Source organism: Pleurodeles waltl, chromosome 7 (genome assembly GCF_031143425.1).
Source record: "Pleurodeles waltl isolate 20211129_DDA chromosome 7, aPleWal1.hap1.20221129, whole genome shotgun sequence".
Lineage (NCBI taxonomy): Eukaryota > Metazoa > Chordata > Amphibia > Caudata > Salamandridae > Pleurodeles > Pleurodeles waltl.
Window position 1 is genome coordinate 1,208,937,135 of NC_090446.1, and position 72,089 is coordinate 1,209,009,223.

Sequence of the window (72,089 nt, forward strand, 5' to 3'; positions counted from 1 at the left end):
GACTCAAGGCGATTTACACCCATAGTCCCTTCAACACGTTTACCTCCTTCCATACCAAGTCTAGTATAGTTCAAGAATTCTTCTCTCTCTCTCTCAGAGGCACTTTGTGGGCTGTTCAGCTTATCTAACCATTTGGTCAGTTGCTGAGCGGTCACTCCTTGTAGTGAAATGTTATTAGGCTGAGTGCCTGATAACTGTTGTACAGTCAAGTTCGGAAGTTGGGGTGTCATGAACTTTGAGTTGGGACCAATATGTGACCCTGTTTCAGTATTCGAAGGAGCACTGAAAGGACTCAAATCTAACAATGACCCTGTTCCATCAAAAGTCTGTCTCACCGGAGAGACTATCCTGGCATTATCATTGAGTCCTCCTCTCACTCGACTCTGAATCAGGATTCCCTGACCATTTGTGCAGTTGTTTACCGGAGCAAACAACGGTATAACTGGACCAATAGTGACAGGTACAGACACAGTGTCTGGACTTGATCTAACACTTGCCTTCTGTGGGAGCATCACTCCCATGTTCTGGATCATCAGCACAGAAATCTCTGTCTGTGTCCCTGTAATAGGAGGGTATTTCGGAATCGTTTGTGGCTGCATTTGAGGCAGGAAGAGTGGAGTTGGCTCTGGCTGAATCAATCAATCAATCAATCAGTATATTTATAAAGCATACCACATACCTGTGAGGGTTTCAAGGCGCTGGGGGAGAAGAAAAGGGGGGGGGAGCTGCTACTGTTCGAAGAGCCAGGTCTTGAGGTGTCTTCTGAAGGTGAGCAGGTCCTGGATCTATCTAAGGTCAGACGGGAGGGTATTCCAGGTCTTGGCGGCGAGGTCGGAAATAGATCTGCTGCTGTAGGATTTGCGTCAGATGCGGGGGATGGAGGCGAGGGAGAGGTTGGAAGAGTGGAGTTGTTGGGTGGGGTTGTAGAAGCTGAGTCTGTTGTTAAGGTAGGCTGGTCCGGTGTTGTGGAGTGCTTTGTGTGCGTGGGTGAGGAGTTTGAAGGTGATCCTCTTGTCGACAGGGAGCCAGTGCAGGTCTCTCATGTGGGAAGTGATGTGGCTGCGGCAGGGAATGTTGAGGATGAGTCGGGCGGAGGCGTTTTGGATGCGTTGGAGGTGTTGCAGGTGTTTTGATGGGATGCCTGCATAGAGTACGTTGCCGTAGTCAAGCCTGCTGCTGACGAGGGCCTGAGTTACTGTTTTTCTTGTTTCGGTTGGGATCCATTTGTAGATTCTGCAAAGCATGCGGAGGGTGTTGTAGCAGGAGGAGGAGATGGCGTTGAACTGTTTTGACATGGAGAGGGATGAGTTGAGGATGAAACCAAGGTTGCGTGCGTGGTCAGTTGGCGTTAAAGGGGTACCCAGTGAGGCTGGCCACCACGAGTTGTCCCAGGTGGAGGGGGTGGGCCCGAAGATGAGGACCTCCGTTTTGTCCGATTTCAGTTTCAGCCGGCTGCCTCTCATCCAGTCGGCGACGGCCTTCATGCCCTCGTGGAGGTTGGTTTTAGCGGTGTGAGGGTCCTTGATGAGGGAAAGGATGAGTTGGGTGTCATCAGCGTAGGAGATGTTGTTGAGGTTGTGTTAGCTGGCCACTTGTGCGAGGGGGGCCATGTAGATGTTGAACAACGTCGGGCTGAGGGATGAGCCCTGGGGAACGCCGCAGATGATGTTGGTGGCTTCGATTGGAAATGGGGGAGGCGGACTCTCTGGATTCTTCCGGAGAGGAAGGATGTGGTCCAGTCGAGGGCTTTCTCTTGGATCTCTGCTTCATGGAGGTGGATTTTCAGGGTGTGGTGGCAGACTGTGTCGAAGGCAGCTGACAGGTCTATCAGGATGAGGGCTGATGTTTCTCCATTGTCGAGTTGGCTTCTGATGTCATCTGTGGCGGCGAGGAGAGCGGTCTCAGTGCTGTGGTTCTGTCTGAACCCAGACTGGGAGGGGTTGAGGATGTTGTTTTCTTCGAGGTATCAGGTGAGTTGTGTGTTGACGATTTTCTCAATGACTTTCGCCGGGAATGGGAGCAAGGAGATGGGCCGGAAGTTCTTCAGGTCTTTGGGGTCCGCCTTTGGTTTTTTGAGTAGATCGTTGATTTCGGTGTGTTTCCAGCTTTCTGGGAATCTTGCTGTTTCAAAGGAGAGGTTGATGACCTTCCGTAGGTGTGATGCGATGGCTGTGTCTGCTTTGTTGTATAAGTGGTGTGGGCCCGGGTCTGACGGTGATCCGGAGTGGATGGAGTTCATGGTCTTGCGAGTTTCGTCGTCGTTGATGCTGGTCCAGGAGGTCAGGCGGTTGGTGCGGGTGGAGTTTGTGGAGGGGGAGACTGGCGTGTTTGGGGCAGTAGGGGTGTTGAAGCTGTCATGGATATCAGCGATCTTTCAGTGGAAAGCGGTGGCTAGGGCGTCGCACAGTTCTTGGGAGGGGGGATGTCGTTGATGGTGGCACTGGGGTTGGAGAGCTCCTTCACGATGTTGAAGAGTTCTTTTCAGTTGTGAGCGTTGTCTTCCAGGCGAGTTTTGAAGGAGGCTCTTTTTGCTAGCCTGAAGAGTTGGTGATGACTGCGTGTGGCGTCCTTAGGTGCTGTGTGGCTGTCGGGTGTGCGTTTGTGGAGCCATTTCTTCTTGAGTTTACAGCAGTTGCGTTTGGAGGCTTGGAGGTCGTTGGTGAACCAGATGGCTTTTCTGTTGGTTTGGTTGTTGGAGGGTTTCTTGAGTGGTGCGAGGCGGTTGGCGTAGTCTTCGATCCATAGCCTGAGGTTGTGGGTGGTGGTGTCAGGGTCGGTGGGGTCGGTGGGCGGTTTCTGGGCTAGGGCTTTGGTCGACTGGTCTTCGGTGACTTTGCTCCAGCAACGAAGGGGTGGTTGCTCGGTGTGGTGGAGTTTGGTTTGTTTCTTGAAGGTGAAATGGATGCAGTGGTGATCAGTCCAGTAGAGTTCAGTGGTACGATTGAAGGTGACGTGGTCGCTTGTGGAGAAGATGGGGTCTAGAGTGTGGCTGGCGGTGTGGGTGGGTGCGTTGACAAGCTGTCTGAGGCCGAGGTTGGCGAGGTTGGCGATCAGGGTGGTGGAGTTGATGTCGTTATTGTTTTTGAGGTGGAAGTTCAGGTCCCCGAGGAGAGTGTAGTCTGTGGAGGTGAGTGCGTGGGTGCTTGCAAGGTCGGCGATGGTGTTGCTGAACAGTGCCCTGGGTCCAGGAGGTCTGTAAACGAGCGTTCCTCTGAGGGTGGTGTTGGGGTCGGTGTGGATTTGAAAGTGTAGGAGTTCAGCGGAGTTGAGGGAGTCGTCCAGGTGGGTGTGGACTTCGAGGGTTGCCTTGTGGACGATGGCTATGCCTCCTCCGGTTCTGTTGATGCGGTCTCTGCGGGAGATCTTGTATCCGTCCGGAATGGCTATGGCGATGTCAGGCGCTGAAGAGTCGTTCCACCAGGTTTCGGTCAGGAAGGCTACGTCGGGGCGGTAGAGTTGAGCAGGTCCCAGAGCTCGATGGCATGCTTACGTGCAGAGCGAGTGTTGAGGAGTATGCAGCGGAGGTGGTTGGTCTTGGTCCTGGGAGGTTTATGGGCTCTGACGCAGGTGAAGCTGCAGTTGTTGCAGGAGAAGGGTCTGTGTGTGTTTTTCGGAGTCACCTGGAAGCAGGTGGTGCCTCGGCCGGTGTTGAGTGCAAGGAGGGTGCTGGCTTCGTAGCGGAGGCTGGTGGTGTGGCTGTTGCGGGGTCCAGGCGCGGACGGGCGCGGACGGGCGCAGACGGGCTTGCCTCTGGCGCGCCTCTGGTGTGCCATTAAGAAGGGAGGGGGGAGGGAGGAGCAGCTGGGTGGCGGGAGGCGTGGGCGAATGGGGGTGCGGGAGCGGGGGAGCGGGGAGAGAGCGGGAAAAAAGGCGAAGAACGGGGGAAAAAGTGAAAAAAAGGCAAAAGGCCAAAAAAGTGAAAAAAAGTGAAAAAGACAAAAAGTGAAAAAAGCAGATGAAAGCAGAACAAGAAATGCAAGAATGCAGGAAGGAAAGTCAAGGATAGCCAAAGATCGCAGAAGAATTGACAGAGCAACAGAGAAACAGAGAAAACACTCTAGCGCTCACCAGGGTGGGTCGGGTCCAGGATGGCCTCGATCCCTTGGAGCAGCGAGGGCGGGGAGGGGGAGACATGGGCACGGCTTGGTGGTGCTGTGCGCGCGGGAGTGTTTTACATGGCCAAAACATGTCAGGAGACACTCACCTTAGCGCGCAGCGACCGCCATTAAGAAGAGAGGGGGGAGGGAGGAGCAGCTGGAGGCACGGGCGAATGGCGGTGCAGGGGGTGGGGAGAGAGCGGGAAAAAAGGCACAGAACGGGGGGGAAGTGAAAAAAAAAGGCAAAAGACCAAAAAAGTGAAAAAAGTGAAAAAGACAAAAAGTGAATAAAGCAGAGGAAAGCAGAACAAGAAATGCAAGAATGCAGTAAGGAAATTCAAGGATAGCCAAAGATCGCAGAAGAATGGACAGAGCAACAGAGAAACAGAGAATCAACATTGGTTTCTGGTAAACCTGCCCTGTCGGCATCATTAGATTTGTTGCTGTATCTACAATAGGCACATCTGGGTAAATCCTAGGAATACTCAGCTGTGGCATTTGATTTTGTACTGTAGACGCAGAAGGCAGGTTAAAACTGCTCTGTATTGGTATCTAAGCAAAGTGGGGACTAGTCTGTACTGTGCTCTGTGTCATATTAGGATTAACCTGTACTCTCAGTCATGTAAAGATTACTCTGTACTGAACCCTGTGACATGTTAACCGGTGTCGGTGCAGAGGGATTCACACTAGTGCTTGGACTGTTCTTTTGTGCCACATACGGTGGTGGACAATTTCTCGACAACTGTAAAATGAACTCATCATTGTCTGACTCTTTGTCAGGAGTCAAAGACTTCCTTTTCTCCCTTGATTTCTATTCTCCATCCTCAGATGGGCTCCTGTGTGATTTTCTAGAAGCTTTCTTTGCTTCTTTCTCACTGTCCTGCAAAATTGCAGGACACATTCTAATTCCTTGTAAGGTATCTAATCTCCAGTATTTCTGTTCATTGTCCTTCTCATTTTTCTCTCAAGTTTCAACTGCTGTTGTTGCCTGGCTACTAGCTCCCAAATCATTAATGCTTCAAACTGAGCTGGTCTTGGCGGAGGTTTTAAATCATACATCACTTGTCTCAAATTCTCTAAAATTCTCAAATTAAAGGTTCCATTTTCAGGAAACGCTAGTCTCCCTTTCTTTTCTGTAAGTTTGCACCAATGTTTTAACTAAAGGCATGCTCCGATACCTCACGTCTCAATTACTATGTATGCCGGAGTACCTTCTGGTGGACAAACTTCTCCTATTCTAGCTGGAATATACTCATCTCCCATAAGTGCGTTTTTTAAAGCTTTGAAATTTGTGTTAAAAAAATCAATAATCAGGGAGGGACCTCCCACAATCCTCTTCGTCTACCTTCTCAACCAATTGCGCTTCACGGTTGTCCACTAATCCGTGAGCGACCCTTCTCACTAACCGACCTATCCCAGCGCGGCTCTAATTACGTCACACCTACACACTCAGCAGCTGACACAGTCTTGCGGCTTGTCCTCCTTCACACCAAATTAAATGCAAAATTATTGTGAGCACTTCAACAAAACACAAAAAACAATTTGTCCACTTACTACAGGTAAGGTAATCACAATCGCTTCAGGAACCTTACAGATTTTTCACTGACAGCTTTCACTCTAGCAGCTATTCTTTCCTTTTCGTTTCCCCTGATTCTCAAGCAAAATTTGATATGCAAATGTTACTCGCAATCTGATCAATGGGTCTGCCCTGGTGCACATAGAACTCACCAAATCTCAGTCCAAAAACCTTTCATTCAATTCAACACACAACCTCGGCTTGCCAACCATGCCCAATTGGCCTACTAAACAGACAAATTACAACAAAATAACCCATGTCTCATAAACTTTTCAATATACTCCTGAGTCTTAGACCTCGCAAGGCCCCTATAGAAACAACCACGTGGACAATTTTCAAGTACAAAGCGCCACACACATGTGAAGTTCGCTGACTTCCCTACTCTCACATTTTGGAGTACACACACTCCCTAAACCCTCACAAACAACTCAATTCACCTGCAATTTGCAAAAGCTGTGCAAGCGCATAATCTACTCCATTCACCCTGTCAATAAAACACAAAGAACATCTTCAAACAAACATAGGCAAACTCCAAGGACTGGGGGAAGTCATCTTGGGCATTTAAGGGCACATCTTTTCTCTATATTACATTATTGAAAGCCAAAATCTTTAAAGGGAACAAACCTCAATATATAAAATGATGTACTCTTAAAGACATAACCATCAAACTCTGCTACCAAATCTTGTGAGCACGTCAAGCCTTATCTGTTTAGTTATAATAACTAGTAAGTAAGTTAAATATCACCATAAGTAAACAATTCAATTAATTAGAGTCAGTAATTGTATGCACCATGACCCATTCGGCCACGAATAACCACACCTTTTAGTATCACTTAAAATATTTATTTCCCTATATTAACAATGCTATGACCACGTAAATTAGTCTCAAAACCATATGATAAAAATACAGAAACAACACAGGTTGACCGAAACGCCAAAATAATCTTAATTTGATCAAAGCTACAATAACTAGGCCTTCAATAGCAACAGTTCAAATCAATAGTAATGGTAATTGAATAAGGGTAATAACATACATTTGATCCGCAATTGAATGTTGTCAGTTTGTTGCCAAAGACATATGAATAGAGGAAACACCTCACTAACTCCAGATTAGCATTTGCATGTTGGGTTTCATGCACGCGTTTTAGTAATACAAATTTAGAAAAACATGTAGCTATGGCTCTATCAAAAGCAGCAGTTGGTACCTAGAAAAGAAAGACAAATCAACAATAAACATTGCAACTTTATACCTGTCCTTAACCCTATCGCTGCCAGGCCTTTTCCCCTCAGGTGCCAGGCCTTTTTTTGGCTATTTGGGGCAGTTTGCGCTTAGGCCGTCATTCCCCTAAAGGAGACCAAGAAATGTGCCAAAATACAGCAAAAATTCATTTTTCTTTAAAAAAAATGGGGAAAAAGGGCTGCAGAAGGAGGCTTGTGTTTGTGCTTTCAGCCTCCTTCCAGTTAGTGACAGAAATGGGTATGAAACTAATGCTGGATCCCGGAAAGCAAACATTTCCGAAAAGTAGACAAAATTGTGAATTCAGCAAGGGGTAATTTGTGTAGATCCTACAAGGGTTTCCTACAGAAAATAACAGCTGAAATAAAAAAAAATATTAAAATTGAGGTGAAAAAAACAGCCATTTTTCTCCATGTTTTACTCTGTAACTTTTTCCTGCGATATCAGATTTTTTAAAGCAATATACCGTTACATCTGCTGAATTCTTATGATTACAGGGATATATAGGGCTTGTAGGTTCATCAAGAACCCTAGGTACCCAGAGCCAATAAATGAGCTGCACCTTGCAATAGGTTTTCATTCTATTCTGGGTATACAGCAATTCATTTGCTGAGATATAAAGAGTGAAAAATAGGTATCAAGAAAACCTTTGTATTTCCTAAATGGGCACAAGATAAGGTATTGAGAAGCAGTGGTTATTTGCACATCTCTGAATTCCGTGGTGCCCATACTAGCATGTGAATTAAAGGGCATTTCTCAGATAGACGTCTTTTTGACACACTGTCTTACATTTGGAAGGAACAAATGTAGAGAAAGACAAGGGGCAATAACACTTGTTTTGCTATTCTGTGTTCCCCCAAGTCTCCCGATAAAAATGGTACCTCACTTGTGTGGGTAAGCCTAGTCCCCGCGAAAGGAAATGCCCCAAAGCACTATGTGGACACATCAAAATTATTAAACACTAAACTACCTGTTTTGTGGGTGAGACATGCATTTTTGGTCCTGGGCTCAGCAGCCATTTCGAGAAATCTACCAGACCCAAACATTTCTGAAAACTAGACACCCAAGGGAATCCAGGGAGGTGTGACTTGCCTGAATCCCCCAATGTTTTCTTACCCAGAATCCTCAGCAAACCTCAAATTTAGGTACAAAAATCAAATTTTTCCCACATTTCTCTGTGTGATCACCGCACCGGAACAAATGTCTTGCCACCCTACATTCCCCTCAGTCTCCTGGTAAAATTGATACCTCACTTGTGTAGGTGGGCCAAGTGCCTGTGACAGGGAAGAGCCATAAACATGTCAAAATTGAGGGGGAACCAAAGCGGGTCCAGAAGAGCAGTTTAAAAAAAAAAAGTGCCAAGTGTGGCAGAATTTTTATCGGTATAGATGAGACAATGCTGGGTGGTAGCAATTTTGTGGATTCCTGCAAATTCCGTAAGGTTCCATCACAAAAATGTGGGAACATATTTGTAAATTCCAGCAAAGTTGGAGGTTCGCAGGGCATTGTGGGTAAGAAAATGGTGGGGGGTGCATGTGAAGCACACCACCCTTGACTTACCCAGATGTTTAGGTTTCAGATGTGTCTAGGTCTTGTGGATTTTTCTACATGGCAGCGTCCCAAAGTCCAAAAAGTGCAACCCTCACCATTCCAAGTGGGACGATTTTGAGAGTTAGCCAAGCTCATATGGCCCAAATGTAAAACCAAAACCCAAAATAATCAAATTTCCTCTTGCTTGCTGTGGGTTAAGATATTTTAGTGTGTGAGGGAGAGCTGAAAGACTGGTATCCCCTTCAGATGGGGTGGGGGCATACCCATGTCCATACTGGTTGGTAGCCAACACCACACATTTTTTTTTTTAATTCTTTGGCATCTAGTAGACTTTCTGCCCCTCGGGGCGTGGATCGGGGGTGATTGCCCCATCTGCCCACTGGTGGGCGGAAAAACTTTGGCCCCATTTATTTGGGGTGGCAGTATCTTCCCTGGTAATCTTCCCTGGTCTCTGGTCGGCTTTCTGCCCCTTTGGGGGCAGATGGCACTTCCAAAAATAGGCGGATCTGCCCCCAAGGGGGACAGATATGGCCAACAGTAATGTGCCCCCATGGGGACCAACCTTCGCCCAAGGGGCTGCCACACCCGAACAAAACACACACACCAATCCTTGATGCCTAAGTGGTTTCTGCCCACCTTGGGTGCAGATCGGCCTAATGAAAAAAGAAATGGCCTAAAATAAATTTGCCCCCAGGGGAATGACCCTTGCCTAAGGGGTTGCTCCCCTTGCATGAAATTGATGCAAAAAAATAAAAAGCCCTTGTGTCTAGTGGTTTCGGTCCCCCTTTGGGGTCAGATTGGCCTAATAAAAATAGGCTGATCTGCCCCCAAGGGGGGCAGAAATGGCCTAAGTACAATTTGCCCCCCAGGGGAGCGACCCTTGCCTAAGGGGTCGCTCCCCATATATAAAAAAATCAAGTAAACAAAAAACAAAATATATCCCTGGTGTCTAGGGGTTTAAAAGGCCTACAAATAGTTTGCCCCCCCTGGAGAACAGCTCTTGCCCAAGGGGCTGCTCCCTTCATTCAATAATATAAAAAAAAAAAAATCCCTGGTGTCTAGTGGTTTCTGCCCCACTTGGGGCAGATTAGCCTAATAACAATAGGATGATCTGCCCCCAAGGGGGGCAGAAATGGCCTAAGAGTAATTTTGCCCCCCGGGGAGCGACCCTTGTCTAAGAGGTCTCTCCCCACATATACATAAAAAAGAAAAATTATCCCTGGTGCCTAGAGTTTCCTGCCACCCCCCACCACCCCGGGAGCAGATCGGGCTTATTGTAATAGGCTGTTCTGCCCAGGGGGGGCAGAAATGGCATAAAAATAATTTGCCCCCCTGGGGAGCAGCCCTTGCCCAAGGGGCTGCTCCCCTTATTCAATTACAGGAAAAAAACAAACTCCCTGGTGTCTAGTGGGCATTTCAGAAATGCTGAGAAAGACATCAAATGCAAAAGCATTTCTCCTCCGATCGGCGCTGCAGCGCGGTGGGGCAGGCCTCTGATGAGGTCATCAGATGCCACGAGGGGTCAGGTGGGTGGGAGTGGAAGGAGAAGCGATTCCCCTTCCATCCCTGCCAATAGAGGGATGCGAGGCCCCCAGGGGGGGCGGTAAAGCTTCCCTCGAAGGGCCCCCACTTGGACATAATGGTTATGTCCTGGGCACCCAAGCGGTGCTGCCCAGGACCCAGGACGTAACCGTTATGTCCAGGGCACCCAAGGGGTTAAGGCTCAGCAAGCGGTGTTGTCTTCATCAGGGGGGAATCAGCATCAAGACAGGAGAGGAGTAAGGGAGGGCAATAATTCAGAATTGGGCACCAAGGGCCAGATGTAGCAAAATTGCAAATTGCGACTTGCAATTTGCGAGTCCTTCCGACTCGCAAATTGCAAGTCGCAATTTGCAATGCAGAACGGTGTCTCAGACACCGTCTGCGAGTCGCTATGGGGTCGCAAAGACCCACCTCATTAATATTAATGAGGTGGGTCGCAAATTGCGGCCCCATAGCGACTATGGGCACTCGCAAACATGGAGGCCTGCTGTAGTCAGCAGACCTCCATGTTCGTGACTGCTTTTAAATAAAGCAGTTTTTTTTTTTTAAGTGTAGCCCGTTTTCCTTAAAGGAAAACGAGCTGCACTTAAAAAAAAATCCGAAACCTTTAGTTTTGGTATTTTTTCAGGGCAGGTAGTGGTCCCTTGGACCACTACCTACCCTGAAAAAATAATTTGCGGTCCATTCACAAAGGGGAAGGGGTCCCATGGGGACCCCTTCCAATTTGCGAGTGGGTTACCATCCACTTCAAGTGGATGGTAACTGCGATACCATTTGCGACCGCATATGCGGTCGCAAATGGTATTGCATACCACTGCGAATCGCAAATAGGAAGGGAACACCCCTTCCTATTTGCGATTCGGAAATGCATTTTGCGAGTCGGTCCCGACTCGCAAAATGCATTTCTGCATAGGAAAATGCGATTGCGACTCGCAACTGGCAATTTTTGCCGTTTGCGACTCGCAAATCCTTTCCTACATCTGTCCCCAAGATCTCTGAACCATCATGTTAATGTCTAAGACAAATTAGGAAAAGCGCTACAAGTTTTCAAGCATTACGTGCTAAAGTAAGCACAAGCATCATTGCATGGAGCATGAGAAATAATAAAAAAATAATAAAGTACCATAACGTCAGTAGACAGGCTATAAAATGTCAAAGTGACAAAGTGTCCAAGAGTGACATGGGAATAATGGCTGCGAATGAAAGACTGCCACTCTGCACAATCCCATGCTCCAAGAACAGTGCATTTCAGTTAAAGTTGTCCCATGTTTTCCATTGGCCAGAAGCATCTAGCAATGCTAATTGTCCAATTATAATTTTAGTACATATCAAAAAAATATGCTAGACAGACATCCGCACGTTAAGGATTGGTTCTTCTCCATTTGCGTGCATCCAGGCGATACATTAAGAATCAACTTGTGGAACCTTGTGTCTATTATCAGTGGGTCCATTGTTGATTGCATTTCCAATATGCTTTGAATCAACAGTTACAGTGATGTAGAAACATTCTTAGGTTACACACCATTTCCTCGAAAGAAATACATTTCATTAATAGATTCAAACAAAGGATTTGTTATACAGCAGACATGAGATCGTTCTACTAACGTTGCAACTTTTAGTATTTGGCAGACATTCAGTTTTAGTTGTGGCCTTGCTAACAAGTAAAGTTCATCATATTTACCTGTAAATATGACAGAGTAATGCATGTTCAAACACATAAACTCTTCGTACTTAATAATACATTATTAGTGAATAACTTTGTATAGGACGGTGGCCAATCAAGTAGGCACATTATAAGTCACACGTTAGGTTTCTATGCCAATATATTGTATATGTTAAACTAATAAAGAGATACAAGTAATAATTATGAATGTTAATTTCAGCGCCCACACTACCGAGAGTTCTAGCAAAGAATAGAGATCCGGCATGCAGGAGTTCAGAAGGATAATGAGCAATAAAAATGCATTTAAGATTTGGTTTTATATTGTTACATTTGTTGTGTGTTATAAGACAGGTCAAATAAATGTCAGGCAGTTTTCTGACAAATTGATGCTTATTGTTTTATTGTGGGGACGTTTACTTTTCTTTCTTTGATTAGAAAGTGAAAGTCTTTTGTAAAGTGAACTATGTGACAATCTCTCTGTGGCACAGACAGGGCCACTGGGATTAGGCAGCAATGGATGTCTAAATGTTGCAGCAAGAAAACACAAATTATCCTGTTTAATGCAGCAAAGTTTTTAATAGTATCACTTAAATATTTGGTCATTTTTGCATGCTAGCACCATCTGGGCAAAGGTTTTACTTTTTTAGAACACGTTCCACATCCAAATACCTCTTGCTATAAGTAACTCAAAAGTGACCAGTCAACCTTTGTGAAAGACCGTCCTCTGCATGGCAGCAGGTGTTGCAGCATTTCTGAATGAGCAAGACACAGAATGTGTTTTTTTTGTTAAAATCTTCAGATGATGCAGCAGATGATGGATTATGTGGCAAATGAGGTAAATTCATAACTACGTGGAAAAGACCACAGCTGCAGAATAACATAATTCCACGGCTGCAGAATCACATAATTCCAGGAGCCTTGTGTACAGCAAGGGCAAAAAGAAATACTGTAGGATATCAATTAGTTTCTAATTCACAAAAAATTAAATACTAGTAAGTGAACTATACAAATGTTTCAACATATACCAGCAGTTACAAAAGCACAGATGAAGCACATTTTTTAAAATAATTCTGAAGATTGATGGAAACAAAGGCTTTAATAGCAAATCTTGGTGATGCACAAGTGATAAATATTGTATGTGTTGGGCATTTCTGTAGCACTTACTACCCATATGTGTGGCAATGAAGAGCTTACCTACATGGGTAGCAAGCTATGGCAGATAGGTTGGTATGTGATTGCAAGAGTGTTGTCTTTGTTTTGTGATCCAATGTGGGAAGTGTTTCCATGTTGTGCGTGATGACCATTGTGGTGCGGTTATCATGTAATGAGATGCAGTGCATTGTAGTGTGGTAGATGATGATATGTGAGGAATACAGACGTGAAATTTATGGTTTTTCAGTAAGTGGCAGCTGTGAATGGCTCTGTGGGTCCCATTATGGTATTTCTTATGATTAAAGCCTGCTTAGCTGGTTATTGCTTTGGGTTATCTAAACAGAATTTTTGGGGCAGATCTATTTACATAGCCATAACGCAATGCAATGAAACAACTTGCTGCATTGCACTGCATGAAAGACAGGTTGCAGAAATGCACCATTTTTATAAAAGAAATGGCGCATTTCTGCTGTTTCCTAGCATAGTTGCACTGTGTGCTGTCTAACGCCAATGCAGACACCAATGCTCCATTGTGCAAGAGTGCCTGCAATAGAGGCGGGATTCTTTTTGTGCATGAAGGGACTAATTTGTGCACAAAAACAATCCATAGAGGCATATTCCTCTTTCTATGTGTGCTGCATAATGCAGCACACATAGAATGAAGAAGTAACAAGAAGAAATAAAGACATTTCTCCTTGTTACAAATATGTGACGTAACAACTAGTTTCTAAACAACGATAGCCTAAACCAGTACTGCTAAACAACTAAAAAGTCTCTACAACGAAGTACTGAACAACTACTGTCTAAAGAACGATTTTGCCTGAATAACAATTGCCTGAACAACAAATTTTTACGGTAAGTTTTTATATTTTTTTTAATGGTTTACTAGTTGTTTAGGATATATATATATATATATATATTTATATATATATATATATATATACATTATTAACAACTAATAAACCATAAAAAAAAAGAAAAACTTACCTTAAAATTTGTTGTTCAGGCAATCGTTATTCAGGCAAAATCATTGTTTAGAGAGCAGTTGTTCAGTACTTCATTGTAGAGACTTTTTAGTTGTTTAGCAGCAGTGGTTCAGGGAAGTAGTGACTTAGACCTCGTTGTTCAGGATGTTTCCCCCTTGTTACGCCTCATTGGGGAAGGTGTAACATTTTGACACATTCCTAAGTTTACTAACTACAGTAAATCTGCAAATGCACCAAATTCCATCGGTGGAAGTAGGAGAATGCCCATGCTCCACCTATGGAACTCTATTTCAACATAAGGGAACTCAAGGCAGAAATATGCTCAGCATGGCGTTACTTTGCATTCACTAAACTACACAATGCCACACAAGGTGGCTTTGCATTGCTTATTAAATGCCAAAAATGATTTTGTGCCAGGCTGCGCCACAAAAGTGATGTAAGCACAAGGCAAAATCTTACTAAATTTGCCCCTTGGTAAATAGTTCTGCACCAGAGCTGGCATTGTTGGAGGGAGAGAGAAAGGGGGAGAGATGCTGGGATGTGTATTGTTACTATTATCTTATATCTAAAAGCCATTGTGGTGTAAAGAAAAGGCCATAGTGTATAGATATTTAGGACCTGCAGTCATGGACTAGAATAAAGCCCTTCAATTGATCCACAGTGTGTGACAAATCTCTTCCGTTATTCCATGTCATTTCTGGTTTATTGGCAGCACAGGACTGTTGATGGATAACCCTCATAGCATATATGTCTTAAGTGAATGCAAGAGGTGTAAGTTAGAGTTGGCTGCCAGCCGCTGAGTGTTATAGTATATAGTATCAGTGTGGGCCAGAAATGTTATGTATGAACTTACATAACTACATAATAACCCAACAAAGAATTGGTTAGTTTTCCTTAACTTACCTGCTTACTGAAAGTAGTTTTCTGGTTGGGTGTTTCAAATCTGTGGATCGTAAGCTGAAGATTGAGTTTGAGGGTGGAACTGTCTTTCCAGGTTCTGTTGCAGGGATGTGTGGTGGTGGAGTTGTCTTGGAAATAGCTATGTTTTCATCTGTCTTCTGAAGTGTATAGGCTCCCTGATGCTTCAAATGCTGGCTGGTAAGATGTTCTAGAGCTTTGTGGCTTGTACTAAGAAAGCAGTGCCTCCAATAGATTTCTTATGCTAGGGTGGTATGAAAAGTGGTGCAAGCCTGGAGTGCAGTGTCTTGATTTGTTTGTATTGCTTGAGTTTAGCTTGTAAGTAGAGTGGTCATTTTCCTTGGCGGCTCTATGAACAATGAAAAGTGTCTTGTACGTTGCCTTTCTTGCAATAGATAGCGAGTAAAGTGATTGCAAGACTTTGGGCCTGACTTAAATCTCGGCAGACAGGTTACTCCGTCACCAAAGGTGAAGGATATCCTGTCCATTAAAATATAAATCACATTATTTTCTATGGGATTAATATTTCAGGGGATGGGATATCAGTCACTGTTGTGATGAAGTATCCCGTACACTGAAATTTAAATCAGGCCCTATGTGGTCTCTTGGGTAAAGTCAAAGAAGAAATATTTCATCAGTATTTTGGATCAGTTGTATTTTGTGTCCTAAGAATGCCAGTGTGCCATTTTATAGATTTTTGGCATAGTCAGGCTTTCAGGTCCAAGTGTGAGGATGGCTTGCAGTTTCTGCTGGTATCCAAGGTATACAAGGATGCAAGTATTTGGCTCATTGTGTAAAAGGCACTCTGTTTGACGTTGTTAACATGTGGTATCAATATGGGTCTGAACCAATGGTTACCCCTAGGTTTCTGATTTCTCTTGATATTGTTAGATAGGCCTGAAGTTCCTTAGGTCATACAGTGACCAACTGGTATTTTTTTTACTGTTCACAGGCTGTCTTTGCGGCAGTGGTATACATCATGAAAATGATGAAACTTTGGAGGCAGGAAAGTGAAAATGATGCAAAATCTTTATTACTACAAGGACCCACGACCATTCCCTGTTACAGCATTCCAATAAATCACCTCAAATTATCAGGATTCTAGAATACATTGCCCATAAGAATGCCTTACATCATACAGGCATAATGTATATGAATGTACATCAGTCACCCCTTAAAATAAAGAACAGAAATAAATAAATAAATGTAAGCAAACTTATTAACAAACTAATTCTTAACTAGAATGCTTATCATTTCTATACCATTTGCAATAGGTACAACTATAGACATATGAATAAGTTACATAATCTTTAAACTATACAGGTACAGATCTCAATCTATTGGACCTTGTTATTCTGTTTCTTATGTCATCCTCCAAACTCATCTCTTTATTTCTGCATACAGTTTTCAAATGATCACCACCACTGAACCAATGAGATGATGATGACTGTTGCATCACATTCTGTTTCACATTCTTGCTGTCACCGAAATCCCCAAGATACAACCAACTTCCATCATCAACTTTATCCTCCTTTCCCATACTACACCTTCTCTTTATAATATTTGCTTGATCTTCACTCAGTTTTGTAAAGAATTCAATTTTTGTTCCACCATCCTTTCCCTTCCTGTAACACTGCCATTTTAAACACTCTAATGAATGTAGTAGGGTCTGAAAGTTTGGATTCCCCTTTCCTCACTCTCATAGGTTTTTTATTTAAAACACAATGTTTGGGTGCAATACTCTTTTCCTTCACATTTCTCTTTTATCAAAGTAGTTTTTTGTTACATTTTGTTTACTTATAACATGTTTGGGCACCTTATTATTATCCACTTCACAATTACTTTGTTCCCCTCTATCATTTAACTTATACGTAGACAAAGGTTATCTATCTCTCAATAGGATAAAAGGAGCAACACAAGTAGTGTTATGTGGAGTAGAATTGTAGCTTCAAACTTTTTGTTGTAAATATGTTACCACATCAGGTCTGTTAGACATAGCTGTTTGAAAACCCTCCTTAAGCATACAGTTTGCTCTCTCCACTAAACCATTTTGAGCTGGACAATACAATACCACTTTAACCCCTTCGCTGCCAGGCCTTTTCCCCCTCCTGTGCCGAGCCTTTTTTTGGCTATTTGGAGCAGTTCGCGCTTACGCCCTCATAACTTTTTGTTCACATAAGCTACCCACGCCAAATTTGCGTCCTTTTTTTCCAACATCCTAGGGATTCTAGAGGTACCCAGACTTTGTGGGTGCCCCAGAAGGAGGCCAAGAAATTAGCCAAAAAAGAGTGAAAATTTCGTTTTTTTCAAAAAAATTGGGAAAATGGGCTGCAGAAGAAGGCTTGTGGTTTTTTCCCTGAAAAGGGCATCAACAAAGGGTTTGCGGTGATAAAATCACCAGCTTCCCAGCTTTCAGGAACAGGCAGCCTTGAATCAGAAAACCCAATTTTTCAACACAATTTTGGCATTTTACTGGGACATACCCCATTTTTACGATTTTTTGTGCTTTCAGCCTCCTTCCAGTCAGTGACAGAAATGGGCATGAAACCAATGCTGGATCCCAGAAACCGCAACATTTTTGAAAAGTAGACAAAAATCTGAATTCAGCAAGGGGTCATTTGTGTAGATCCTACAAGGGTTTCCTACAGAAAATAACAACTGAAAAAGAAAAATATTGAAATTGAGGTGAAAAAAACATCAATTTTTCTCTACGTTTTACTCTGTAACTTTTGCCAGCAATGTCAGATTTTCGAAAGCAATATACCGTTACGTCTGCTGGACTCTTCTGGTTGCGGGGATATATAGGCCCATATTTATACTTTTTGACGCTAAACTGCGCTAACGCAGTTTAGCGTCAAAAAGTTTTGCGCCGTCTAACGCCATTCTGAAGCGCCATGCGGGCGCCGTATTTATGGAATGGCGTTAGACGGCGCAATCAGACCGGCGCTGCCTGGTTTGCGTGGGAAGAAACCACGTAGACCAGACAGCGCCGGCGTAGGGGGAAAATGGCGCATGGGCGTCTTAAAATGGGGCAAGTCAGGTTACGTCGAAAAAATCGTCTTAACCCGACTTGCGCCATTTTTTAACGACGCCCATCCCCCATCAACATGACTCCTATCATTGGAAAGATAGGAGTCATGCCCCCTTGCCCAATGGCCATGCCCAGGGGACTTCTGTCCCCTGGGCATGGTCATTGGGCATAGTGGCATGTAGGGGGGCACAAATAAGGCCCCCCTATGCCACCAAAATAAAATATAAAAAATAAAAAATAAAACTTACCTGAACTTACCTGAATGTCCCTGGGGTGGGTCCCTCCATCCTTGGGGGTCCTCCTGGGGTGGGCAAGGGTGGCAGGGGGGGTCCCTGGGGGCATGGGAGGGCACCTGTGGGCTCATTTTGAGCCCACAGGCCCCTTAACGCCTGCCCTGAGCAGGCGTTAAAAAGTGGCGCAAATGCGCCGTTTTTAGCCACGCCAACTCCCGGGCGTCTCTTTTGCCCGGGAGTATAAATACCACGTAAAGTCCTGGGAGTCATTTTTTAGACGGGAACGCCTCCCTTGCATATCATTAACGCAAGGAAGGGGTTCACGCTAAAAAATGACGCACATTCCGGGAACTTTGGCGCTATTCGCCTCTAACGCCATAGTATAAATATGGCGTTAGTTGGCGTTAGTTTTGCGTCGAAATTGCGTCAAAAAAAACGACGCAATTTCGGCGCAAACGGAGTATAAATATGGCCCATAGGGCTTATAGGTTCATCAAGAACTCTAGCTACCCAGAGCCAATAAATGACCTGCACCCTGAAGTGGGTTTTCAATCTATGCCGGGTATACAGCAATTCATTTGCTGAAATATAAAGAGTAAAAAATAGGTATCAAGAAAACCTTTGTATTTCCAAAATGGGCACAAGATAAGGTGTTGAGAAGCAGTGGTTATTTGCACATCTCTGAATTCCGGGGTGCCCATACTAGCTTGTGAATTACAGGGCATTTCTCAAATAGACGTGTTTTTTACACACTGTCTTACATTTGGAAGGAAAAAATGTAGAGAAAGAAAAGGGGCAATAACACTTGTTTTGCTATTCTATGTTTCGCCAAGTCTCCCGATAAAAATGATACCTCACTTGTGTGGGTAGGCCTAGCACCGTGGACACATCACAGAAAACAGAGGTGTTTTTTGCAAAGTGCCTACCTGTAGATTTTGGCCTGTAGCTCAGCCGCCACCTAGGGAAACCTACCAAACCTTTGCATTTCTGAAAACTAGAGACCTAGGGGAATCCAAGATGGGGTGACTTGTGTGGCTCGGACCAGGTTCTGTTACCCAGAATCCTTTGCAAACCTCAAAATTTGGCTAAAAAAACACATGTTCCTCACATTTCTGTGGCAGAAAGTTCTGGAATCTGAGAGTAGCCACGAATTTCCTTCCACCCAGCGTTCCCCCATGGCTCCCGATAAAAATGATACCTCACTTGTGTGGGTAGGCCTAGCGCCCGCGACAGGAAACGCCCCAAAGCGCAACATGGACACAGCCAAATTGGTGAAGGAAAACAGAGGTGTTTTTTGCAAAGTGCCTACCTGTAGATTTTGGCCTGTAGCTCAGCCGCCACCTAGGGAAACCTACCAAACCTGTGCATTTCTGAAAACTAGAGACCTAGGGGAATCCAAGATGGGGTGACTTGTGTGGCTCGGACCAGGTTCTGTTACCCAGAATCCTTTGCAAACCTCCAAATGTGGCTAAAAAAACACATGTTCCTCACATTTCTGTGGCAGAAAGTTCTGGAATCTGAGAGGAGCCACGAATTTCCTTCCCCCCAGCGTTCCCCTACGTCTCCCGATAAAAATGATACCTCACTTGTGTGGGTAGGCCTAGCGCCCGCGACAGGAAACGCCCCAAAGCGCAACGTGGACACAGCCAAATTGGTGAAGGAAAACAGAGGTGTTTTTTGCAAAGTGCCTACCTGTAGATTTTGGCCTGTAGCTCAGCCGCCACCTAGGGAAACCTACCAAACCTTTGCATTTCTGAAAACTAGAGACCTAGGGGAATCCAAGATGGGGTGACTTGTGTGGCTCGGACCAGGTTCTGTTACCGAGAATCCTTTGCAAACCTCAAAATTTGGCTAAAAAAACACATGTTCCTCACATTTCTGTGGCAGAAAGTTCTGGAATCTGAGAGGAGCCACGAATTTCCTTCCACCCAGCGTTCCCCCATGTCTCCCGATAAAAATGATACCTCACTTGTGTGGGTAGGCCTAGCATCCGCGACAGGAAACGCCCCAAAGCGCAACGTGGACACAGCCAAATTGGTGAAGGAAAACAGAGGTGTTTTTTGCAAAGTGCCTACCTGTAGATTTTGGCCTGTAGCTCAGCCGCCACCTAGGGAAACCTACCAAACCTTTGCATTTCTGAAAACTAGAGACCTAGGGGAATCCAAGATGGGGTGACTTGTGTGGCTCGGACCAGGTTCTGTTACCCAGAATCCTTTGCAAACCTCCAAATGTGGCTAAAAAAAAACATGTTCCTCACATTTCTGTTGCAGAAAGTTCTGGAATCTGAGAGGAGAAACGAATTTCCTTCCACCCAGCGTTCCCCCACGTCTCCCGATAAAAATGATACCTCACTTGTGTGGGTAGGCCTAGCACCCGCGACAGGAAACGCCCCAAAGCGCAACGTGGACACAGCCAAATTGGTGAAGGAAAACAGAGGTGTTTTTTGCAAAGTGCCTTCCTGTAGATTTTGGCCTGTAGCTCAGCCGCCACCTAGGGAAACCTACCAAACCTGTGCATTTCTGAAAACTAGAGACCTAGGGGAATCCAAGATGGGGTGACTTGTGTGGCTCGGACCAGGTTCTGTTACCCAGAATCCTTTGCAAACCTCAAAATTTGGCTAAAAAAACACATGTTCCTCACATTTCTGTGGCAGAAAGTTCTGGAATCTGAGAGGAGCCACGAATTTCCTTCCACCCAGCGTTCCCCCACGTCTCCCGATAAAAATGATACCTCACTTGTGTGGGTAGGCCTAGCGCCCGCGACAGGAAACGCCCCAAAGCGCAACGTGGACACAGCCAAATTGGTGAAGGAAAACAGAGGTGTTTTTTGCAAAGTGCCTACCTGTAGATTTTGGCCTGTAGCTCAGCCGCCACCTAGGGAAACCTACCAAACCTGTGCATTTCTGAAAACTAGAGACCTAGGGGAATCCAGGATGGGGTGACTTGTGTGGCTCGGACCAGGTTATGTTACCCAGAATCCTTTGCAAACCTCAAAATGTGGCTAAAAAAACACATGTTCCTCACATTTCTGTGGCAGAAAGTTCTGGAATCTGAGAGGAGCCACGAATTTCCTTCCACCCAGCGTTCCCCCACGTCTCCCGATAAAAATGATACCTCACTTGTGTGGGTAGGCCTAGCGCCCGCGACAGGAAACGCCCCAAAGCGCAACGTGGACACAGCCAAATTGGTGAAGGAAAACAGAGGTGTTTTTTGCAAAGTGCCTACCTGTAGATTTTGGCCTGTAGCTCAGCCGCCACCTAGGGAAACCTACCAAACCTGTGCATTTCTGAAAACTAGAGACCTAGGGGAATCCAAGATGGGGTGACTTGTGTGGCTCGCACCAGGTTCTGTTACCCAGAATCCTTTGCAAACCTCAAAATTTGGCTAAAAAAACACATGTTCCTCACATTTCTGTGGCAGAAAGTTCTGGAATCTGAGAGGAGCCACGAATTTCCTTCCACCCAGCGTTCCCCCACGTCTCCCGATAAAAATGATACCTCACTTGTGTGGGTAGGCCTAGCGCCCGCGACAGGAAACGCCCCAAAGCGCAACGTGGACACAGCCAAATTGGTGAAGGAAAACAGAGGTGTTTTTTGCAAAGTGCCTACCTGTAGATTTTGGCCTGTAGCTCAGCCGCCACCTTGGGAAACCTACCAAACCTGTGCATTTCTGAAAACTAGAGACCTAGGGGAATCCAAGATGGGGTGACTTGTGTGGCTCGGACCAGGTTCTGTTACCCAGAATCCTTTGCAAACCTCAAAATTTGGCTAAAAAAACACATGTTCCTCACATTTCTGTGGCAGAAAGTTCTGGAATCTGAGAGGAGCCACGAATTTCCTTCCACCCAGCGTTCCCCCACATCTCCCGATAAAAATGATACCTCACTTGTGTGGGTAGGCCTAGCGCCCGCGACAGGAAACGCCCCAAAGCGCAACGTGGACACAGCCAAATTGGTGAAGGAAAACAGAGGTGTTTTTTGCAAAGTGCCTACCTGTAGATTTTGGCCTGTAGCTCAGCCGCCACCTAGGGAAACCTACCAAACCTGTGCATTTCTGAAAACTAGAGACCTAGGGGAATCCAAGATGGGGTGACTTGTGTGGCTCGGACCAGGTTCTGTTACCCAGAATCCTTTGCAAACCTCAAAATTTGGCAAAAAAAACACATGTTCCTCACATTTCTGTGGCAGAAAGTTCTGGAATCTGAGAGGAGCCACGAATTTCCTTCTCCCCAGCGTTCCCCTACGTCTCCCGATAAAAATGATACCTCACTTGTGTGGGTAGGCCTAGCGCCCGCGACAGGAAATGCCCCAAAGCGCAACGTGGACACAGCCAAATTGGGGAAGGAAAACAGAGGTGTTTTTTGCAAAGTGCCTACCTGTAGATTTTGGCCTGTAGCTCAGACGCCACCTAGGGAAACCTAACAAACCTGTGCATTTCTGAAAACTAGAGACCTAGGGGAATAAAAGATGGGGTGACTTGTGTGGCTCGGACCAGGTTCTGTTACCCAGAATCCTTTGCAAACCTCAAAATTTGGCTAAAAAAACACATGTTCCTCACATTTCTGTGGCAGAAAGTTCTGGAATCTGAGACGAGCCACGAATTTCCTTCCACCCAGCGTTCCCCCACGTCTCCCGATAAAAATGATACCTCACTTGTGTGGGTAGGCCTAGCGCCCGCGACAGGAAACGCCCCAAAGCGCAACGTGGACACAGCCAAATTGGTGAAGGAAAACAGAGGTGTTTTTTGCAAAGTGCCTACCTGTAGATTTTGGCCTGTAGCTCAGCTGCCACCTAGGGAAACCTACCAAACCTGTGCATTTCTGAAAACTAGAGACCTAGGGGAATCCAAGATGGGGTGACTTGTGTGGCTCGGACCAGGTTCTGTTACCCAGAATCCTTTGCAAACCTCAAAATTTGGCTAAAAAAACACATGTTCCTCACATTTCTGTGGCAGAAAGTTCTGGAATCTGAGAGGAGCCACGAATTTCCTTCCCCCCAGCGTTCCCCTACGTCTCCCGATAAAAATGATACCTCACTTGTGTGGGTAGGCCTAGCGCCCGCGACAGGAAACGCCCCAAAGCGCAACGTGGACACAGCCAAATTGGTGAAGGAAAACAGAGGTGTTTTTTGCAAAGTGCCTACCTGTAGATTTTGGCCTGTAGCTCAGCCGCCACCTAGGGAAACCTACCAAACCTGTGCATTTCTGAAAACTAGAGACCTAGGGGAATCCAAGATGGGGTGACTTGTGTGGCTCGGACCAGGTTCTGTTACCCAGAATCCTTTGCAAACCTCAAAATGTGGCTAAAAAAACACATGTTCCTCACATTTCTGTGGCAGAAAGTTCTGGAATCTGAGAGGAGCCACGAATTTCCTTCCACCCAGCGTTCCCCCACGTCTCCCGATAAAAATGATACCTCACTTGTGTGGGTAGGCCTAGCGCCCGCGACAGGAAACGCCCCAAAGCGCAACGTGGACACAGCCAAATTGGTGAAGGAAAACAGAGGTGTTTTTTGCAAAGTGCCTACCTGTAGATTTTGGCCTGTAGCTCAGCTGCCACCTAGGGAAACCTACCAAACCTGTGCATTTCTGAAAACTAGAGACCTAGGGGAATCCAAGATGGGGTGACTTGTGTGGCTCGGACCAGGTTCTGTTACCCAGAATCCTTGGCAAACCTCAAAATTTGGCTAAAAAAACACATGTTCCTCACATTTCTGTGGCAGAAAGTTCTGGAATCTGAGAGGAGCCACGAATTTCCTTCCCCCCAGCGTTCCCCTACGTCTCCCGATAAAAATGATACCTCACTTGTGTGGGTAGGCCTAGCGCCCGCGACAGGAAACGCCCCAAAGCGCAACGTGGACACAGCCAAATTGGTGAAGGAAAACAGAGGTGTTTTTTGCAAAGTGCCTACCTGTAGATTTTGGCCTGTAGCTCAGCCGCCACCTAGGGAAACCTACCAAACCTGTGCATTTCTGAAAACTAGAGACCTAGGGGAATCCAAGATGGGGTGACTTGTGTGGCTCGGACCAGGTTCTGTTACCCAGAATCCTTTGCAAACCTCAAAATGTGGCTAAAAAAACACATGTTCCTCAAATTTCTGTGGCAGAAAGTTCTGGAATCTGAGAGGAGCCACGAATTTCCTTCCACCCAGCGTTCCCCCACGTCTCCCGATAAAAATGATACCTCACTTGTGTGGGTAGGCCTAGCGCCCGCGACAGGAAACGCCCCAAAGCGCAACGTGGACACAGCCAAATTGGTGAAGGAAAACAGAGGTGTTTTTTGCAAAGTGCCTACCTGTAGATTTTGGCCTGTAGCTCAGCCGCCACCTAGGGAAACCTACCAAACCTGTGCATTTCTGAAAACTAGAGACCTAGGGGAATCCAAGATGGGGTGACTTGTGTGGCTCGGACCAGGTTCTGTTACCCAGAATCCTTTGCAAACCTCAAAATGTGTCTAAAAAAACACATGTTCCTCAAATTTCTGTGGCAGAAAGTTCTGGAATCTGAGAGGAGCCACGAATTTCCTTCCACCCAGCGTTCCCCCACGTCTCCCGATAAAAATGATACCTCACTTGTGTGGGTAGGCCTAGCGCCCGCGACAGGAAACGCCCCAAAGCGCAACGTGGACACAGCCAAATTGGTGAAGGAAAACAGAGGTGTTTTTTGCAAAGTGCCTACCTGTAGATTTTGGCCTGTAGCTCAGCCGCCACCTAGGGAAACCTACCAAACCTGTGCATTTCTGAAAACTAGAGACCTAGGGGAATCCAAGATGGGGTGACTTGTGTGGCTCGGACCAGGTTCTGTTACCCAGAATCCTTTGCAAACCTCAAAATGTGGCTAAAAAAACACATGTTCCTCACATTTCTGTGGCAGAAAGTTCTGGAATCTGAGAGGAGCCACGAATTTCCTTCCACCCAGCGTTCCCCCACGTCTCCCGATAAAAATGATACCTCACTTGTGTGGGTAGGCCTAGCGCCCGCGACAGGAAACGCCCCAAAGCGCAACGTGGACACAGCCAAATTGGTGAAGGAAAACAGAGGTGTTTTTTGCAAAGTGCCTACCTGTAGATTTTGGCCTGTAGCTCAGCCGCCACCTAGGGAAACCTACCAAACCTGTGCATTTCTGAAAACTAGAGACCTAGGGGAATCCAAGATGGGGTGACTTGTGTGGCTCGGACCAGGTTCTGTTACCCAGAATCCTTTGCAAACCTCAAAATTTGGCTAAAAAAACACATGTTCCTCACATTTTTGTGGCAGAGAGTTCTGGAATCTGAGAGGAGCCACGAATTTCCTTCCACCCAGCGTTCCCCCACGTCTCCCGATAAAAATGATACCTCACTTGTGTGGGTAGGCCTAGCGCCCGCGACAGGAAACGCCCCAAAGCGCAACGTGGACACAGCCAAATTGGTGATGGAAAACAGAGGTGTTTTTTGCAAAGTGCCTACCTGTAGATTTTGGCCTGTAGCTCAGCCGCCACCTAGGGAAACCTACCAAACCTTTGCATTTCTGAAAACTAGAGACCTAGGGGAATCCAAGATGGGGTGACTTGTGTGGCTCGGACCAGGTTCTGTTACCCAGAATCCTTTGCAAACCTCAAAATTTGGCTAAAAAAACACATGTTCCTCACATTTCTGTGGCAGAAAGTTCTGGAATCTGAGAGGAGCCACGAATTTCCTTCCACCCAGCGTTCCCCCACGTCTCCCGATAAAAATGATACCTCACTTGTGTGGGTAGGCCTAGCGCCCGCGACAGGAAACGCCCCAAAGCGCAACGTGGACACAGCCAAATTGGTGAAGGAAAACAGAGGTGTTTTTTGCAAAGTGCCTACCTGTAGATTTTGGCCTGTAGCTCAGCCGCCACCTAGGGAAACCTACCAAACCTGTGCATTTCTGAAAACTAGAGACCTAGGGGAATCCAAGATGGGGTGACTTGTGTGGCTCGGACCAGGTTCTGTTACCCAGAATCCTTTGCAAACCTCAAAATTTGGCAAAAAAAACACATGTTCCTCACATTTCTGTGGCAGAAAGTTCTGGAATCTGAGAGGAGCCACGAATTTCCTTCCCCCCAGCGTTCCCCTACGTCTCCCGATAAAAATGATACCTCACTTGTGTGGGTAGGCCTAGCGCCCGCGACAGGAAACGCCCCAAAGCGCAACGTGGAAACAGCCAAATTGGGGAAGGAAAACAGAGGAGTTTTTTGCAAAGTGCCTACCTGTAGATTTTGGCCTGTAGCTCAGCCGCCACCTAGGGAAACCTACCAAACCTGTGCATTTCTGAAAACTAGAGACCTAGGGGAATCCAAGATGGGGTGACTTGTGTGGCTCGGACCAGGTTCTGTTACCCAGAATCCTTTGCAAACCTCAAAATTTGGCTAAAAAAACACATGTTCCTCACATTTCTGTGGCAGAAAGTTCTGGAATCTGAGAGGAGCCACGAATTTCCTTCCACCCAGCGTTCCCCCACGTCTCCCGATAAAAATGATACCTCACTTGTGTGGGTAGGCCTAGCGCCCGCGACAGGAAACGCCCCAAAGCGCAACGTGGACACAGCCAAATTGGTGAAGGAAAACAGAGGTGTTTTTTGCAAAGTGCCTACCTGTAGATTTTGGCCTGTAGCTCAGCCGCCACCTAGGGAAACCTACCAAACCTGTGCATTTCTGAAAACTAGAGACCTAGGGGAATCCAAGATGGGGTGACTTGTGTGGCTCGGACCAGGTTCTGTTACCCAGAATCCTTTGCAAACCTCAAAATTTGGCTAAAAAAACACATGTTCCTCACATTTCTGTGGCAGAAAGTTCTGGAATCTGAGAGGAGCCACGAATTTCCTTCCACCCAGCGTTCCCCCACGTCTCCCGATAAAAATTATACCTCACTTGTGTGGGTAGGCCTAGCGCCCGCGACAGGAAACGCCCCAAAGCGCAACGTGGACACAGCCAAATTGGTGATGGAAAACAGAGGTGTTTTTTGCAAAGTGCCTACCTGTAGATTTTGGCCTGTAGCTCAGCCGCCACCTAGGGAAACCTACCAAACCTGTGCATTTCTGAAAACTAGAGACCTAGGGGAATCCAAGATGGGGTGACTTGTGTGGCTCGGACCAGGTTCTGTTACCCAGAATCCTTTGCAAACCTCAAAATTTGGCTAAAAAAACACATGTTCCTCACATTTCTGTGGCAGAAAGTTCTGGAATCTGAGAGGAGCCACGAATTTCCTTCCACCCAGCGTTCCCCCACGTCTCCCGATAAAAATGATACCTCACTTGTGTGGGTAGGCCTAGCGCCCGCGACAGGAAACGCCCCAAAGCGCAACGTGGACACAGCCAAATTGGTGAAGGAAAACAGAGGTGTTTTTTGCAAAGTGCCTACCTGTAGATTTTGGCCTGTAGCTCAGCCGCCACCTAGGGAAACCTACCAAACCTGTGCATTTCTGAAAACTAGAGACCTAGGGGAATCCAAGATGGGGTGACTTGTGTGGCTCGGACCAGGTTCTGTTACTCAGAATCCTTTGCAAACCTCAAAATTTGGCAAAAAAAACACATGTTCCTCACATTTCTGTGGCAGAAAGTTCTGGAATCTGAGAGGAGCCACGAATTTCCTTCTCCCCAGCGTTCCCCTACGTCTCCCGATAAAAATGATACCTCACTTGTGTGGGTAGGCCTAGCGCCCGCGACAGGAAATGCCCCAAAGCGCAACGTGGACACAGCCAAATTGGGGAAGGAAAACAGAGGTGTTTTTTGCAAAGTGCCTACCTGTAGATTTTGGCCTGTAGCTCAGCCGCCACCTAGGGAAACCTAACAAACCTGTGCATTTCTGAAAACTAGAGACCTAGGGGAATCCAAGATGGGGTGACTTGTGTGGCTCGGACCAGGTTCTGTTACCCAGAATCCTTTGCAAACCTCAAAATTTGGCTAAAAAAACACATGTTCCTCACATTTCTGTGGCAGAAAGTTCTGGAATCTGAGACGAGCCACGAATTTCCTTCCACCCAGCGTTCCCCCACGTCTCCCGATAAAAATGATACCTCACTTGTGTGGGCAGGCCTAGCGCCCGCGACAGGAAACGCCCCAAAGCGCAACGTGGACACAGCCAAATTGGTGAAGGAAAACAGAGGTGTTTTTTGCAAAGTGCCTACCTGTAGATTTTGGCCTGTAGCTCAGCCGCCACCTAGGGAAACCTACCAAACCTGTGCATTTCTGAAAACTAGAGCCCTAGGGGAATCCAAGATGGGGTGACTTGTGTGGCTCGGACCAGGTTCTGTTACCCAGAATCCTTTGCAAACCTCAAAATGTGGCTAAAAAAACACATGTTCCTCACATTTCTGTGGCAGAAAGTTCTGGAATCTGAGAGGAGCCACGAATTTCCTTCAACCCAGCGTTCCCCCACGTCTCCCGATAAAAATGATACCTCACTTGTGTGGGTAGGCCTAGCGCCCGCGACAGGAAACGCCCCAAAGCGCAACGTGGACACAGCCAAATTGGTGAAGGAAAACAGAGGTGTTTTTTGCAAAGTGCCTACCTGTAGATTTTGGCCTGTAGCTCAGCTGCCACCTAGGGAAACCTACCAAACCTGTGCATTTCTGAAAACTAGAGACCTAGGGGAATCCAAGATGGGGTGACTTGTGTGGCTCGGACCAGGTTCTGTTACCCAGAATCCTTTGCAAACCTCAAAATTTGGCTAAAAAAACACATGTTCCTCACATTTCTGTGGCAGAAAGTTCTGGAATCTGAGAGGAGCCACGAATTTCCTTCCCCCCAGCGTTCCCCTACGTCTCCCGATAAAAATGATACCTCACTTGTGTGGGTAGGCCTAGCGCCCGCGACAGGAAACGCCCCAAAGCGCAACGTGGACACAGCCAAATTGGTGAAGGAAAACAGAGGTGTTTTTTGCAAAGTGCCTACCTGTAGATTTTGGCCTGTAGCTCAGCCGCCACCTAGGGAAACCTACCAAACCTGTGCATTTCTGAAAACTAGAGACCTAGGGGAATCCAAGATGGGGTGACTTGTGTGGCTCGGACCAGGTTCTGTTACCCAGAATCCTTTGCAAACCTCAAAATGTGGCTAAAAAAACACATGTTCCTCACATTTCTGTGGCAGAAAGTTCTGGAATCTGAGAGGAGCCACGAATTTCCTTCCACCCAGCGTTCCCCCACGTCTCCCGATAAAAATGATACCTCACTTGTGTGGGTAGGCCTAGCGCCCGCGACAGGAAACGCCCCAAAGCGCAACGTGGACACAGCCAAATTGGTGAAGGAAAACAGAGGTGTTTTTTGCAAAGTGCCTACCTGTAGATTTTGGCCTGTAGCTCAGCTGCCACCTAGGGAAACCTACCAAACCTGTGCATTTCTGAAAACTAGAGACCTAGGGGAATCCAAGATGGGGTGACTTGTGTGGCTCGGACCAGGTTCTGTTACCCAGAATCCTTTGCAAACCTCAAAATTTGGCTAAAAAAACACATGTTCCTCACATTTCTGTGGCAGAAAGTTCTGGAATCTGAGAGGAGCCACGAATTTCCTTCCCCCCAGCGTTCCCCTACGTCTCCCGATAAAAATGATACCTCACTTGTGTGGGTAGGCCTAGCGCCCGCGACAGGAAACGCCCCAAAGCGCAACGTGGACACAGCCAAATTGGTGAAGGAAAACAGAGGTGTTTTTTGCAAAGTGCCTACCTGTAGATTTTGGCCTGTAGCTCAGCCGCCACCTAGGGAAACCTACCAAACCTGTGCATTTCTGAAAACTAGAGACCTAGGGGAATCCAAGATGGGGTGACTTGTGTGGCTCGGACCAGGTTCTGTTACCCAGAATCCTTTGCAAACCTCAAAATGTGGCTAAAAAAACACATGTTCCTCAAATTTCTGTGGCAGAAAGTTCTGGAATCTGAGAGGAGCCACGAATTTCCTTCCACCCAGCGTTCCCCCACGTCTCCCGATAAAAATGATACCTCACTTGTGTGGGTAGGCCTAGCGCCCGCGACAGGAAACGCCCCAAAGCGCAACGTGGACACAGCCAAATTGGTGAAGGAAAACAGAGGTGTTTTTTGCAAAGTGCCTACCTGTAGATTTTGGCCTGTAGCTCAGCCGCCACCTAGGGAAACCTACCAAACCTGTGCATTTCTGAAAACTAGAGACCTAGGGGAATCCAAGATGGGGTGACTTGTGTGGCTCGGACCAGGTTCTGTTACCCAGAATCCTTTGCAAACCTCAAAATGTGGCTAAAAAAACACATGTTCCTCACATTTCTGTGGCAGAAAGTTCTGGAATCTGAGAGGAGCCACGAATTTCCTTCCACCCAGCGTTCCCCCACGTCTCCCGATAAAAATGATACCTCACTTGTGTGGGTAGGCCTAGCGCCCGCGACAGGAAACGCCCCAAAGCGCAACGTGGACACAGCCAAATTGGTGAAGGAAAACAGAGGTGTTTTTTGCAAAGTGCCTACCTGTAGATTTTGGCCTGTAGCTCAGCCGCCACCTAGGGAAACCTACCAAACCTGTGCATTTCTGAAAACTAGAGACCTAGGGGAATCCAAGATGGGGTAACTTGTGTGGCTCGGACCAGGTTCTGTTACCCAGAATCCTTTGCAAACCTCAAAATTTGGCTAAAAAAACACATGTTCCTCACATTTTTGTGGCAGAGAGTTCTGGAATCTGAGAGGAGCCACGAATTTCCTTCCACCCAGCGTTCCCCCACGTCTCCCGATAAAAATGATACCTCACTTGTGTGGGTAGGCCTAGCGCCCGCGACAGGAAGCGCCCCAAAGCGCAACGTGGACACAGCCAAATTGGTCTAGGAAAACAGAGGTGTTTTTTGCAAAGTGCCTACCTGTAGATTTTGGCCTGTAGCTCAGCCGCCACCTAGGGAAACCTACCAAACCTGTGCATTTCTGAAAACTAGAGACCTAGGGGAATCCAAGATGGGGTGACTTGTGTGGCTCGGACCAGGTTCTGTTACCCAGAATCCTTTGCAAACCTCAAAATTTGGCTAAAAAAACACATGTTCCTCACATTTCTGTGGCAGAAAGTTCTGGAATCTGAGAGGAGCCACGAATTTCCTTCCACCCAGCGTTCCCCCACGTCTCCCGATAAAAATGATACCTCACTTGTGTGGGTAGGCCTAGCGCCCGCGACAGGAAACGCCCCAAAGCGCAACGTGGACACAGCCAAATTGGTGAAGGAAAACAGAGGTGTTTTTTGCAAAGTGCGTACCTGTAGATTTTGGCCTGTAGCTCAGCCGCCACCTAGGGAAACCTACCAAACCTGTGCATTTCTGAAAACTAGAGACCTAGGGGAATCCAAGATGGGGTGACTTGTGTGGCTCGGACCAGGTTCTGTTACCCAGAATCCTTTGCAAACCTCAAAATGTGGCTAAAAAAACACATGTTCCTCACATTTCTGTGGCAGAAAGTTCTGGAATCTGAGAGGAGCCACGAATTTCCTTCCACCCAGCGTTCCCCCACGTCTCCCGATAAAAATGATACCTCACTTGTGTGGGTAGGCCTAGCGCCCGCGACAGGAAACGCCCCAAAGCGCAACGTGGACACAGCCAAATTGGTGAAGGAAAACAGAGGTGTTTTTTGCAAAGTGCCTACCTGTAGATTTTGGCCTGTAGCTCAGCCGCCACCTAGGGAAACCTACCAAACCTGTGCATTTCTGAAAACTAGAGACCTAGGGGAATCCAAGATGGGGTGACTTGTGTGGCTCGGACCAGGTTCTGTTACCCAGAATCCTTTGCAAACCTCAAAATTTGGCAAAAAAAACACATGTTCCTCACATTTCTGTGGCAGAAAGTTCTGGAATCTGAGAGGAGCCACGAATTTCCTTCCCCCCAGCGTTCCCCTACGTCTCCCGATAAAAATGATACCTCACTTGTGTGGGTAGGCCTAGCGCCCGCGACAGGAAACGCCCCAAAGCGCAACGTGGAAACAGCCAAATTGGGGAAGGAAAACAGAGGTGTTTTTTGCAAAGTGCCTACCTGTAGATTTTGGCCTGTAGCTCAGCCGCCACCTAGGGAAACCTACCAAACCTGTGCATTTCTGAAAACTAGAGACCTAGGGGAATCCAAGATGGGGTGACTTGTGTGGCTCGGACCAGGTTCTGTTACCCAGAATCCTTTGCAAACCTCAAAATTTGGCTAAAAAAACACATGTTCCTCACATTTCTGTGGCAGAAAGTTCTGGAATCTGAGAGGAGCCACGAATTTCCTTCTACCCAGCGTTCCCCCACGTCTCCCGATAAAAATGATACCTCACTTGTGTGGGTAGGCCTAGCGCCCGCGACAGGAAACGCCCCAAAGCGCAACGTGGACACAGCCAAATTGGTGAAGGAAAACAGAGGTGTTTTTTGCAAAGTGCCTACCTGTAGATTTTGGCCTGTAGCTCAGCCGCCACCTAGGGAAACCTACCAAACCTGTGCAATTCTGAAAACTAGAGACCTAGGGGAATCCAAGATGGGGTGACTTGTGTGGCTCGGACCAGGTTCTGTTACCCAGAATCCTTTGCAAACCTCAAAATTTGGCTAAAAAAACACATGTTCCTCACATTTCTGTGGCAGAAAGTTCTGGAATCTGAGAGGAGCCACGAATTTCCTTCCACCCAGCGTTCCCCCACGTCTCCCGATAAAAATGATACCTCACTTGTGTGGGTAGGCCTAGCGCCCGCGACAGGAAACGCCCCAAAGCGCAACGTGGACACAGCCAAATTGGTGAAGGAAAACAGAGGTGTTTTTTGCAAAGTGCGTACCTGTAGATTTTGGCCTGTAGCTCAGCCGCCACCTAGGGTAACCTACCAAACCTGTGCATTTCTGAAAACTAGAGACCTAGGGGAATCCAAGATGGGGTGACTTGTGTGGCTCGGACCAGGTTCTGTTACCCAGAATCCTTTGCAAACCTCAAAATGTGGCTAAAAAAACACATGTTCCTCACATTTCTGTGGCAGAAAGTTCTGGAATCTGAGAGGAGCCACGAATTTCCTTCCACCCAGCGTTCCCCCACGTCTCCCGATAAAAATGATACCTCACTTGTGTGGGTAGGCCTAGCGCCCGCGACAGGAAACGCCCCAAAGCGCAACGTGGACACAGCCAAATTGGTGAAGGAAAACAGAGGTGTTTTTTGCAAAGTGCCTACCTGTAGATTTTGGCCTGTAGCTCAGCCGCCACCTAGGGAAACCTACCAAACCTGTGCATTTCTGAAAACTAGAGACCTAGGGGAATCCAAGATGGGGTAACTTGTGTGGCTCGGACCAGGTTCTGTTACCCAGAATCTTTTGCAAACCTCAAAATTTGGCAAAAAAAACACATGTTCCTCACATTTCTGTGACAGAAAGTTCTGGAATCTGAGAGGAGCCACGAATTTCCTTCCCCCCAGCGTTCCCCTACGTCTCCCGATAAAAATTATACCTCACTTGTGTGGGTAGGCCTAGCGCCCGCGACAGGAAACGCCCCAAAGCGCAACGTGGAAACAGCCAAATTGGGGAAGGAAAACAGAGGTGTTTTTTGCAAAGTGCCTACCTGTAGATTTTGGCCTGTAGCTCAGCCGCCACCTAGGGAAACCTACCAAACCTGTGCATTTCTGAAAACTAGAGACCTAGGGGAATCCAAGATGGGGTGACTTGTGTGGCTCGGACCAGGTTCTGTTACCCAGAATCCTTTGCAAACCTCAAAATTTGGCTAAAAAAACACATGTTCCTCACATTTCTGGGGCAGAAAGTTCTGGAATCTGAGAGGAGCCACGAATTTCCTTCCACCCAGCGTTCCCCCACGTCTCCCGATAAAAATGATACCTCACTTGTGTGGGTAGGCCTAGCGCCCGCGACAGGAAACGCCCCAAAGCGCAACGTGGACACAGCCAAATTGGTGAAGGAAAACAGAGGTGTTTTTTGCAAAGTGCCTACCTGTAGATTTTGGCCTGTAGCTCAGCCGCCACCTAGGGAAACCTACCAAACCTGTGCATTTCTGAAAACTAGAGACCTAGGGGAATCCAAGATGGGGTGACTTGTGTGGCTCGGACCAGGTTCTGTTACCCAGAATCCTTTGCAAACCTCAAAATGTGGCTAAAAAAACACATGTTCCTCACATTTCTGTGGCAGAAAGTTCTGGAATCTGAGAGGAGCCAAGAATTTCCTTCCACCCAGCGTTCCCCCACGTCTCCCGATAAAAATGATACCTCACTTGTGTGGGTAGGCCTAGCGCCCGCGACAGGAAACGCCCCAAAGCGCAATGTGGACACAGCCAAATTGGTGAAGGAAAACAGAGGTGTTTTTTGCAAAGTGCGTACCTGTAGATTTTGGCCTGTAGCTCAGCTGCCACCTAGGGAAACCTACCAAACCTGTGCATTTCTGAAAACTAGAGACCTAGGGGAATCCAAGATGGGGTGACTTGTGTGGCTCGGACCAGGTTCTGTTACCCAGAATCCTTTGCAAACCTCAAAATTTGGCAAAAAAAACACATGTTCCTCACATTTCTGTGACAGAAAGTTCTGGAATCTGAGAGGAGCCACGAATTTCCGTCCCCCCAGCGTTCCCCTACGTCTCCCGATAAAAATTATACCTCACTTGTGTGGGTAGGCCTAGCGCCCGCGACAGAAAACGCCCCAAAGCGCAACGTGGAAACAGCCAAATTGGGGAAGGAAAACAGAGGTGTTTTTTGCAAAGTGCCTACCTGTAGATTTTGGCCTGTAGCTCAGCCGCCACCTAGGGAAACCTACCAAACCTGTGCATTTCTGAAAACTAGAGACCTAGGGGAATCCAAGATGGGGTGACTTGTGTGGCTCGGACCAGGTTCTGTTACCCAGAATCCTTTGCAAACCTCAAAATTTGGCTAAAAAAACACATGTTCCTCACATTTCTGTGGCAGAAAGTTCTGGAATCTGAGAGGAGCCACGAATTTCCTTCCTCCCAGCGTTCCCCCACGTCTCCCGATAAAAATGATACCTCACTTGTGTGGGTAGGCCTAGCGCCCGCGACAGGAAACGCCCCAAAGCGCAACGTGGACACAGCCAAATTGGTGAAGGAAAACAGAGGTGTTTTTTGCAAAGTGCCTACCTGTAGATTTTGGCCTGTAGCTCAGCCGCCACCTAGGGAAACCTACCAAACCTGTGCATTTCTGAAAACTAGAGACCTAGGGGAATCCAAGATGGGGTGACTTGTGTGGCTCGGACCAGGTTCTGTTACCCATAATCCTTTGCAAACCTCAAAATTTGGCTAAAAAAACACATGTTCCTCACATTTCTGGGGCAGAAAGTTCTGGAATCTGAGAGGAGCCAAGAATTTCCTTCCACCCAGCGTTCCCCCACGTCTCCCGATAAAAATGATACCTCACTTGTGTGGGTAGGCCTAGCGCCCGCGACAGGAAACGCCCCAAAGCGCAATGTGGACACAGCCAAATTGGTGAAGGAAAACAGAGGTGTTTTTTGCAAAGTGCGTACCTGTAGATTTTGGCCTGTAGCTCAGCTGCCACCTAGGGAAACCTACCAAACCTGTGCATTTCTGAAAACTAGAGACCTAGGGGAATCCAAGATGGGGTGACTTGTGTGGCTCGGACCAGGTTCTGTTACCCAGAATCCTTTGCAAACCTCAAAATTTGGCAAAAAAAACACATGTTCCTCACATTTCTGTGACAGAAAGTTCTGGAATCTGAGAGGAGCCACGAATTTCCTTCCCCCCAGCGTTCCCCTACGTCTCCCGATAAAAATTATACCTCACTTGTGTGGGTAGGCCTAGCGCCCGCGACAGGAAACGCCCCAAAGCGCAACGTGGAAACAGCCAAATTGGGGAAGGAAAACAGAGGTGTTTTTTGCAAAGTGCCTACCTGTAGATTTTGGCCTGTAGCTCAGCCGCCACCTAGGGAAACCTACCAAACCTGTGCATTTCTGAAAACTAGAGACCTAGGGGAATCCAAGATGGGGTGACTTGTGTGGCTCGGACCAGGTTCTGTTACCCAGAATCCTTTGCAAACCTCAAAATTTGGCTAAAAAAACACATGTTCCTCACATTTCTGTGGCAGAAAGTTCTGGAATCTAAGAGGAGCCACGAATTTCCTTCCACCCAGCGTTCCCCCACGTCTCCCGATAAAAATGATACCTCACTTGTGTGGGTAGGCCTAGCGCCCGCGACAGGAAACGCCCCAAAGCGCAACGTGGACACAGCCAAATTGGTGAAGGAAAACAGAGGTGTTTTTTGCAAAGTGCCTACCTGTAGATTTTGGCCTGTAGCTCAGCCGCCACATAGGGAAACCTACCAAACCTGTGCATTTCTGAAAACTAGAGACCTAGGGGAATCCAAGATGGGGTGACTTGTGTGGCTCGGACCAGGTTCTGTTACCCAGAATCCTTTGCAAACCTCAAAATTTGGCTAAAAAAACACATGTTCCTCACATTTCTGGGGCAGAAAGTTCTGGAATCTGAGAGGAGCCACGAATTTCCTTCCACCCAGCGTTCCCCCACGTCTCCCGATAAAAATGATACCTCACTTGTGTGGGTAGGCCTAGCGCCCGCGACAGGAAACGCCCCAAAGCGCAACGTGGACACAGCCAAATTGGTGAAGGAAAACAGAGGTGTTTTTTGCAAAGTGCCTACCTGTAGATTTTGGCCTGTAGCTCAGCCGCCACCTAGGGAAACCTACCAAACCTGTGCATTTCTGAAAACTAGAGACCTAGGGGAATCCAAGATGGGGTGACTTGTGTGGCTCGGACCAGGTTCTGTTACCCAGAATCCTTTGCAAACCTCAAAATGTGGCTAAAAAAACACATGTTCCTCACATTTCTGTGGCAGAAAGTTCTGGAATCTGAGAGGAGCCAAGAATTTCCTTCCACCCAGCGTTCCCCCACGTCTCCCGATAAAAATGATACCTCACTTGTGTGGGTAGGCCTAGCGCCCGCGACAGGAAACGCCCCAAAGCGCAATGTGGACACAGCCAAATTGGTGAAGGAAAACAGAGGTGTTTTTTGCAAAGTGCGTACCTGTAGATTTTGGCCTGTAGCTCAGCTGCCACCTAGGGAAACCTACCAAACCTGTGCATTTCTGAAAACTAGAGACCTAGGGGAATCCAAGATGGGGTGACTTGTGTGGCTCGGACCAGGTTCTGTTACCCAGAATCCTTTGCAAACCTCAAAATGTGGCTAAAAAAACACATGTTCCTCACATTTCTGGGGCAGAAAGTTCTGGAATCTGAGAGGAGCCACAAATTTCCTTCCCCCCAGCGTTCCCCTACGTCTCCCGATAAAAATGATACCTCACTTGTGTGGGTAGGCCTAGCGCCCGCGACAGGAAACACCCCAAAGCACAACGTGGACACAGCCAAATTGGGGAAGGAAAACAGAGGTGTTTTTTGCAAAGTGCCTACCTGTAGATTTTGGCCTGTAGCTCAGCCGCCACCTAGGGAAACCTACCAAACCTGTACATTTCTGAAAACTAGAGACCTAGGGGAATCCAAGATGGGGTGACTTGTGTGGCTCGGACCAGGTTCTGTTACCCAGAATCCTTTGCAAACCTCAAAATTTGGCTAAAAAAACACATGTTCCTCACATTTCTGGGGCAGAAAGTTCTGGAATCTGAGAGGAGCCACGAATTTCCTTCCACCCAGCGTTCCCCCACGTCTCCCGATAAAAATGATACCTCACTTGTGTGGGTAGGCCTAGCGCCCGCGACAGGAAACGCCCCAAAGCGCAACGTGGACACAGCCAAATTGGTGAAGGAAAACAGAGGTGTTTTTTGCAAAGTGCCTACCTGTAGATTTTGGCCTGTAGCTCAGCCGCCACCTAGGGAAACCTACCAAACCTGTGCATTTCTGAAAACTAGAGACCTAGGGGAATCCAAGATGGGGTGACTTGTGTGGCTCGGACCAGGTTCTGTTACCCAGAATCCTTTGCAAACCTCAAAATTTGGCTAAAAAAACACATGTTCCTCACATTTCTGTGGCAGAAAGTTCTGGAATCTGAGAGGAGCCACGAATTTCCTTCCTCCCAGCGTTCCCCCACGTCTCCCGATAAAAATGATACCTCACTTGTGTGGGTAGGCCTAGCGCCCGCGACAGGAAACGCCCCAAAGCGCAACGTGGACACAGCCAAATTGGTGAAGGAAAACAGAGGTGTTTTTTGCAAAGTGCCTACCTGTAGATTTTGGCCTGTAGCTCAGCCGCCACCTAGGGAAACCTACCAAACCTGTGCATTTCTGAAAACTAGAGACCTAGGGGAATCCAAGATGGGGTGACTTGTGTGGCTCGGACCAGGTTCTGTTACCCATAATCCTTTGCAAACCTCAAAATTTGGCTAAAAAAACACATGTTCCTCACATTTCTGGGGCAGAAAGTTCTGGAATCTGAGAGGAGCCAAGAATTTCCTTCCACCCAGCGTTCCCCCACGTCTCCCGATAAAAATGATACCTCACTTGTGTGGGTAGGCCTAGCGCCCGCGACAGGAAACGCCCCAAAGCGCAATGTGGACACAGCCAAATTGGTGAAGGAAAACAGAGGTGTTTTTTGCAAAGTGCGTACCTGTAGATTTTGGCCTGTAGCTCAGCTGCCACCTAGGGAAACCTACCAAACCTGTGCATTTCTGAAAACTAGAGACCTAGGGGAATCCAAGATGGGGTGACTTGTGTGGCTCGGACCAGGTTCTGTTACCCAGAATCCTTTGCAAACCTCAAAATTTGGCAAAAAAAACACATGTTCCTCACATTTCTGTGACAGAAAGTTCTGGAATCTGAGAGGAGCCACGAATTTCCTTCCCCCCAGCGTTCCCCTACGTCTCCCGATAAAAATTATACCTCACTTGTGTGGGTAGGCCTAGCGCCCGCGACAGGAAACGCCCCAAAGCGCAACGTGGAAACAGCCAAATTGGGGAAGGAAAACAGAGGTGTTTTTTGCAAAGTGCCTACCTGTAGATTTTGGCCTGTAGCTCAGCCGCCACCTAGGGAAACCTACCAAACCTGTGCATTTCTGAAAACTAGAGACCTAGGGGAATCCAAGATGGGGTGACTTGTGTGGCTCGGACCAGGTTCTGTTACCCAGAATCCTTTGCAAACCTCAAAATTTGGCTAAAAAAACACATGTTCCTCACATTTCTGTGGCAGAAAGTTCTGGAATCTGAGAGGAGCCACGAATTTCCTTCCACCCAGCGTTCCCCCACGTCTCCCGATAAAAATGATACCTCACTTGTGTGGGTAGGCCTAGCGCCCGCGACAGGAAACGCCCCAAAGCGCAACGTGGACACAGCCAAATTGGTGAAGGAAAACAGAGGTGTTTTTTGCAAAGTGCCTACCTGTAGATTTTGGCCTGTAGCTCAGCCGCCACCTAGGGAAACCTACCAAACCTGTGCATTTCTGAAAACTAGAGACCTAGGGGAATCCAAGATGGGGTGACTTGTGTGGCTCGGACCAGGTTCTGTTACCCAGAATCCTTTGCAAACCTCAAAATTTGGCTAAAAAAACACATGTTCCTCACATTTCTGGGGCAGAAAGTTCTGGAATCTGAGAGGAGCCACGAATTTCCTTCCACCCAGCGTTCCCCCACGTCTCCCGATAAAAATGATACCTCACTTGTGTGGGTAGGCCTAGCGCCCGCGACAGGAAACGCCCCAAAGCGCAACGTGGACACAGCCAAATTGGTGAAGGAAAACAGAGGTGTTTTTTGCAAAGTGCCTACCTGTAGATTTTGGCCTGTAGCTCAGCCGCCACCTAGGGAAACCTACCAAACCTGTGCATTTCTGAAAACTAGAGACCTAGGGGAATCCAAGATGGGGTGACTTGTGTGGCTCGGACCAGGTTCTGTTACCCAGAATCCTTTGCAAACCTCAAAATGTGGCTAAAAAAACACATGTTCCTCACATTTCTGTGGCAGAAAGTTCTGGAATCTGAGAGGAGCCAAGAATTTCCTTCCACCCAGCGTTCCCCCACGTCTCCCGATAAAAATGATACCTCACTTGTGTGGGTAGGCCTAGCGCCCGCGACAGGAAACGCCCCAAAGCGCAATGTGGACACAGCCAAATTGGTGAAGGAAAACAGAGGTGTTTTTTGCAAAGTGCGTACCTGTAGATTTTGGCCTGTAGCTCAGCTGCCACCTAGGGAAACCTACCAAACCTGTGCATTTCTGAAAACTAGAGACCTAGGGGAATCCAAGATGGGGTGACTTGTGTGGCTCGGACCAGGTTCTGTTACCCAGAATCCTTTGCAAACCTCAAAATGTGGCTAAAAAAACACATGTTCCTCACATTTCTGTGGCAGAAAGTTCTGGAATCTGAGAGGAGCCACAAATTTCCTTCCCCCCAGCGTTCCCCTACGTCTCCCGATAAAAATGATACCTCACTTGTGTGGGTAGGCCTAGCGCCCGCGACAGGAAACACCCCAAAGCACAACGTGGACACAGCCAAATTGGGGAAGGAAAACAGAGGTGTTTTTTGCAAAGTGCCTACCTGTAGATTTTGGCCTGTAGCTCAGCCGCCACCTAGGGAAACCTACCAAACCTGTACATTTCTGAAAACTAGAGACCTAGGGGAATCCAAGATGGGGTGACTTGTGTGGCTCGGACCAGGTTCTGTTACCCAGAATCCTTTGCAAACCTCAAAATTTGGCTAAAAAAACACATGTTCCTCACATTTCTGGGGCAGAAAGTTCTGGAATCTGAGAGGAGCCACGAATTTCCTTCCACCCAGCGTTCCCCCACGTCTCCCGATAAAAATGATACCTCACTTGTGTGGGTAGGCCTAGCGCCCGCGACAGGAAACGCCCCAAAGCGCAACGTGGACACAGCCAAATTGGTGAAGGAAAACAGAGGTGTTTTTTGCAAAGTGCCTACCTGTAGATTTTGGCCTGTAGCTCAGCCGCCACCTAGGGAAACCTACCAAACCTGTGCATTTCTGAAAACTAGAGACCTAGGGGAATCCAAGATGGGGTGATTTGTGTGGCTCGGACCAGGTTCTGTTACCCAGAATCCTTTGCAAACCTCAAAATTTGGCTAAAAAAACACATGTTCCTCACATTTCTGTGGCAGAAAGTTCTGGAATCTGAGAGGAGCCACGAATTTCCTTCCACCCAGCATTCCCCCACGTCTCCCGATAAAAATGATACCTCACTTGTGTGGGTAGGCCTAGCGCCCGCAACAGGAAACGCCCCAAAGCGCAACGTGGACACATCAAATTTTTTCATTGAAAACAGTGCCTACCTGTAGATATTGGCCTCTAGCTCAGCCGGCACCTAGGGTAACCTACCAAACCTGTGCATTTCTGAAAACTAGAGACCTAGGGGAATCCAAGATGGGGTGACTTGTGTGGCTCGGACCAGGTTATGTTACCCAGAATCCTTTGCAAACCTCAAATTCTGTCTAAAAAAACACATTCTCCACACATTTCGGTGACAGAAAGTTCTGGAATCTGAGTGGAGCCACAAATTTCCTTCCACCCAGCGTTCCCCCAAGTCTCCCGATAAAAATTATACCTCACTTGTGTGGGTGGGCCAGGTGCCTGCAACAGAATAAGGCCCAAAACTTGTAGAGATAGAGGGGATAGTACAGCAAGTTCATAAGGACATATTCTTTTATACATCTTTAGACTGACTCTGCTTTGGGGACCCACATAAGTGAGGTGTCATTTTACTTGGGAGGCTGAGGGGAACACTGGGGAGTAGGAATTTTGTGCTGGAGTGGTGATCCTACGAAGAAAAGTCAGGAAAATATGCTTTTTTTAAGCACATTGAGGTTTACAGAGGAGTCTGGGTAAGAAAATGTTGGGGGAACCACGCAAGCCACACCTCCCTGGACTCCTTGGGGTGTCTAGTTTTATAAAATGTCTGGGTTTGGTAGGGTTCCCTAGATGAAGGCGGCACACAGGACCAAAAACATAGGTGCCCTCTCCCCCCCAAACACAGGTAGTTTTGTAATATATCGTTTTGATGTGCCCACATACGTCCGTGATGTGCCAAACACTAAAATTTTGAAAAGAAACACAGTTAGGTTATGTGAAAAAGACCCCTCACCCACCAACAAAGTTGGTGGCATGCTTCATCATCTGGGTCCCACCTGAGGCACCTAGCGTGTCACAGGTGTGCTGCGACGCCTGATTACAGCGGAGCAGGTTTTGTCATTTTTACCACACATACTGGTTGGATTTGGCACGAGGGTGAGTGATGGTTCAGTGGATCAAATTTTACTAACAAGAGCTTTCACAAAAATGAAATGCACTGTTAGTAACTGAAAGGCAAAAAACTGAACCAATGACTCACAGCTCGTGAGCTGTAAAGCCGCGACAAGGCACCAACCGCTTTACAGTCCATTCACACAACTTTCATACATGACACACACAAGGCCATTCACACCGCCAGCCACGGGCCTAGCACATTACAACACTCACAGCGACAGACAGCGCCACTCAAGGGCCTATCACTTACATACGCCCACGTGCCTGATACAACAATCACACCAGCTGATGGGAGTGTGTGGACTGGTGTTTGGCTGGCAGTGTGTTGCAGTAGCCAACAGCAAGTCAATATGTACACTCTCAGCCAAGCCCCACTCCACCCACAATGGCATCATTTTTTTTAAATTTTTTTTTAACAGAGGAACCCCTAACTAAGTAGAAAGAATTACAAAACTACAAACACAAAAGCTCTAACTAAGAACATGACAGAAATGCTAACCATGAAACTAAACACATGAAAATACAAAACAGACATGAGTTTACACTCATGGTTGTTCCCAGAAATTCTTCTGGGTGTGGTAATTCTTAAAACAAGCACCGACACTCAGCCCAGGCTTGGAAGGACAATCCGGGCAGTACATTCGAGACTCCCTCCGGATACCTCTTCGAAAACACACTCTACATTTCTTAGCTGGAAAGTCTTTTTTGGGTGTGGGAGGAATGTGCTCAGCAAAGTGGCGATCATTCAATCTAGCCACATCCTCCACCACTGCTTCTCTAGGAACTCTGGCCTGTTCCACCACAATAAGGCTCTCTATCACTGACTCCTGAAATTTCACAAAAGTCATCTTTGACTCTGGAGACCTATCCCTAAACACAATAAAAGCATTGAAGGTTGCTAAGTGGAAGAGGTGAAGTGCTAACTTCTTATACCAAACGTAAGACTTACGAATAGCAGTATAAGGTTCCAACCTCTGGTCAACTCTATCTACACCTCCCATGTGCTTATTATAATCTAAAATGCACACAAGTTTGCGCACTTCAGCAACCTGGCCCCAAACAGTCACAGGGGAAGTACTCTCATCATGGATGGTACTTAGCATGTAGACATCCCTCTTATCTGAAAATTTCAAAGCTAGCAGCTCCTCGTTCCGCAAGGCACAGCACTGTCCTCTCTCAAGTTTTTTACAGACAAGCTCCCTTGGATAGCCTTTCCGGTTAGAACGGATTGTGCCACAAGCAACTGTGTCCACTCTAAACAATTCCTTGAAAAATTGCACACCAGTGTAGAAGTTATCTACATACAAATGGTGACCTTTGTTGAACAGTTGTCTACCAAGATCCCACACAATTTTCTCAGTAACTCCAAAAGTGGGAGGACAACCAGGGGGGTCAATATTGGAATCCCTACCAGTGTACACACGGAAACTATACACATATCCTGTCCTACTTTCAGACAGCATATACAATTTAATTCCATATCGTGCCCTTTTGCTAGGAATGTACTGCCTAAAAACCAAACGACCCTTGAAGAGGACCAAAGACTCGTCCACACTTAACTCTTTGCCTGGAACATAGACCTCCGAAAACCGATCTACAAAATGATCAAGGACAGGCCTAATCTTAAAAAGACGGTCAGAATCTGGGTGATCTCGTGGCAAGGCTAATGCATTGTCAACAAAATGCAGCATCCTAAGAAGAAGCAAATACCGATTACGACTCATGGTCGCTGGAAATATAGCTGTTGCCATCAAGGGACTAGTAGACCAATAAGAAGCCAGTGACGGCTTCCTTATCAACCCCATCAAAAAGTCAAACCCAAAAACTTTTTTAACTCCTCCAAATTAGTGGGAATCCACTGGGCAGCTCTAGAGTGTGGCCTAAGTCTAGCAGCGTTGTCCCTCAAATGCTGCTCCGCATACAAATTAGTCTGCTCAACAATCTCTTCCAAAAACACATCATCCATGAATAACTCAAAGAAATTGATAGGCATAAAGTTCTCTGTATTGGCGTTACACCCCGGGAGACCAGTAAAGGCAGGCAACTCTGGCTGCTGCATGTTTGGGGCAACCCAGACATCAGGTCTTATAACGGGAAACCTTTCAGCCCCAGGTTGCTGCACTATTGGCACATCAATGTCCTCCTCTACAACAGGCCCTTCATCTGCACTGAGTGTGGCTTCATCATCAGAAGATTCCCCTCCAAGAGAAACATCACTGCCAGAATCTCTGACTTCCTCCTCTGCCTCAGATGCAGAGTCTGTCTCATAGTCATGATCAGACTGTGACTCAAAAAGCATACCAACCACCTGCTGAGCGGTCATCCTGCGGCTAGCCATGATATCTCCTGCTAAAATTAACTGGACAAATTCACCACCAACAACCAGCACTGTGTAAGACAAGTGACAAAGTGTAGCTTTGTTAGTAAGAGTTGTAAACTCAAAAACTATACCGCTCACTTGCCTGAAAAAGCTTGATTCACCAGCAACTACACAGCAATCACCAATGATATCCCACTAAAAATAAAGAAAGAAAGGCAAATTAGAAATAAGACAAAACAAATATCATTGTGCACAAACCTAAGGACAATTTCACACACAATCCTGCATTTAGTACACCCCCTACAAACATGTCATTCATGCATGGCAACAATACTCCTTTGGAGTAAATTGTTTTTACTTACCTAAAACACGCAACTGTGCAAACTGCAGGTCAACCACCGCCAAAACCGCAAGGAGCCACAGCAAATAAAGCAAAAGTTTTGAACTAGAACAAAAAGGAGGAAAACATTTTTTATCACAAATGCAAAGACTTCTTCAGTTGACAAACACCCCACCATCAAACATTTAGAAATTGGTGCCTAAGTGGATTCTGCCATGGGGCAGATGGGCCTACTAATAAAATAGACCTGTCTACCCCAAGGAAGCCAGAAAATACCTTTAGTAGTGTGTCCCCATGGAGAGCGACCCTTGCCAAAGGGGACAGCCCTAAAAAAAAAAAGCAAAAAAAAAAAAAAACACACACAACACTATCCCTGGTGCCTAAGTGGCTTCTGCCCCCCTTGGGGGCAGGTGGGCCTAAGAAAATAGGCCCATCTGCCCCCAGGGGGTGTAGAAAGGGGCAACAGGTCAATGCCCCCCTTGGGGGGGCGCCCCGTGACCAAGGGGACGCCCCCCCACAAAAAAAAACAAATAAAAAAAAAACCCTGGCGTTCTAGTAGTTTCTGCCCCCCTTGGGGCAGACCAGCCTAAAAATTATAGGCTGATCTGTCTCCAAGGGGTGCAGAAATGGCCTGGGTACATGTGCCCCCAAAGTGGGGGGCGACCCTTGCCCAAGGCCCCACCCATCCACTAACACACACACACACACACTATCCCTGGTGTCTAAGTGGCTTCTGCCCCCCTTGGGGGCAGGTGGGCCTAAGAAAATAGGCCCATCTGCCCCCAGGGGGTGTAGAAATGGGCAACAGGTCAATGCCCCCCATGGGGGGGCGCCCCGTGACCAAGGGGACGCCCCCCCCACAAAAATAAACAAATAAAAAAAAATCCCTGGCGTTCTAGTAGTTTCTGCCCCCCTTGGGGGCAGACCAGCCTAAAACTAATAGGCTGATCTGTCTCCAAGGGGTGCAGAAATGGCCTGGGTACATGTGCCCCCAAAGTGGGGGGCGACCCTTGCCCAAGGCCCCACCCATCCACTAACACACACACACACACACACACACACACACACACACACACACACACACACTATCCCTGGTGTCTAAGTGGCTTCTGCCCCCCTTGGGGGCAGGTGGGCCTAAGAAAATAGGCCCATCTGCCCCCAGGGGGTGTAGAAATGGGCAACAGGTCAATGCCCCCCTTGGGGGGGCGCCCCGTGACCAAGGGGACGCCCCCCCACAAAAATAAACAAATAAAAAAAAATCCCTGGCGTTCTAGTAGTTTCTGCCCCCCTTGGGGGCAGACCAGCCTAAAACTAATAGGCTGATCTGTCTCCAAGAGGTGCAGAAATGGCCTGGGTACATGTGCCCCCAAAGTGGGGGGCGACCCTTGCCCAAGGCCCCACCCATCCACTAACACACACACACACACACACACTATCCCTGGTGTCTAAGTGGCTTCTGCCCCCCTTGGGGGCAGGTGGGCCTAAGAAAATAGGCCCATCTGCCCCCAGGGGGTGTAGAAATGGGCAACAGGTCAATGCCCCCCTTGGGGGGGCGCCCCGTGACCAAGGGGACGCCCCCCCACAAAAATAAACAAATAAAAAAAAATCCCTGGCGTTCTAGTAGTTTCTTCCCCCCTTGGGGGCAGACCAGCCTAAAAATAATAGGCTGATCTGTCTCCAAGGGGTGCAGAAATGGCCTGGGTACATGTGCCCTCAAAGTGGGGGGCGACCCTTGCCCAAGGCCCCACCCATCCACTAACACACACACACACACACACACACACACACACACACACTATCCCTGGTGTCTAAGTGGCTTCTGCCCCCCTTGGGGGCAGGTGGGCCTAAGAAAATAGGCCCATCTGCCCCCAGGGGGTGTAGAAATGGGCAACAGGTCAATGCCCCCCTTGGGGGGGCGCCCCGTGACCAAGGGGACGCCCCCCCACAAAAATAAACAAATTAAAAAAAATCCCTGGCGTTCTAGTAGTTTCTGCCCCCCTTGGGGGCAGACCAGCCTAAAAATAATAGGCTGATCTGTCTCCAAGGGGTGCAGAAATGGCCTGGGTACATGTGCCCCCAAAGTGGGGGGCGACCCTTGCCCAAGGCCCCACCCATCCACTAACACACACACACACACACACACACACACTATCCCTGGTGTCTAAGTGGCTTCTGCCCCCCTTGGGGGCAGGTGGGCCTAAGAAAATAGGCCCATCTGCCCCCAGGGGGTGTAGAAATGGGCAACAGGTCAATGCCCCCCTTGGGGGGGCGCCCCGTGACCAAGGGGACGCCCCCCACAAAAATAAACAAATAAAAAGAAAATCCCTGGCGTTCTAGTAGTTTCTGCCCCCCTTGGGGGCAGACCAGCCTAAAAATAATAGACTGATCTGTCTCCAAGGGGTGCAGAAATGGCCTGGGTACATGTGCCCCCAAAGTGGGGGGCGACCCTTGCCCAAGGCCCCACCCATTCACTAACACACACACACACACACACACACACTATCCCTGGTGTCTAAGTGGCTTCTGCCCCCCTTGGGGGCAGGTGGGCCTAAGAAAATAGGCCCATCTGCCCCCAGGGGGTGTAGAAATGGGCAACAGGTCAATGCCCCCCTTGGGGGGGCGCCCCGTGACCAAGGGGACGCCCCCCCACAAAAATAAACAAATAAAAAGAAATCCCTGGCGTTCTAGTAGTTTCTGCCCCCCTTGGGGGCAGACCAGCCTAAAACTAATAGGCTGATCTGTCTCCAAGGGGTGCAGAAATGGCCTGGGTACATGTGCCCCCAAAGTGGGGGGCGACCCTTGCCCAAGGCCCCACCCATCCACTAACACACACACACACACACACACACACACTATCCCTGGTGTCTAAGTGGCTTCTGCCCCCCTTGGGGGCAGGTGGGCCTAAGAAAATAGGCCCATCTGCCCCCAGGGGTTGTAGAAATGGGCAACAGGTCAATGCCCCCCTTGGGGGGGCGCCCCGTGACCAAGGGGACGCCCCCCCACAAAAATAAACAAATAAAAAAAAATCCCTGGCGTTCTAGTAGTTTCTGCCCCCCTTGGGGGCAGACCAGCCTAAAAATAATAGGCTGATCTGTCTCCAAGGGGTGCAGAAATGGCCTGGGTACATGTGCCCCCAAAGTGGGGGGCGACCCTTGCCCAAGGCCCCACCCATCCACTAACACACACACACACACACACACACACTATCCCTGGTGTCTAAGTGGCTTCTGCCCCCCTTGGGGGCAGGTGGGCCTAAGAAAATAGGCCCATCTGCTCCCAGGGGGTGTAGAAATGGGCAACAGGTCAATGCCCCCCTTGGGGGGGGCGCCCCGTGACCAAGGGGACGCCCCCCCACAAAAATAAACAAATTAAAAAAATCCCTGGCGTTCTAGTAGTTTCTGCCCCCCTTGGGGGCAGACCAGCCTAAAAATAATAGGCTGATCTGCCCTCAAGGGGGGCAGAAATGGCCCTAAAAGACATGCCCCCCAAAGGGGAGCGACCCTTGCCCAAGGGGGCGCCCCCCCATCCACTACACACACAATCCCTGGTGCCTAAGTGGCTTCTGCCCCCCTTGGGGGCAGATGGACCTAAAAAAAATAGGCCGATTTGCCCCCAAGGGGGGCAGAAAAGGCCAACAGTTCTCTGCCCCCTTGGGGGGGGCGCCCCTGGCCCAAGGGGGCACCTCCAACACATAAATGCAAAAAAAAATAATAATCCCTGGTGATCTAGTGTTTTCTGCCCCCCTTGGGGGCAGATCTGGCTGAAAAGTAGCCAATCTGCCCCCAAGGGGGGCAGAAATGGCCGTAGTAATTGCCCCCCTAAAGGGGAGCGACCCTTGCCCAAGGGGCCGCACCCCGCGTGCCAAAAACCGTAAAAAACAATGAAGAAAACAAATCCCTGGTGTCTAGTGGGCATTCCTGCTGCCCGATCGCAATGCGATCGGGCAGCAGGAATGCTCAAAGAGACACCGGGGAAAAGGAAAAGCCTTTCCTTTTCCCCGGTGCCTCTTTAGCCCCAAACCCCCACCCACCGGGAAGAGGAACTCACCTCTTCTCTCGTCGCCGCACAGGAAGCAAATGGCTTCCTGTGCGCCGAGGAACCCATAATGAAGTCAGCGCGCGATCGCGCGCTGACGTCATTATGGGGGGGTGGGGGGGGTCGGGGGTGGAAGGGGAAGGGCTTCCCCTTCCATCCCCGACTTTGGGGGGTGGGAGGGAAGCACACAGAGGGAGCGAGAGCGCTCCCTCTGGGCTGTGTGCCGAGGACGTAGTGGTTACGTCCTCGGCACAGCAGCACTGTGCCGCGGGACGTAACCACTACGTCCGCGGCACAGAAGGGGTTAACATGTTCAGTTTGCTCATAAAAGTAGACATTTCTTCAGACACAAAATGTGCTCCATTGTCTGAAATTATTTCCTAACGAGTTCACTCAATTTGAAATAACAGATTAAAAAACTCTTATGGCATTCTTAGTGTATGCAAATTTAAGGAAAACAAAATACAACCATTTTGAAACATAGTCCACAAGAACTATTAAATATTTCCTTTCATTGTTCAACATATTGAAAGGACCAAAAAATCTAATTCAATTTTTTTCCCAAGCCCCTTTTGGCCACTCAACAGAACACAAAGGAGATGTGGGCATTTTCTGTGTTTGTCAGAACATAAACATTCTGAACAACTGCCTATATGTTCCTTCTCCTGACTATCAATACCAGGACACCAATAACTCTGCTTAATTCTTTTTGTAGTGGAAGATATACTAATGTGTCCTTCATGTGCCAAAGCAATAATTGTAGCATGTAACCTTTCAGGAGGCACAAAAACATCTTGCCTCATAAGAATGCCATTAACAACTGACAGTTTGAAGGCAAATTGTGCAAAATATTTTATTTCAGTGTTTAGACTTCTGTCACATGGCCATCCTTTTAGTAAACATGTTTTCACTAGTTTTAAATTCTCATCCATGATGGAAGACTCATCCCATTCTGTTTCCAAATACTACATTCCGCAGTTGCATCTGTTAAAGACAAAACACAATCATCCTCCTCATTACTCATATCTCGGTGATCTATATCCTTCACTGGCAGACATGACAATCCACTCGTATATGTTTGCCACCAAGTACATATTTGATGTCAAAGTGGAATTCTTTAAGTCTTAACAGCAGCCTAGCAAGCTTAGCAAAAGGTCTGTTAAAGCAGCTATCACCAAGCAAAAAAATCAATGGTTTGTAATCAGTTAATCTTTCCCTTGCGCTTTCTTCTGTGTATTTCCTCTTATCCTCGTATTTTTCTTTCCCTTGCGCTTTCTTCTGTGTATTTCCAGGTTTTTTTCTTTCCCTTACGCTTTCTTCTGTGAATCTCCTCGTATTTTTCTTTCCCTTGCGCTTTCTTATGTGAATTTCCTCGTATTTTTCTTTCCCTTGCGCTTTCTTATGTGTATTTCCTCTTATCCTCTCATCCTCGTATTTTTCTTTCCCTTACGCTTTCTTCTGTGAATTTCCTCGTATTTTTTTCTCCCTTGCACTTTCTTCTGTGAATTTCATCGTATTTTTCACTCCCTTGCGCTTTCTTCTCAGAATGTCCTCGTATTTTTCTTTCCCCTGCGCTTTCTTCTGTGAATTTCCTCGTATTTTTTGTTCCTTGGCGCTTCCCGCCTTCCCGCTTCCCGCCCTCCGCTTTCCCGCCGCTGCCACCTGTGCGGCCCCGCCCCCCCTGCTCCCATTAGTCGTCCTCCCTCCCGCCTCCCTGCTGACCCCTCCTCCCCCCCTTCCCTCTTATCGAGGCCGCTGCGCGGCAGAGACAGCAACCCTTGACCCTCGGGTAGGTCGCTTCCCCGCCGCTGCAGCTCCCCCAGCCCAGTCCCCTGCCACCTCTTTTTATGTCTTAGGTTTACCTTTGCGCTTTCTTCTGTGTATTTCCTCTTATCCTCTTATCCTCGTATTTTTCTTTCCCTTGCGCTTTCTTCAGTGTATTTCCTCTTATCCACGTATTTTTCTTTCCCTTGCGCTTTCTTCTGTGAATTTCCTCGTATTTTTCTTTCCCTTGCGCTTTCTTCTGTGAATTTCCTCGTATTTTTCTTTCCCTTGCGCTTTCTTCTGTGAATTTCCTCGTATTTTTTGTTCCTTGGTGCTTCCCGCCTTCCCGCTTCCCGCCCTCCACTTTCCTGTGGCTGCCACCCGTGCGGCCCGCCCCCCCCTCCTGCCATTCATCGTCCCCCCTCCCGCCTCCCTGCTGACACCTCCTCCCCCCCTTCCCTCTTATGGGGCCGCTGCACGGCAGAGACAGCAACCCTTGACCCTCGGGTAGGTCGCTTCCCCGCCGCTGCAGCTCCCCCAGCCCAGGCCCCTGCCACCTCTTTTTAAGTCTAAGGTTTACCTTTGTGCTTTCTTCTGTGTATTTCCTCCTATCCTCTTATCCTCGTATTCTTCTTTCCCTTGCGCTTTCTTCTGTGTATTTCCTCTTATCCTCTTATCCTCGTATTTTTCTTTCCCTTGCGCTTTCTTCTGTGTATTTCCTCTTATCCTCTTATCCTCGTATTTTTCTTTCCCTTACGCTTTCTTCTTTGAATTTCCTCATATTTTTCTTTCCCTTGCGCTTTCTTCTGTGAATTTCCTCGTATTTTTCTTTCCCTTGCGCTTTCTTCTGTGAATTTCCTCGTATTGTTTGTTCCTTGGCGCTTCACGCCTTCCCGCTTCCTGCCCTCCGCTTTCCCGCCGCTGCAACCCGTGCGGCCCCGCCCCCCCTGCTCCCATTCGTCGTCCTCCCTCCCGCCTCCCTGCTGACCACTCCTCCCCCCCTTCCCTCTTATGGAGGTCGCTGCGCGGCAGAGACAGCTACCCTTGACCCACGGGTAGGTCGCTTCCCCGCCGCTGCAGCACCCCCAGCCCAGGCCCCTGCCCCCTTTTTTTAAGTCTTAGGTTTACCTTTGCGCTTTCTTCTGTGTATTTCCTCTTATCCTCTTATTCTTCTTTCCCTTGCACTTTCTTCTGTGTATTTCCTCTTATCCTCGTATTCTTCTTTCCCTTGCGCTTTCTTCTGTGTATTTCCTCTTATCCTCGTATTTTTCTTTCCCTTGCGCTTTCTTCTGTGTATTTCCTCGTATTTTTCTTTCCCTTACACTTTCTTCTGTGAATTTCCTCGTATTTTTCTTTCCCTTGCACTTTCTTCTGTGAATTTCCTCGTATTATTCTTTCCCTTGCGCTTTCTTCTGTGTATTTCCTTTTATCCTCATATCCTCGTATTTTTCTTTCCCTTACGCTTTCTTCTGTGAATTTCCTCGTATTTTTCTTTCCCTTGTGCTTTCTTCTGTGAATTTCCTTGTATTTTTCTTTCCCTTGCACTTTCTTCTGTGAATTTCCTCGTATTTTTCTTTCCCTTGCGCTTTCTTCTGTGAATTTCCTCGTATTTTTAGTTCCTTGGCGCTTCCCGCCTTCCCGCCTTCCCGCCCTTTGCTTTCCAGCCGCTGCCATCCGTGCGGCCCGCCCCGCTCCCATTCGTCGTCCTCCCTCCCGCCTCCCTGCTGACCCCTCCTTCCCCCCGTCCCTCTTATGGAGGCCGCTGTGCGGCAGAGACAGCGACCCTTGACCCTCGGGTAGGTCGCTTCCCCGCCGCTGCAGCTCCCCCAGCACACGCCCCTGCCACCTCTTTTTAAGTCTTAGGTTTACCTTTGCGCTTTCTTCTGTGTATTTCCTCTTATCCTCATATTCTTCTTTCCCTTGCGCTTTCTTCTGTGTATTTCCTCTTATCCTCTTATCCTCGTATTTTTAGTTCCTTGGCGCTTCCCTCCTTCCCGCCCTCTGCTTTCCCGCCGCTGCCACCCGTGCAGCCCCACCCCCCCTGCTCCCATTCATCGTCCTCCCTCCTGCCTCCCGCCTCCCTGCTGACCCCTCCTCCCCCCCTTCCCTCTTATGGAGGCCACCTTGCGGCGGGCGCACCAAAGGCAAGCCCATCTGCACCCAGCGCCAGAGCCCCTGGCCCCCACCGCACCCAAAACACCCCACTAAGATATGACGCCGCCTCCCTCAACGCCCTCAACCTCGGACGAACAGCCACCTGCTACCAAGCCAGCCCTAAACGTACTCACGGACCCTTCACCTGTCAAGCCTGCAAGTACACATTCCACCGAGCCTGCAGACCTCCCACCGGCCCTCGCACCAACAACCACCTCAAGTGCATCCTCCTCAACACACGCTCCGTCCACAAGCACGCCATTGAACTATGGGACCTCCTGGACACTACAGCACCAGACATCGCCTTCATCACAGAAACCTGGATGAACGCCGCCTCGGCGCCTGACATCGCCATAGCCATCCCCGACGGCTACAAGATCGCCCGGAAGGACTGCATTAACCAAACCAGCGGAGGAATCACCATCATCTACAGGAACTCCATCAACATCACGAACACCACCGAAGACACCCCGCTCGTAGCCGAACACATACAATTCCAGATCCACACCGACCCCAGAACCACCCTCAGAGGAACTCTCGTCAACAGGCCTCCGGGCCCACGCGCCCAATTCAGCGAAACCATCACCGATTTCATCAGCCCGCATGCCCTAGTCTCACCAGACTACATCCTCCTCGGGGACCTGAACTTCCACCTTGAGAAAAACAACAACAACAACACCGCCACCCTGCTCGACAACCTCGACAACCTCGGACTCAAGCAACTGGTGAACACCCCCACCCACACCGCTGGCCACACGCTCGACCCCATCTTCTCCACCAGCAACCACATATCCTTCAGCCACTCTTCTGAACTACACTGGACCGAACACAGATGTGTCCACTTCACCTTCAAATGGGAGACCCAACACCATCGCACACAACAAATCCCCGGCAGACACTGGAGCAAAATCCCCACAGAGCAGCTCCTCTCAACACTAAACTCACCAGCCATCGCCACCGACGCCAACAACGCAGCACTCAGCCTCACGCAGTGGATCAACTACTGTGCCGAAAACCTCGCTCCACTTAAAAACCACCCAAGCGGGACCAGCATCAGGAAACCCCCGTGGTCCACGGACGCCCTCAAAGAATCCAAGAAATCCTGCTGTACCCTTGAAAAAACCTGGCACAGAGAGCGCACTGCAGAAAACATGTCAGCCCTCAAGATCGCCACCCGTGAACACCACCAGCCGATCCGCTCCACCAAAAGGACATCATTCAAAGAGAGACTAGACAACAACGCCCACAACAGCTAGAACTCTTCAAAATCCTCAAACAGCTCTCCAACCCCAGCGCCAGCTCCAACGTCATCACGCCCTCACAAGAACTCTGCAACTCCCTTGCTACTTTCTTCCATCGAAAGATCACAGACCTACACGACAGCTTCGGACCCCAGAACCCCCCTCCCACCACCGAACCAACGGCCCCCACCACTACACTCAACGCCTGGACCCCCATCAACTCTGAAGAGACCAGAATCACCATGAACACCATCCACTCTGGCTCCCCCTCAGACCCGTGCCCCCATCACATCTTCAACAAAGCTGACTCCCTCATCGCCCCCTATCTCCGAAGCATCATCAACAGCTCGTTCTCATCTGCCACCTTCCCCGAGAGCTGGAAACACGCGGAAGTCAACGCCCTCCTGAAAAAACCCACGGCTGACCCCAACGACCTGAAGAACTTCCGCCCCATCTCTCTTCTCCCCTTCCCGGCCAAGGTCATTGAGAAGACCGTCAACATGCAGCTGACCAATTTTCTTGAAGCTAACAACTCGCTCGACCCTTCCCAATCAGGATTTCGAGCCAACCACAGCACGGAAACCGCCCTCATCGCAGTCACCAACGACATCAGAACTCTGATGGACAACGGAGAAACAACCGCCCTCATCCTCCTGGACCTCTCGGCTGCCTTCGACACCGTGTGCCATCGCACCCTAATAACCCGCCTCCGCTCCACTGGAATCCAAGGACAGGCCCTTGACTGGATCATCTCGTTCCTCTCTGACAGAACCCAAAGAGTCTACCTCCCGCCCTTCCGCTCAGAACCCACCGAGATCATCTGCGGCGTACCCCAAGGTTCTTCGCTCAGCCCAACCCTCTTCAATATCTACATGAGACCCCTCGCCGACATCGCTCGCAAACACAACATCAACATCATCTCCTATGCCGACGACACCCAGCTGATACTCTCCCTCACCAAAGACTCAACCACCGCCAAAATCAACCTACAGGAAGGAATGAAAGACGTCGCAGAATGGATGAAGCTCAGCCGCCTGAAGCTGAACTCAGTCAAGACGGAAGTCCTCATCCTCGGACAATCCCCGTCTGCCTGGGACGACTCCTGGTGGCCCACGGTTCTGGGCACTACACCAACCCCCTCAGACCACGCACGCAACCTCGGATTCATCCTGGACCCCCTCCTCACTATGACCAAGCAAGTCAACGCCGTCTCATCATCATGCTTCCACACCCTTCGCATGCTCCGAAAAATCTTCTGATGGATCCCCGCCGAAACCACAAAGACAGTTACCCATGCCCTCGTCACAAGCCGTCTGGACTACGGAAACACCCTATACGCAGGGACCACCGCAAAACTACAGAAACGTCTTCAATGCATACAGAACGCCTCCGCACGCCTCATCCTCGACATACCGCTCCACAGCCACATATCCGCCCACCTGAAGCACCTGCACTGGCTCCCCGTCAATAAGAGGATCACCTTCAGGCTCCTCACCCACGCACACAAAGCTCTCCACAACATGGGCCACGAATACCTCAACAGCCGCCTCTCGTTCTACATGCCCACCCGTCAGCTTCGCTCAGCCAGCCTCGCCCTCTCCACCATCCCACGCATCCGCAGAACCACCGCAGGAGGTAAATCCTTCACCTACCTGGCAGCCAAGGCATGGAACTCCCTCCCCGCACACCTAAGAACTACCAAGGACCATCTCGCCTTCAGGAAGCGCCTCAAGACATGGCTTTTTCAGCAGCACTAACCCACCCCCCCTCGCCAGCACCTTGGGACCCTTACGGGTGAGTAGCGCGCTCTATAAATGGATTGATTGAGTTACTAAATCACTTTCGTACCCCATTTATACATTTAGAATTTTTCGGCACCCCACAAACATGCAAGTGCTTCTCTTTCAATTGTGCTGTATTTTGTTTCAGCTGCACTCTGCATCCTAGAAGCAAATGTTATAGTTCTTTCCCCTCCCAATTTAACCTACTATTGCACCTTTGTACTTGCATCTACTGTGATTATGCATTTCTCACCATGAATGAAAGGTTTTATAGCTGACACATAGACAAATAATTTCTTGACTGTCAAAATCATTTTGAACTTCCTCAGTCTAAGCATACTTCACCTTTTTTTCAAAAGAGCTCTTAAATATTGTACCATTATAGAGTAGCCTTGAACTGTCATACCCAGCTCTGGTAATTTACTCCAAACTGTTTTTAGAGGTCTAAAATGGTGTTCAACATCATTTGAATGAATAAGGAAGTCATCCTGAAATGCTTGAATTCCTGCCTGTCCCTCAAGAATGTGATCCATTAATCTCTGTAAACATGCTTGCAGCGGACACCAATCCAAATGGCATCTGCTTGTACATGTAAGGCCCAAAAGGAGTTATAAATGTAGTCAAGGGCAGTGATTCTTCAGCAGGAGGAACCTGGTGATACGCTGACTTTAAGTCAATGGTGGAAAATATTTTACTATAACCTCTGTTGGCCAACAAATCATGAAGCCTAGGTAAAGGATGACAATCTACCAGAATGTTTTGGTTCAAGACCCTTAGCATATGTCTCCTGATTTCTATTGGGCAATAACAACAACCGGCACCCATTCAGAAGATTCTACAGGAGTGATAACTTCATGTGCACACATGTTGTGCAAAAATGCTTTCAAATCTTTCCTCACAGAAACAGGAACAAGTCTAACTTTTTGAATGACTGGTGATGTATTATTCTTCAACTGATAGTGTGTTGAAAACCTTTTACGAGGCCCACTCCATCAGCAAAAACCTTAGCATATTTACTAAACAACATGCTTAATTTATCAGTACTAACCTTTTTACCTATGTGTTCTACAGACATAACTAGAACCTCTCCCAAAACTACAGGTTCTTTATGACCATGTTTGGCTTGATCTTGCCATCCTAAATCCATTCTCTGCAACATAAATCTTAGTAAATATGTCTCTACCTTTGAATATGATATCAAATAAAACTCCCTTTCATTTTGAAATCGTACTCCCCAAGGCCTTGGGATTTGTGTCTGTAGTTTGCAATAATGTTTTGACCAGACTGTAGTATCTGCAAGAATGGTGATAGGGGATCCCAAAACTGCCATGACTCCTAAATCAATATCCCCAATATGTACTTCACAAATAGGACCTTTACATTTTCTTAAGCCTAATTTCAACATACTGACATCTGCGGTTAACAACATATTGTTCATGTCATCACACCCTCTTTCTTCATCTATACTAACTTGGCTAATTTTAACTTTCTGTGTATAGGATCTACCCACATTAAAGAAGTGCTCAATCTTTTCACAGTAATTGCACATTTTCCCTTGCGCTAGACTAGTAGCATTATTTCCCATATGGGATTTTGATCCACATCTGTAACATGCTCCTGATATTTTATTTTCCACATTCTTTCTTGTTTTACTTTTACTAGCAACAACACTTACTTCAATTTCCTCTCGCTCACATACAGCAGATATGCAACTCATGTTCTGTGTGCCACCCATTTTATTTCTAAGATGTTCAGTTAGGATTTCTGATGATATTAATGATCGTTCTATGCTGAGTGCAACGTCCATGACTTCATCAAGTGCCAGATCCTTACAAGTTAGAATCCTTGCTTGAATTTTTTGTATTGTAACAATTCAACCATCTATTTTCTTTTAAAGAAGTCATGTCTCTCTAACATAACTGAAGGTTCATCTGTGTAGTGCTTTCCCATACAAGTAACAGCTTCCTCATGTACATTCCAAGCTTCTTCTCCTGTAGCAACTTTAGCAACACAAAAGGATGATGGATGGAGTGTTAAAAAGTTTCAAACACTCACCCCCAGATCTGGGTTAAATCCATTGTTCTTTTGCTCACCATGCCACCCAGTTTGGACCCAGACATATGCAAATCAGTCTTGACCCTGTTCACCTGTAGCAGCACTTGTTACTGGTAAATTGTGGAAAACTTCTTGTCCAGTTTCACCTCAATGGTGAAATAATAAAGCAGCATGTCAGATGGGATTATATTTAGGAGCATCTGTAGCAACTAGGAAGTTTTCGAACACCCTCAGCCATTTATTCCAAGGCATTGAAGGTTCACCCAATTTTGCAAAAAAGGTTGGTGTTGTACTATGTTATTGAAAGTAGCCATGGAGGAGAAAATATAGAAAAAATGAAAGCAAGCAAACTATATATGCCTAATTATGCCTAAAATATTATTTGTGCCAATCACCAATGTTCTGACAGATAATTTAAAGTAAGTGTGCCCATCGATGTTATGTTGTAGAAATCCACTCTTTGGCAATGCAGAGAAATCCTGAAATGCAGGCACTAAATGAAGGGAAGAAATATGTGTGCCTGCCACAAACACTGTGAATATCCACTTGATCATAATGATTTCAGTGTGAAATACAAGTAAATATCCCAAAGTTGTAAAATGGCTGCCAAGGAGAACATATTTATTTTTATTTTTATGACTGATAGAACTTGCACACTCTAACAATGCAGACAACTGAAGAAATCTTGAAATGCAGGCACTAAAGAAGATGAAGACAAGAAGAAAAGAAATATGTGTGCCTGTCACAGAACGTCGTTGACAATGAAAAATTTTCAAGCTTACGCGTTAAGAATTTTCAATTCTATTAAGGACATGGAGGCGAGGATTATGCTTCTCTTTCTATGCTTTAATCAACACAGCAGCCAATCAGAGAAGATGTTATTGAACAAAAACATATCCCAGAGTTCAACGGATAAACAACAACCATAGAGAACACATAGGTGGTCATTACAACCCTGGCGGACGGTGTTAAAGCTGCGGTAACACCGCAAACAGGCCAGCGGACAAAAAAAGGGAATTATGACCCTGGCGGAAACCGGCAACTAAGACAGCCACTTTAACACACCGCCCGCCACGGCAGTACAGACAAACAGCGCGGCGGACACCGCCAACAGACAGGCGGAAGACAATGTACCGCCCACACTATCACAACACACCAATCCGCCACCTTTTCCGGGGCGAATTCCCCGTGGATAAAAACACGGCAGAAACAGCTTTTGCTATGGGAAAACGCTCACCTCAGCACATCCCACGAGGAACGACGACTCCATGGAGCCGGAACTACAAATACTTCCAGCCCTTGCATTCCTGCTCATCTATGACCAACAGCGACGTACGCGCAGAAGATACCGGTGAGTACTGCACCTATGACACAGGGAGGGGGGAGGCAAAAGTTACGGGGACACCGACCAAACACCCCCACCCCCACCCTCGCATATCACAATATACACACAAATGCAGTCACAAAAATCACAGTAACAACCCACAATCCCCCAGGAAGAATGCAAAGACAAAGCGAATTTCGGTCAAACTTTGTATTGTGACAATATACTACCCATAAAAAAATATACTGATATAGATCACGAAATCTGTCAAAAATAAATGTACAATACAAGAAGTAGTGCAGATATGTACACAACAATGTCCGTGCACAAACAGTCCAAAAATGCATTGGCGAGGCCCACAATAGATACCTGACCAAAATCCGAGAGAACACTGCCGGGACATCAGATAGAAACAATACAGGCACCTCAGGGGGAAGGGAATGGGGGGCACCTCAGCCAGATGAATGCGAAGCCAGATCCACGATGGGGCACCATGCCCATTGATGTATCCTGGGAAGTGCAAAGCCACAGTCTCTCAAGTCTCACAAGTGGGTGGCTTGCCCACTGTGCCATCCTGGGGAGTGCAAAGCCACAGTCTCTCAAGTCACTACAGTGGGTGGCTTGCCCACTGTGCCATCCTGGGGAGTGCAAAGACACATCTTAGCAAATAGATGCAGTTCTCTACTGGTACTGGGTGGGACTGGTGCCCACACTGGATGAGTCTCCCTGTGAAAGTACATGTCCTGTCACAGTCCCAGCTGCACATGGGAGAACGATGCCTGATGTGCCGGACTATTCATACCCACACGGTCTTTGCCCTGTTCAGCGGTCTTCACCATGGCGGTCTTTGCCCTGTTCAGCGGTGCTTATCCATGGCGGTCTTGTCCCTGTTCAGCGGTCTTCACCATGGTGGTCTTTGGCCTGTTCAGAGGTGCTTTGCCATGGCAGTCTTTGGCTAGTTCAGCGGTCTTCACCATGGCGGTCTTTGCCCTGTTCAGCGGTGCTTTGCCATGGCAGTCTTTGGCCAGTTCAGCGGTGCTTTGCCATGGCGGTCTTTGCCCTGTTCAGCGGTGCTTTGCCATGGCAGTCTTTGGCCAGTTCAGCGGTCTTCACCATGGCGGTCTTTGCCCTGTTCAGCGGTGCTTTGCCATGGCAGTCTTTGGCCAGTTCAGCGGTGCTTTGCCATGGCAGTCTTTGGCCAGTTCAGCGGTGCTTTGCCATGGCGGTCTTTGCCCTGTTCAGCGATGCTTTGCCATGGTGGTTCTGATACTGACATTGGTGTGTGGCATGACAATCTCCACAATGGACATTGGTGTGTGGCATGACGAACTCCACACTGGACATTGGTGTGTGGCATGACGATCTCCACAATGGACATTGGTGTGTGGCATGACGAACTCCACACTGGACATTGGTGTGTGGCATGACGATCTCCACAATGGACATTGGTGTGTGGCATGACGATCTCCACACTGGACATTGGTGTGTGGCATGACGATCTCCACAATGGACATTGGTGTGTGGCATGACGAAGTCCACACTGGACGTTGGTGTGTGGCTTGACGTTCCATCCTTGCCCAGCGGGGCTGTGGGATTCTGGACCCTCATGGGCTGTGACTCCGGCGGTGGCGGTGGTCTCTGGACCAGTGACGATACTTGAGCCCTCTTGGGTTATGACTCTGGCAGTGGTCTCCTGACCAGTAACAATACTTGAGCCCTCCTGGGCTATGACTCTGGCGGTGGTCTCCTGACCGGTAACGATACTTGAGCCCTCCTGGGCTATGACTCTGGCGGTGGTCTCCTGACCAGTAACAATACTTGAGCCCTCCTAGGCTATGACTCTGGTGGTGGTCTCTGGACCAGTGACGACGGTGCTGGCAGTTGTGTCTGGACCGCCGGAAATGATGGCGCACTTCTCCGCCGTGACACTCACAACAGGTTGGGGAGACTTCCTCGGGACCTTCCCCACCTTCTTTGGAGTTACAGATGACTCACCAATCGCCTTGGATCCCATTTCACTTTTTGTCCCACCAGGAGTCTTGACACGGTCCCGTCGTCCACTCTCCAATTTTGGAGCCTTTACAGGGGGTGGGCTGACAGTGCCTTGGCTCCGGGTCCTACTGCCTGCCCTGGTGGACGGTGCACTCCAAAAACCTGGAACACGCACCACTGGTACTGGAGGCTTTTTGGCTGAGGCGCTACGACGGGACTGATGAATAGGAGGGGGCAAAAAGGTCAATTTGACATAGGGACAGTTTCTGACGGACACTGGGATGGGTAGCTGGAGGGGCTCTGGGAGTGGAGGAAGAGGAGGTGGTTGTAGGAGGTGTCACTTTAGCTGTTTTGGGTGCAGGTGCAGGTACTAGAGGCTGTCGTGAGGTGGATGGATGTTGGGTGAGTGATTGCCGGCGTTTGTGTACTTTGGGAGGGGGCGTCACAGACACTCTGGGAGAGGACACAGGTGACGTGTATATGGCAGTGGAGGTGGTGAGTGCAGGTGAGAAGCTTGTGGTGCTGGGTGTCCTGGTGCGAGTCCTAGTGCCTGTAGATGTGGTGCATACAGGTGTGTGTGTAGACGACACTGGGAGGGAGGAGGGAGAAGAGGAGGAGGGGGACACAGTGGAGACAGTGCATGTTGCTGTATTTGTATGGGTCTGATGCTTGTGTGAGTGCCTGCGGTGTGTGTGGTGCCTATATTTGCTTGAGCTACTTGAGTGTGTTGACTTGTGTGCATGCTGGTCTGTAGGTGTGCTTGGGATGGGCTGGGGTACAGGGGATTGGGTCTGGGTGGAGGAAGTTGGAGGGGGGAGGCTGGACACAGGGACAATGGCTGCCATCAGTGCTGAGGCCAGAGTTTGCAGGGTTCGCTGAAGGACAGCCTGACCAGAATGAATGCCTTCCAGGAATGCATTACCGTGTTTCAACTCTTGTTCTACACCCTGGATGGCATTCACAATGGTAGACTGCCCAACAGTGAGTGACCTGAGGAGGTCAATGGCCTCCTCACTGAGGGCAGCAGGGGTGACTAGGGCAGGGCCTGAGGTGCCTGGGGTGAAGGTGATACCCACCCTCCTGGGTGAGCGGGCACGGGGTGAACGCTGAGGGGCTGCTGGGAGGGTGGTGCTGGTAAGGGAGGTGGCGGCTGTACCTGTAGAAGTGGGGCGCACAGATGGTGCCGCCACCACAGGGAAGCTCCCATCGGCAGACGAGTCCGTGTCGCTGTTTGGTGATCCTGTGGCCGACGTGAAGCTTCCCTCGCCCTCCGTCCCACTGGTGAATTCAGAGTCTATGGTGTGGCCCTCCATGGCCATGTGGGATGCAGCTCCCTCGTGCTCCGGTGCCACTGTACCTCCGCCTGTTGATGCTGATGTACAGAAGGACAGGGAGAGCCAAAAAAGGGGGGAGACAGAAGAAAGAGAGTTTTAGTGCATGGCATACTGCTACCGTTGGCGGACAAGACAAACGCAGCAGCCCCCTGCATTACGCCGTGCTCCTGCACTCTGCACATGCAATTTCTGGGATATGGCCTACATGGCAATGGTAGAAATCTGCCCACATGGATGGCAAAGGGGCAACTATACATAAAATTGGGGTTTTTCTGAGCTGGGGTAGAGTGCCACATGGCCTACATAATGGAGGGGCCTTGCCTACCTAACTCGCCCTGGCCTAGGGACACCCACAGCCCACCACCCCCACCCAGATAGCTCCACTGCACGCAAAGTCCACAGGATGAGGTTGTACTCACCCCCTTGTGTCTGCTGTGATGTCCTCAAGCGCCCATCCAACTCCGGGTAGGCCACCGCCAGGATCCGGAACATCAGGGGGGTCATGGTGCGACGGGCACCCCTCCCACTTTGGGAGGCCATCCCCAGCTTAGCCTCTGCCGTCTTCTTCCTGCAGCGGCGAATGTCCTCCCATCTCTTCCGGCAGTGGGTGCCCCGTCTCTGGTGGGCCCCCAGGGTCCGGACTTCCTTGGCGATGGCACGCCAAATGTCCCTCTTCTGGTGGGCGCTGACCTACATGACATGCACAAGGAAAGAGGAACAGTCATTACCTACTGCACCGTCGTTGTAATTGGCCCCCTCCCAACTCTATCCCTGTGGCCCATTCATCCCCATGCATGACTGTTCTATGTACTCTGCCCCCTTCCCTCATCCACCCAGCCCTGTCCACCCAGGCCTAGCCCCTACAACGTGCTCCCTGTGTACTAACCTGTTGGTCTGGAGGACCGTATACTGGGGGAGGACCCCATCCACAAGTTTCTCCAACTCCTGTGCAGTGAAGGCAGGGGCCCTTTCCCCAGATGCAGCAGCCATCGTCGCTTCCAGACCGAGGTCACAGCAGCACTAGCAGTGTAGGTCCTCTCCTGTCGAAGGTCAGGTATCTAGTGATTGAAGAGATAGAAAATGGTGGTGACGTCCGCGGCGGTGCGCATCATCACCGCCAGCGCACCTGTTCATTGGCTCCTGGGACCCATAGGGTCCAATGGTAACCAATGCAGCATTGCGCCGCGCTCTACGACCGCCTACCGCGACGGTGTGCAACGCCAGCGCAGTTACCCCACAATTCCATTGTCCCAGTTCAGAGGTCAGGCAGCCGCCGTTTCAGGGGCCCACATGGCTTCAATTACTGCTGCGTCACACATACCGAGGCCTACAGTCAAAACCTTTCCCGGATGGGTTAATTGTCTGTTGTAGTCTTGTGTGTGACTGTGGGTACATACCTGGAGGAATGCTGACAGTTTCTTCGCTGTTGTCCTTCTTAGGCACCGTCAGCTGGGACATATTGGAAGATGGCGGAAGCCGCCGGTGTACCGACCGCTGGCGGACCTGTTGACAATGGAAGAGCGACATGTCATCGTGACCTACCGGTTTGACCGTGCCACAATCCAGGAACTGTGTACCCAGTTGGAGCCAGACCTGATGTCACCAATCTGCCATCCGACTGGAATCCCCCCTGACGTGCAGGTGCTATCAGTGCTCCATTTCCTTGCAAGTGGGTTTTTTCAGACAACTGTGGCCATGGCATCAGGGATGTCCCAGCCTATGTTTTCCAACGTGTTGTCCAGAGTGTTGTCTGCCCTGCTGAAACACGTAAGGAGATACATCATTTTCCCTGAGGTGGCGGATTTGCCTATACTGAAAGGTGACTTCTATGCCCTTGGACATATCCCCAACGTCATAGGTGCCATTGATAGGACCCATGTAGCTCTGGTCCCCCCCGCAGGAATGAACAGGTGTACAGGAACAGGAAGAGTTATCATTGCATGAATGTCCAGATGGTCTGTTTGGCAGACCAGTACATCTCGCAGGTAAATGCAATGTTCCCTGGCTCAGTGCATGACGCCTACATCCTGCGCAATAGCAGCATCTCTGATATGATGGGTGAACTCCAGAGGCACCGTGTATGGCTATTGGGGGACTCTGGTTACCCCAACCTGTCGTGGCTACTGACCCCAGTGAGGAATCCCAGGACCAGGGCAGAGGAACGCTACAATGAGGCCCATGGGCGGACTAGGAGGGTGATCGAGCTGACCTTCGGCCTCCTGAAGGCCAGGTTCAGGTGCCTCCATATGACAGGTGGGTCCCTATTCTACTCACCGAAGAAGGTGTGCGACATCATCATCGCCTGCTCCATGTTCCATAACTTGGCATTGCGACGCCAGGTGCCTTTTCTGCAGGAGGATGATCCAGATGACGGTGTTGTTACAGCGGGTGAGCCTGCAGAGCCTGTGGACAGTGATGAGGATGAGGCAGATGAAGATGAAAACGACAACAGGGAGTCTGTCATACAGCAATATTTTCAGTGAGACACAGATGAGTACAATTTCATGTTTCACATAATATTACATTTCACACGTCTACCTCTATCCTGTACCTACATTTCACTCCCTATTTGGTAACTGAGTTGTCCCCTTCCATTTCAGTTTCAGTAATGTGGTAACCTACGTGTCAATGTCTTGCACCCTTGAAATGCTTATGATGTGTGACATTGGTATGTTGGCCTTCCAATGGGTAACCATTTTTAACACTGTAATTAACAATACACAGTTCACAATCATTGACTGACTCCAATATTATTATGGTTTCAAGGGTGTTTATTGAAGTGCATAAAAATGTAGGGGGGTTGTGAAATGGGGAGAGGTCATGGTGGAAGAATGTCCATGGCAGAGTCCAGTCTATTAGTCTCACAGGTACATTGCACATCTGGCCATTGGAAGTGGAGCTGGGGCAGTTCCGATTTGGACAGGGTAACAAAGTGGGACAGTGGGGGGACAATCAGGGTGGTCTTATTTCCTGGCGGGGGTCTTGCCATCTTGCTCTGTCCTGTTCCTGGATCTCAGGGACCGTTTTCGTGGTGGTTGTCCGTCTGCAGGGGGTGGGGTGCTGGTGTGGTAGTCCTGTGGCGGGGCATCCTGTCCACTAGCGCCGGCGGAGGTGGTGGGCATTTCATCGTCCTGGCTAGTGTCAGGGGCCCCTTGGAGTGCCACGGTGTCCCTCAAAGTCTTTTGAATGTCCGTCAGCACCCCTACGATGGTGCCCAGGGCGGAGCCGATTGTCCTGAGCTCCTCCCTGAACCCCAAATACTGCTCCTCCTGCGGACGCAGGGTCTCCTGCAACTTGTCCAGGACCGTTGCCATTGTCTCCTGGGAGTGGTGGTATGCTCCCATGATGGAGGAGAGGGCCTCGTTGAGAGTTGGTTCCCTTGGCCTATCCTCCCTCTGTCGTACAGTAGCCCTCCCAGTTCCCCTACATTCCTGTGCCTCCGTCCCCTGGACCGTGTGCCCACTACCACTGCCCCCAGGTCCCTGTTGTTGTTGGGTTACCCTGGGTGCCCTGTAGTGGTGAACACACCGTTGAGTGACCTGTCCTGGGGACAGGGGTATGGGCCCGCTGGGTGGGTGCTGTGCTGGTGTTACCAGAGGGTGGTAGCTCGGTGTTGGGCTGTGGCTGGGCAAGGGGAACCGACTGTCCTGAGGCCCACGATGGTCCGGGCTGGTCATCAAGATCCAGTAGGGCAGAGCTGCTTTTGTCACTGTGGGCCTCTTCTGGGGGTGGAGTGGTGTTGTCTGGACCCTCTGGTGTGGTGACGTTCCTTCGGGTTCCTGCGGGGGTATAAGTACATGATTATTGCATGTTTGTGTTTCATGGTGTACAATGGTTGGGTGTGCGTGAACCCCAGTGCAGGCATTCCTGTGTGGGAGCTTGTGTGCTGATGGTTGGGGGGTGTTGTGGGTCTGTGCAGTGGGCATGCTTTAGTGATGGGTATCCATGCTTAGTTGTGTCATGCAGATCTTGGGCCTGGGATGGGTGGTTGGTGCTATGGGTACATTAGTGAGGAGTTGGAGTGATAGGGGAGGGTGTGAGGGTGGGGGTGTGTGATAGCATGCAGGTAGGGTGGGGGATATGATAGTTAAGATTTGACTTACCAGTGTCCGTTCCTCCACCGACTCCTCCGAGGCCCTCAGGATGCAAGATGGACAAGACTTGCTCCTCCCATGTTGTTAGTTGTGGGGGAGGAGGTGGGGGTCCGCCGCCAGTCCACTGTACCGCGATGTGGTGCCTGGATACTGTGGAACGCACCTTCCCCCATAGGTCGTTCCACCTCTTCCTGATGTCCTCCCTATTTCTTGGGTGCTGTCCCACAGCGTTGACCCTGCCGACTATTCTTTGCCATAGCTCCATCTTCCTGGCTATGGATGTGTACTGTACCTGTGAGCCAAATAGCTGTGGCTCTACCCTGATGATTTCCTCCACCATGACCCTGAGCTCCTCCTCGGAGAAGCGGGGTGTCTTTGGCGTGACATGGGGTGGTGTGTGTGAGGTGTGGGGTGGTGTATGTGTTGATGAGTGTGGTGAGTGTAGTGGTGTGTGGTGTTTTGTGAGTGGATGTTGTGTGGGTGATGGTGTAGTGTGCCTCTGTGTGATGGTATTCTCTATTCTGTGGTGTCTCTCTTTGGCCTTCGTCTCTGATTTGTGGTCGTAGGGGTTTGTGGGTGATGTGGGTGTGTGTTCTATATTGTATTGGATGTGTGGGTGTGGTGTGTGTATGTGTATCAGGTGTGTGTATTTGTAATTGTCCAATGTGGCGGTGTATTGGAGCTGTGTGTGTGTTTTGAGAGCGGCGGTGTGTACCGCCAATGGAATACCGGGGTTGAAAGACCGCCACGTGGATTTGTGGGTCGTAATAGCATGGGCGTGTTTCTGTTGGCGTGGAGGTGGAGGATATGTTTCCGCATGTTTATCACTGACCTTTGGTGTGGCGGTATTGTGTGGGTGTCTGAATTTCGGCGGATTCCGGGATGTGTGTCATAATAGCTGTGGTGGTCTCCCGCAGCGGCGGCGGTGTAATGGCGGTCTTCTGCACGGCGGTAAGCGGCTTTTATCGCCAATGTTGTAATGAGGGCCATAGTCTATATAAACTCCAGAGGCAATGGAACTTCCTCTTTCTTTGCAAATTCTAGTCAGTAAGGTCCATGAAGACAAATAAAATCGAACCCAGACACGGAAGCATCCAAAGACCAAGAAGGAAACAACGACTCAGACATCGGAAAGACCAAAAATTCAATGGAATGAAGAGCTTCAACTCTGATCGAAACCTGTGAGAAAAGGAAAAACGAGAACTGATCATAGTATATGCCATAATAATAATTGACATAAAAAAATTACATACACTTATACAATCACCGGGTGGGTAAAAACAATGAGGCGTGATAGCAAAACAGAATACTTAACTCATAAGCAGATGTCTTATTGTTAACTAGGGGGGGATAATCCTCGCCTCTGTGTCCTTAATAGAATTGAAAATTCTTAACGTGTAAACTTGAAAATGTTTAATTCTATGTCAGGACTGGAGGCTCAGATTATGCTAGTTCAAACCTGATCAACCACAATCGATGCAATGTCTAAAATGGGTTTATAATAGAAGGTCTTAAAAGTAGATTCCGAAGACCAGTCTCCTGCCTTCATAATGTCTTCTAATCTCATGCCTGAGTTAAAGGATTTTGAAGCCATAGCTCCATGCACTGAATGGGCCCCAAACATGGAGACATTAATTCCTGCTTCAGAGAGAAGCCATCTGATCCATCTGGCTAAGGTAGCCGATGAGATCGGATTTAAAGGCTCCTGCAGAGCAATCAACAATTGACCTCTAGGGTCCGTACGAAATTCCTCTGTGGCCGCTTCATAGGCCTTCAAACATTGCCTCACACACAGTTTGGGGTTATGAGGAAAAGAAGGATAAGACACTGATTTGGGGCCTGTTTTAGTGTGTTTGGAAATCGAAAAGGAAACTTCTGTAGGAGAAAAAATCCTGCCTGCAAGGTCAAGGGAACGGACTTCAGATACTCTTTTGCAAGAAATGAGGCATAATAATAGGGATAGTTTGGCCGAGAGTTGTTTGCGTGACAGGAATCTATTGTCTGGCCAAGAAGAAATGAATGAAAGAACCACGTTCACGTCGCAAAGGGAAGAATACCTAGGGTGAGGAGGATTCGAAAGACGAATGCCCCTCATTAATTTGCAGACGATAAGGTGTTCACCAATAGGTTTACCCAAAACTGGCAGGTGACCTGCTGAGATGGAGGATCTATAATTATTGATCGATCTGTAAGCCAGGCCCGCAGCGGCCAGCGAAGCCAGAAAATTGACCACTAAACTGACATCAGCATTAAAGGATCGGCACCCCGTTCCTCACACCAATGAACCCATTACTTCCAAGCGGAGGTATATCGTTTGTGTGTACTGGAAGACCAGGCTTGTTGGATGAGACTGGAAGCCTGTTCCCAAAGGCCTGGCAAGAGCCAGGCCATCAGGTGTAATTTGCCCTCCACAATCAAGGGATGTGGAGTCCCCAGAGGATCCAGCAGTAGGTTGTGTAGAGGAGGAATCAGAAGGGGAAAACCGCACAGCAATTCCAGCGCCAAGGGGAACCAGGCTTGAGCTCTCCAAAGGGGGGTTATCAACACAATTTCCATTCTCAGACGGCGGACCTGGGACAGGACCCAAGGAATCATACTGAACGGGGGAAATGCATAACCCCAATGGGGTGACCAGTCCTGGAGAAAGTCATCGGTGGCAATCGCCTCCGGATCTGGCCTCCAGCTGAACAAGAGAGGGAGCTGGCAATTCAATCTCGAGGCAAAAAGGTCTATTGAGAAAGGGTCCCATTTCTGATTCAGAGTGGCAAACACTTCTGGGAGGAGAATCCAATCGCTGCCATCCCGAAGGCATCTGGAATTCCAAACTGCCACTGCATTGTGAGTCCCCAGAAGGTACTCCACAATCACCGAAATGCAATGTTGGAGGCAATACTGCCAGAAATCCATGGCAATGCGAGCTAAGGTCTGAGATCTCGTCCCCCCCAGCTTGTTTACATATCTGAAGAGAATGCAACAATCAGATTTCAGAGGTGAGACGCTCCAGATTGCAAAGGATCCGGCTAGTAGCTCCAGGCAGTTGATGTGGAGATGGAGTTCCTCCTCTGACCAACGGCCTCCCGTGGTCAGATCCCCGCAACGTGCTCCCCATCCCCATCAGCTGGCATCCGATTCCAGGATCACATCCGGGAACGTGCCGAAAATTGCCCGTCCATTCCAGGTCTCCATGTGCTCTAACCACCAGGCTATCTCCAAGCGGGCCTCTAGAGTCAGAGGTACCATGTCCGTGTATGCCAAACCCTTCTGGAGATGGGATATCTTGAGCAGTTGGAGGGCTCTGTAGTGTAGGGGACCCGGAAAAATAGCCTGGATCGAAGATGATAAAAGACCCACCATCCTGGCTAAGCTCCTCAAGGACACCTTCTGTCTGGATAAGAGCAGGTGCAATTACTTCTTTATATTGTGCACCTTCAGCGGAGGAAGGATCCATTGAGCTTTTACGGAGTCTATCCGGAAGCCCAGAAACTCGATCTGTTGAGATGGCCGGAGACAAGACTTGGCGTGATTGATTATGAAACCCAGATTCTGAAGGAGTTGGATCATCCAAGCCAACTGGACCTGAAGGAGAAGGGGGTCCTGAGCCAAAAGGATCAGATCGTCGAGGTAAACTATCAGCCGCACGCCGCGGGCGCGAAGGGATTCCACCACAGGCCTCATTACCTTGGTAAAGCACCAAGGAGCGGAGGAAAGCCCGAAAGGTAGTACCTGAAACTCGAAACATTGGTCTTGCCAAAGAAACTGAAGGAAACGCCGATGAGGAGGGAAGATAGGGATGCTTAGATAAGCGTCCTTTAGGTCTAGTCAAACCAACCAATCTGCTTCTTGAAGTATATCTCTGAGGAGGTGGATTCCCTCCATCTTGAAATGCCGATTGACTAGCCAGGCATTGAATTCCTTAAGATTTAGGACCAAACGCGATCCCCGCCCTTCTTGTCTACCAGAAATACAGGGCTTAGGAAGCCCCGGGGATGGGGGACAGCCTGACAAATAGCCCCTTTCTTGAGAAGGGCTTAAACCTCCAGATTTATAATGTCTTGATTGTGATGGGAAAAATGGAGAAGAGGAGGGGGGAATTGCTGGAAGGGGGTCTGGTAAAATTCCGATTAGAACCCTTGAACAGTTTGTAACATCCAGGGGTCCCTGGATAATTTTTTCCATTCTGTCAAACAAGTCTGAACCCTGCCCCCAAGAATCACCTCCGAGGAGTGAATGATTCTCACGTGAACTGGTAGAGTCTTGGGAGGCTCCTTGTTGTCCTTTATAAGAGTTCTTGCTGTAAAGGCCCCTGCCTCCTCGGGGTCGTGATGGATAAAAGGTGGAGTTTGCCTGCTGATCTCTGTAGTACCCACGGCCCCGGGAAAGGGCATCTCATCTGGCGCCTTGATAATAGGAGCGGCCAGACAAACGACCCCGCAGACGTCCGGCTCTCCGAAAAAGAGTCTCTCTGAAGACTTTTTTAAGTGACAATTGGGCCTTATCTATAGTATTGAAAGTCGCGGCAAATTTTTCTAGGTCCTTAATGAAGGGGGCTCCAAAAAGGAGGCCTTGGGCTACCGGGCCTGCTTCAGAGGGGGCGAGTTCAGTGAGTTGAGGGTCAATTCTCATTAAAATAGAGCCTCTTCTTTCCGTAGATAAGGCTACGTTGGCATTGCCAAGGTGACAAAGGGCTCGCTGAGCCCAACCTTTCAGAATGTCAGGGTCGATAGGGGACTTTGATTCTTTAGCTACATAAGCCATCTCTAAGATTTTTGCCAATGGGCCGGAGAGGTCCAAGAGTTTGTCTTGGCATGAGCATCAAGCTTGGTCAAGACCCTTCTTGGGGTCTTTATCCCATTTCTTTACAAAGGTGACCATAGTCGGGTGAATTTCTGAGGTGTCAGTGATTTTACCCTCTAAATCTGGATGAGGACACTCAGCGCGAAGCCTGGCCCTCACGTCCTTGTCGAAACCAGCTCTGATGTGGTTCTGGAGGTACTCTGCCACCTCCGGAGGCGGAGTCCAGCTTGAGGAATGAGGGTGAATGATCTCCTCTGGGCTGAAGGTCAAGACCCGTGGTGCTTTGGAAGGTGGGGCTTTAGCCGTCTCTATCTCTTTGCGCTTGCTCGGGCCCGACAGGTCCCCGAGGTCCTCCTCTGAATCAGAGTCGGATGAATGTTTAGAGGAAGACTGATCCGAATCTGTATCATAGGAGTCTTGCGCTTGTGAGGAGCTATATCCATGCTCCTTTTGAATGGAGGAAGCCAGTTTTTTAAAAAGATCGGAGCGTGCCCAGTTCTTGGCTTTCGATTTACCCTTGGAAGTAGAGGGCTGGCCAGAGTGAGCCTCTTCAGATGGCGTAATGTGGGGGAGCCAACCTTTTTGGCGCACAAAGCTCTCGAAATGATGGGTGAGGGGGCCCAGAGCTTTCGCCAGAGCTTTATTTACCAATAGCTGCACGCTATTGTCTAGTGCGCCAACCAGATTATCTTCAAATGAGGGGGGGTCACCCCCAAAATATTCATCATCGTCATAGTCATAATATTTCTGGCATGTTGAGAACGTGTATTCAGGGTAGTCCA